This window comes from Petromyzon marinus, unplaced genomic scaffold, assembly GCF_048934315.1.
Source record: "Petromyzon marinus isolate PM22_M1 ecotype Great Lakes invasive population unplaced genomic scaffold, UKy_Petmar_22M1.pri1.0 PM_Scaffold_535, whole genome shotgun sequence".
NCBI classification, from domain to species: domain Eukaryota; kingdom Metazoa; phylum Chordata; class Hyperoartia; order Petromyzontiformes; family Petromyzontidae; genus Petromyzon; species Petromyzon marinus.
The window spans coordinates 1-57,996 of record NW_027423541.1 but is presented as its reverse complement, the minus strand read 5'-3'; the positions used below and the strand labels follow the sequence as shown (position 1 = coordinate 57,996).

At 47.6% G+C, this 57,996-nt stretch overlaps 1 long non-coding RNA gene across 2 annotated transcripts; it reads left to right on the top strand.

Annotated features, from left to right (window-relative positions):
• Positions 1-41,763: 41,763 nt before the first annotated feature.
• On the top strand, positions 41,764-53,657 carry LOC142923457 (uncharacterized). 2 transcript variants are annotated; one of them, XR_012940773.1, is made up of 3 exons: positions 41,764-41,952; positions 42,836-42,914; positions 52,962-53,657. It is a non-coding gene; the product is annotated as an uncharacterized LOC142923457 (long non-coding RNA). The 2 variants fall into 2 exon arrangements; XR_012940772.1 differs by having other exon boundaries at positions 42,836-42,931.
• The last annotated feature ends 4,339 nt before the right edge of the window (positions 53,658-57,996 follow it).

The following is a 57,996-nucleotide window of genomic DNA, read 5'->3' as shown; positions in this document are numbered from 1 at the left end:
TAGTGTATCGTGGATGCGGTGTCAACAAGATGTCGGAGCAGGTGCATGAGTGGGCACACACTCTGGGTTTTACATCTGCAGAGTTAATTAAGTGTACATTGTGCTCGCAAGCAGAGGTGAACAATTGAAAAAAGCAGTGGCGGTTATGAGAATTGCTACCCTGAAGTAACAGACGGTTTGCACTCTGAACTTGCAATCCAGAGGTCACCGGTTCTTTGTTCTCCTGTCGCAGCGGTTCAAACGGTAGCGCAATTTTTTATTTATTTATAATTTTTACCTTGCCAACCAGTACAATCAGCCAATTAAGGTGTATACGCATCAAGATGTATGAAAGGTTTAGGATATATTCTTAGTTCTTTCGGTAAAGTCGCGTTGAAGGGAAACAATAAAATAATATATATTTTATTATTATTACGTTGAAGGGAAACAATAACATAATAAAATATATATTTTATTATTATTTTATTGTTTCCCTTCAACGTGACTTTACCGAAAGAACTAAGAATATGAATTACTGCAGTCACGAAAGCTTTAAATCAAAGGTTTAGGATATCTTATGCCCAACTTCTTTGCCAGCCAAGACACTGACCCCCTTGTGATGAAGGTGATTTCACAAAAATATTGGTTACTGAATCGGTGGTGTTTATTGACTAACGCAGCAGCGTCCAACCCACAAAGCACTGTGATCCATTCTGGTATATCTCAACATGTTCCGTGATCTACCAGCAATATATGACCAGCAGTTACCCGGATGGATTTAACCGACTAATAGAACACTGTAGACATACCAAGTGCTAGTGCAATCTATTGGTTTAAAATATATATTATTAATCCATTAATTCTTAGTCGGGGATTTTGTTTTGCCATCTGCTATAACAAGAAATGCTTTATATTAGAGGTGTTTATTCCTATTTGTCCCGAGATCCACAATCAAAATCTTTTGCGATCATCCACCCATGGATCGCGATTCACATATCGGCTACCACTGATCTAACAGTTGAAAACCAGTTTAACACGTAGGCTTTCGCGACCAATATCCATAACACGGGTTTTTTGGGTTAGATCGCGTAATAAATATTTAAATGTGTCGGTAAACCCGCCACCACCCGACACAGCCAATTCGAAAGGTTTGTCACATTAACAGAACGTGCCAATTCGGTACTAGTAACATCACACCGGTGTCTTGGAGAGCAAAGCCACAACATTTACAATCTGAGTACAATGTTTCACCAGTATTTACAACCAGCTTCATCAGGCGACAGCCAGATTCGTGGAGAATCCTCGTCCCTTAATGCGCATGCATAATGTGTGTTGATTAACATATAAATAACCCAATCGGCAATGGATACCCATAGTCAATGCATTCATTGATTCCCCTCCCAATTCGCGAAAGAAGTGCTCACAAGTGATGGCTGTCGCCTGATGAAGCTAGTTAGTGCTGGCGAAATGTTGTACTTAGATTGTAAATGGTGTGGCTTTGCTCTCCAACACACTGGTGGACTGTACTAGTAACGAATTGACATGTTCTGTTTACGTGACAAACCTTACTAATTGGCTGTCGGGTGGTGGTGGGTTTAACAACACATTTATATATTTAAACGATCTAACCCATAAAATGTGTATTATAGTTGAAAACCTACAATTGTGCCAGGTTTGGCCTGTCGGAGTGGGCCATTAGGGTGGCCACTCGGAGGGCAAAGCTCTGGGGAATCCGAGCAAGAGCTTCGAAGTATGATTGTGCACGGTGATACCCGCAGGGGTCTCGTGATGGATGGCAAATTGAAGATTTTTTATCGCGAGAGGATTCCCTGCAAGGGATGTTAGGTTACTTATTCTTGTGAGGATGCCATTTACTGTATGAAGGGGCAGCGGTCAGCTGCATAGAACATAGTATAAAATTCCCCGAGCTGTTGCTGTTTAAATCGTCGGTTTAACGGAGAATTTCACCTCAGGTTTTTTTACACAGCTGCCCCACCCCTCATCGGACTCTGTGCAATCACACAAGGAATGTTTTTTGGAAAAAATGTCGGTGTCAGAAAATTTTAAGGTTTAATCGTTTACAAATGCGCATTTCGTTACAGCTTCTCTTGTCCTTTAGACGTGCAAAGATAATTTCTGACAAAATATTGACACGTTTTCAAATTGTTTCGTAAATGGTCATAACTTTGCTCACGTATATACAGTACTTGGGCAATAATTCTGAGCTCCTGGAGTACTGGTAAAGATTTAAGCGAGTTGATGTCTTTGCGACTTTGTGTAAATGTGTTTAACATTTTTTAGCTGAATCGTATATTTACAAGCATGTACACATGAGTTATACGCGTTTATATACAAAATTAAACCGATTTATTTTCCATGCATCTTGTTATTTTGGTTACTTTAAGTTACGTTTTTCACTGCTGGATGAACATCTCGCCACGTGATGTTGGATGCCAGCTTTAGTTTGACCATACTTCACCATGCTGGTCACTGTTGGATGATAATAATGTCCACTTGCAATGCACCACCGCGCAGTATTCACTCACCTTCGAATCGAGTCCTGCACCGCCGTTTCACATGCAAATTTGATTCACAATCCCTGGGCCAACTTGCTCCTGATTAGCATGCGATTTGCCACATTTCGATCTCGGAGGTGATTAAATGTGCCGGCTTCCAGGCTTGTTGAGCCGCTCGGAGCCCAATTAACGAAAATTGTTGCCAAAGCAAAAGCGTGAGCTCGAATGTTTGTCCGTGTTCTTTTCAAACCACCAGTCGAACGCCGGCCTCTGCCCACTCCGACCGTGCGGAGGCCCTGGCCGTCGGGGAGGCCCTCATGGTGCCTCACGGCAAACGTGGGGCCCGGGTGGGCGCGTCGACGGTTGATCGCGTACAGGCGGTGCAACTCCCACAAATGAAACATCACACCTTGCTGATCTCGTGTCCAGGAGCATAAACGGTCATCACGCAAACTCCGGTCATCCTCGCAGCAGCAGCTCTTGGCCATCGAACAAAGACGATCACCGCTTCCTTCCGATATTAGAAGCCACGAGCTATGAACGACTCGGAGGTTCGAGCAACCACAGCCGAGTGGGAAGGCAGCAGCAGCCCAGGCGGTGAGCCAGCTCCAAAATCCCCCAAGCACTGAAGTTCTCGATTTAGTACATTGAAAAACACGACAGTAAGTGAAACAACGTAAATCGAAACCAATTTTGCCATTCACTTGAGGGGCCGTCCATAAATGACGTCACGCAATTTTTGACCTCGTCACTCGGCGTCACAAAAAGTCAGACCCCCCCCCTCAAATATGGCGTCACAAAGCTCTGCCCCCCCCCCAAAACCATATTTCCATTTTGAAAATAAAACATGCTTCAACTATTGCCATTGTAGTGCGTGGTGCTGCACTGATGTAGGAGTGTTATAACAATTAGTGTTATAACAATTCTATACTTAAAGTTGCGCATTTTGATGTGACGTCACATTTCTCAAACCCCCCCCCTCCCCCACGTCACACATCGTCACAAATGTCTGACCCCTGACCCCCCCCCCGAGGTGCATGACCGCGTTACCGTGTTCATTCTGTGGTGAAGGGATGAGGAAAAGGAAGAGGGAAAAGCATCCAGCGTCGCCGCACGCAGGCAACGTGTATATCACAGTGGTAAAAATATAAAAATACACATATGTAGTGGGTTCCACGGAGACTGGAGACGTCTTTAGAGGCAACACGGTTTATTTGTAACTATGAACAGAACTCCCCTTAACTCCCACTATCTAGGGAGGTACAGCCTCCGGGCTAGCGTGCCCTCGCACTGATCAAACCTGGCTCTCAGCCCTCTGGCTATCTGTGCCCTAGGGGAGGCTAACTGACCCGACCCAGCCAAGGTATGGGTCCTGACCACTGGTCCGAGCTTGGCGCGGCCCTTACAAGGACGTCGGGCTCGAGGTCCCAGGGTCCTATCTAGGGAGGCTACTCTGACCCGACCCAGCCAAGGTGCGGGTCCTGACCACTGGTCCGCGCTCGGCCCCGACCCTTATAAGGATGTCGGGTCCCAGGGTCCTAGCTAGGATGGTCTTCTGTTCTTCGTCTTCGGAGCACTGCCCCGAGCTGTCCCAGAGGTGCCCCTTTAATACACCTCTCGGGGGCTCTCCGCCCCCGGTGCCGCCCCCTCTCTAGAACCTTCCAGGGGGCTCTGGAAGAACCCCCAACCCCTCACCTGGGGCCTGGCTCTCTCTGTCCTTCCCCAGCTCAGGGTGGCACCCCCTATGGGCTTGTGCCCGCAACTGCAGGTAAGTATACCGACGGTATAGGATGTGCATTTATTACGCTACATCTATGTGAGAGAGGTTGTGGACAAGAGTCTGCTCTGCGGGAAGCAAGCATTGCCATACGAATGAGATGAGCTCGCGTTCGATGCGGGCAGTCTTGAGGACGACCGTCGACAGGCACGCGTGGAGGCACGCCGTGGTCACAGCGCAGCGCCGACTAGTGTAGGTGGTGATGGCCCAGTTGTAGAGAGGAATGCCGGAGCTTCGAGCAGATGTAGCCGAATGTAGGATAGAGCATCTTGAGGAACGTTGCCCTCGACCCCCTCCGGTAGGCCGTATGGTTTACTTGGCACTCCCGTCCCTTAGAGTCCAGTCTGATGTAAGCCTCCTCAGGTTCCAGCAGCCTGGCTTCGTAGGTCTTCATTGCACCGCTCTGCTCGTCTAGCATAGTCTGAAGGGTCATATGTGGCTGCCTCCTGAATCTTCACCCTCCTGCAAACCTTACTCGACATCTCGTTGAGGACCCGAAGAAGGGCAGTATTCTCTTTGTTTTTTTTTTTACAAAAGGGCTTGTAAGAGCTCTCGTTCCTCCCACCGGGATCTCTGGTGTCAACTTGAACGGGGTGGGGGGGGGGGGAGACAAAGCTATGGCTTTTTTCCCAGGGGATCTGTCTTCCATGGAGCACAAAGATACAGGCGGAAGGTCCCCTTGGCCTAGCCATGAGGTCAGGCTCGAGTTGCTTACTGAGGACCCTACACTTAAGGAGGCTGTGGATCGCCCTAGGAAGCTCCAAAGTAAAAAAAACAGCTTTCCAAGGCCCCCTATAAAGTGCCTGAGGCCAGGTAGAAAAATAAGAAAACTATCAAACAGGAAAGCGAGTGGTTATGTTGGGTCGAAAAAGGTAATGTTCTAATGTAGGGGTTGGAGCGGTCATTGCTGCTTACTCGACCATGACGTCACTGCAACTCGTTTGATTAACACTTTTAAAAGAAAAAATCACAACGCGCACTGAACATATTATTCTGAATCGGTTTTACCACCACTACCACCATGACACAGTGGCAAGGCTGGCACATCGCAGTGCAGCTGCTAGGCTGAATCATATGAATAAATATAATCAAATCTAGAAATATCCTGTATGTACCCAGGAGAGCCACATTGAGTCTCGAGACTCATTATTAGCTCCGTGCTGCATTAAGATGTTTGGACAATTTCAAGCATCAGGGTTCGGCACGTAGGAGGAAACCGGAGAAACGCGCAGATGTTGTGAAGCTGGCTTGGTGGTAGAAGTCAGTCCAGAACATTTGGCCCCACACCTATCACTGTAACGAATCAGTGTTCTACGGGGGCATTCTAAGCGAGGACTGATTGTATTAAAATCTACTTTGATCTACGAATCGTAATGTATCAATAATGTTAACGTGTAACATGCCCCATGGTTTTTCTTAATCTGGAAGGAGGGAACAACGGATGATCTGTGTGCTGATGATGTTGGTGATGATCTCGTAATGGCTGTTCACTTCAAGGAGTGGGAGAGTGATGGTGAACCTGGATCGTGCCAATAAGAGGTAGGGCCTTACCATTCGCCCTACCAAACAAATCAAAGCAGTACCTGCCTTGATATTTTGTATGTCTTCAAGGACTCCACCCCCTCAACTCCGCATGATAGGTAGTTGTGGAAAGAGTGGAGGTATTCCCATATCTGGGCAGTTGTTTATGACCAGCTCCGATTTCAGAGCGGAGGTCTTACTCTGAATTAGTTCAGTGGCATATCCTTTTTTTCAGCTGCTTAGTGCTGTATAAAAGTTACATGGCCTATCACTTCATACAAAGCTCTGGTTCTTTTCTGCCACACTTGTCCTCTCCCTCCCAGCTATAACCTCCCGAAAGCAACATTTGACCTTTGTTTTGGCGTGACAAACACCAGTGAAAGCAAAACACCGAAAGTGTAATGACTACACGTAATGCAAGAATCTCAGTTGTATTTCTCAACGGGTATTGAATATGAAGTCCCAGGAGTAGTGAAGGTGCATCAACCTGCAGACCCACAGGTGGCAGCGGTGGATTGGCCTGCAGACGTTGGGGTGGTGGTGGATTGGCCTGCAGACCTTGGGGTGGTGGTGGATTGGCCTGCAGACGCTGGGGTGGCGGCGGTAGATCGGCCTGCAGATGTAGGGGTAGCGGCGGTGGATCTTCCAGCAGTAGCCGACCAGTGAAGTTCTCGAATAAATTTACGCAATTTGCCGAACCTGGTGGCTTTGGCACAGGCGGTGGTGGATCTCCCAGCAAAAGCTGGGGAGGCAGTGGTGCATCTGCCAGCATGAGCTGGGTTGGGATGACAACGTTGGATCTCCCGGCAGCAGCCGGGGCGGTGGTGGCGGTGTTGGAGATGCCAGCAGCAGCCGGGGTGGCAGCGCTGAATCTGCCAACATCAAGCGCCATGGCGGTGGGGGTGAATAATATGCCAGAAGCAGTCGGGGTGGGGGTGTCGATGCATCTCCCAACAGCATCCCTGGTGGTGGCGGCGGAACTGCATGTGGCTGCCAGGATGGCGTTGGAGGCAGTGGTGGTGTTGGTGGAGACCGTGGCCGTGGCTTTCTCCAGCTCCTTGAGCTATCAACGCATCATTTCCAACTGCAGATGGCGCTCCACATTCTCCCGTTTGTATACTTGAGTGCAGGGAAACATTCGACAGTTTGATCAACATTAGCCCCTACACGAGCCTTCTAATCATCGCAACTCTTCAAACTATATCGCTTATATAAAGTACATCATTTCAGTCACAACAAAAATTACATAAACACATCGGGGCTGTGAAAATTACGGCTTCGTATTACCAATATCTTGCCTGTCCAGAGAAGCCCATGAACTAACGTTGTACATACAAACTCATAGACTCAGAGGCCCATAGACTGAGTCACAAATAGCAGTGGATAGGGCCCAGAACGGTGTGGTGTTAGTGAAAATATGAACCCAACTGCGTCCTTTTCAATGGAACCAGGGACCCAAGTGTCATCATAGGCTTTCCCACGCAATCGAGGATTGCCTTCCAGAGAAAATTTGGATTTTCTATGGGTCCAAAGATGGCTGAAGAGACCAATCTGGGATCGACAGATTCTGCCGCAACTCTGGCACATGTGTCCAGAAATAGTGGTGGGTGGAACTGCATTAGTCGGGCTGCAGGCTGTTGTTTCCGCCATTCCCACTTTTTCTGTTTCTGCTATTAAGTTTTAAAATGTTTGGCTTCTTGAAATAGACTGTCTCCATCTGAGGTGATCCTGGGAAAGATACTCCCTTGAGTTAGTGTCGATGGAGCACTTCTTCATGTTGGACTTGAGGACATCCTTGAAGCACTTTCTCTGACGAACTACATTCTCCCACTTTTGGTTAATCAAGTTTGACAGTTTTTCATTGAGGCATTGGTGGAAGAGGTCTTGCTTAATGGAGTCCTATAAAGCTTCAATGTTAATCTTCTGTAGAGATCTCTTCTGATGAAGCCGTCACTTGCGAGCCAGTTTTATGAGCATGGTTGAGCAGATGAGTCAATGATCAGTCCAGCCACCAGCAGCTACTAGAACAGCCTGGATTATGCAGACATCTTTGGGATCCTGTTCATGGACAATGACGTAATCGATCAAGTGGTGGTGCTTAGATCACGGATGATGCTATGATGTTTTGTATTTGTTTTTTCTGGCGTAACAGGGTGTTGATGATGATGACTCCATTTTCCGTGCATTTAGTCAAGGGAAGGATGCCGTTGGAATTGACTTTACCCACTCCTTCTTTCCCGATGGTTCCATTACAGAGGTTTATGTTTCTTCCAACTCTGGCATGCATATCACCGAGTAGAATAAGTTTGTCTCCCACAGGAACAGTAGAAAGGACCTGATCAAGGTTGACGTAACATTCATAATTGGAGTGAAGAATCAGGGCATATGTTAAGGTCGCCGGCCCCCGGGACCTCCCCTGCCTGCGACCCTGTCCGCGAAGTCCCGACGCTCCCAGACTCTCCACTAGTGTGGGAGCTGCCGCCGCCGCACTCCTCCCCGGGCGGGGAAAGGTCGTCGCGCTCCTGTTCCCCCCCCTGTGCCGTCCCCCCCCGAGTCCGGGTCTCCTGCCGGTGGGGCATCACCCTCGACCTCCCTGGGACCCGCTAGCGCTTCGCCGGCACCCAAACGCGACGCTCCCCGCCCGCGCAGTCCCACGCACCAATCACACGCGGGTAACCGGGGGGTTAAAGGTCGGAGGGTAAGCGACGTCGTTCGTGCTCACTCCGACGATTGGGGGGATTGGATTAAACGGGTTTAAAGGGCTATGCGATGGGCATGCGTGCGAGATGGGTATCCGCTCGCAACGTGGGAGTCCCCAGCCGACGGTTGGTAGCGCACACACTCCACGCGGCGCCACTCCACACACGCGGCGACCGCCGCAAACAGCAAGCTCACCCACGCTTCCACTCTCTTTCCACACCCGCGCAAAAACCACACCAGTCTGTTATGTAACGACCACCGCGACAGTAAGCGCACCCACGCTTCCGCAAAAACCACACCAGTCCGTTATGTAACCGCCGACGATTTATTCCACCGCGCCGGCGAGCCCTTATTTAACCGAGTCAGTCGGGATCAGCGGGGCAGGACCAATCTATCTCTCGATAGTCGGCACTACACTCTACCTGTCCTCCCCTTTACCCTCTCCTGTTTTGCTCTTAAGCTAAGTCCCAACTCCCTCTCTCTCTCTCTTACTCACGGTTCGTCGTCACTGCCGTCTGGTCCTCGCGGCGCGTCGATACGTCCCACGGACGTTCGCGCGGCTGGACTCGGGAGTTGACGGACCTGGGGTCGACTCGAGTAGCCAGAGAACCTTTTTCCTTCGCCCTGACCCGCTTTATTCTTTCTACATCAAAGGGGCTACCTGGTGCCGACTCGCGGGCCAATCAGCTCGCTGGGATCACCCGCCAATCGGTAGGCCCATCTGTATCCCAGCATCCCCCGGGCCGTTGCTTTCAGCGACGTCCGCATCTAAATTTACCTGCTCAGGGACCCTCCAGCCAGAGGGCGACCCTGCTTTCCCGCCGCTCGTGGCTCTGCCCTCCTACCTGCCTGCTGACCCGTGTGTGTTGTGTGTGCTGTCTACCCGCGGTGGCTCGGCAGCCCCGTCGTGACCATGTAATTACAACCAAAGTCACGGCGCCGCGGTGGGTGTTAGCGTCGGGGGAGACCGTCCAATTCCCTGGCTGCAGGAAACCGTGAGGATTATCCCTTTACGAGGGCTTCTGGGTGAAAACCTGTCGGCCAGGGTGTCTCCCCACGCGCTCTAATGGTGGGGGGGAGTGCGTGCGTGTGTGTTCCGGTGGGGGGGGGGGGGTGGGGAGGTGGTGGGGTGGAGCAATGTCGGCCTCGCCGCTCGGAGCGGCGAGATCGCAGGTGGGCCACCCGCCGATCGGCTCCGTGGCGGCGGCATCACATAGCCCCCCGAGGTGCCAGTCCCCGTCCCGGGTTGACTGGAGCACCTCGCCTGGGCCGCGCCCACGAGGTAGCGCTGCGGGCTCCGGGGGATCCGCCCGGATCTCGTGGCTGGCCTCGGGGGAGGTGGCTCCGTCCTCGGGGTTTCCTGCAGCGGTCTCCTTCTCCACTCCAGTGGCTCCTCCGATCCCTCGGCACCTGGGGGCTGGGGGACAAACTCCGCGGCAGCGGGGTTTAAGGGGCGGCGTCCCCGCCGTCCACTGGCGGGGCCGGGACGCCTCGGGGCTGGGGGCACGGCGGGGCCCATGTAGTGCGCGAGGCCCCCGAGCACGGGTGGCGCAGGGGCACCGGGATTTCGCGGTACTCGGGCAGCGAGGTTCTCCCCCGCCGGGGCTGCCCTCCATGGTTTTAAGCGGCGGACGTTAACCACCGTTTCTCGGCCCCTCTCTCCACCCTGGATTAGTACCGTCCAGGGAGAGATCTGCCGTACCACGGTCCAGGGTCCCCGCCAGTAGGTGGTCAGCTTCCCCACCTGTCCGGCCCCGACGCGAGGGGTGTGTAGCCACACCTTGGTACCTGTCAAGAAAAGGGGGGGCTCCACGCGGGGTCGGGTGCTCTGTTCCTGTCGCCGATGTGCGGCCTCCCCTTGCGGGTAGGCCCGGTCCCGGACCCCTCGTAGGGTCTCCATCAGATGTTCCACGGGGCGACTCCCTTCCTCCGTTTGGGGTGGAGGAATGCCGAACAGCAAGTCTGCGGGTAGACGAGACTCACGACCAAACATCATTAGGAACGGGGTTTGTCCCGTCGATGTGTGCACCGTGGTGGCGTAGGCGAACAGGGCGTAGGGGAGGTGTTCGTCCCAATCCCGTTGGTTTGCGGCCGCCATACGCTTGAGCTTTCCGGCCAGAGTCTGATTCATACGTTCAACCATACCGTTCGCCTGGGGGTGGTACGCCGTGGTTCGGTCTTTCTGGATCCCGAACTCCCGGCACAGCGCCTGAAACAACTCGGCCTCGAACTCGCTACCCTGGTCGGTAAGGACTCGCTCCGGGATCCCGTGCTTAAGTACATAGTGCTCCACGAACGCCCGGGCTACTACCAGGGCCGTTTTATCGGGGATGGCCACCGCCACGGGGTAGCGGGTGAAGTATTCCACCGCTACGAGGATATAGCGGTTGCCCCGGTGGGATCGTGGGAATGGCCCCTGGAGATCGATGCCGACCAGCTGGTTAGTCCGACTGACGCGGAACGGCCTTAGGGGTACTTGGTATCGTGCCGGTTTCGGCCCGCACTGCTGACAAGCGCGGCAGCCCTGTACCCAGGCGGCCACATCTTGCGTCAATTTGGGCCAGAGATACTGGCGACGCAGAGTCTCCCGAGTGCGCCGTTCCCCGTCATGGCCCCCGAGCGGGTGGTCGTGTACCAGCCGTAGCAGCTGGGGTCGCACCTGGGCGGGAACACAGATGCACTCCGGCTGGCCGGCCTCGGTTAACTCCCGTACCACCCCGTTCTGCACACACAACCGGGCATACAAACCGCTCCAGGGCCCTGGTAGGGTGCTTTTCCCCTCCCGCAGGGCCGCTTCCACCGCCGCCAGATCCGGATCCCGCTGCTGGGTCTGCCTCAGCTGCTCGTCGCTCAGGCCCGGGAAGGCGCAGCCGACGTCCTCCTGGATCCGTCCGATCGGGGCGGGGTGGTCCACGGGGTTCCGAGTCGTGGGCCCTGCGCTCGCCGGGCGGCCGACTGGGTCCGCGCCTCCACCTGTGGGGGTCTCTGTGGCGCATACCGCACTCTCTCTCGCCGGGGGGGGGTTAGGTTCAGCGGGTTCCCGGGGGTCCGTTGCCTGTCGGCAACGTCCCCCCGTGAAGCACGGGCAGGCCTCCTCCGCCCTCGTCTCGGCACACACCGCGGGTCGCCGTGATAATGCGTCCGCGTTTGCATGCGTCCGCCCCGCCCGGTATTCGATCTGCAGGTTGTACTCCTGCAGCTGCGCCAGCCATCGGGCCATCTGCCCCCGCGGTTCCTTGAAGGTGAGGAGGAACTGCAGAGCATAATGGTCCGTGCGCACTCGACATTTCCTGCCGTATAAATACGGCCGAAACTGTTTACACGCGAAGATCACAGCGTACAATTCCTGACGGGTCACACAGTAGTTCAGCTCGGCCCCGCTCAGGGTCCGGCTGGCGTACGCAATCACCCGTTCCACCCCTTCCTGCACCTGCGACAACACCGCACCCAGCCCGCTGCTGCAAGCGTCGGTGTCCAAAATAAAGTCGGTGGTAAAATCGGGGAAAGCCAGTGTGGGGGTGTGTGTGAGGTGGTCTTTGAGGGTGGTGAAGGCCGTCTGGCAGGCCTCCGTCCACTGATAGGGGTTCTTGGGGGAAGTGAGTTGGGTGAGGGGGCGTGCAATCTCGCTGAATCCCTTTACAAATTGACGGTAATAGGTGGCGAGCCCCAAGAATGACCTTATCTCCGACAGGTTTCTTGGCTGTGGCCAATCCACTACGGCGTGTACCTTGTCCGGATCGGTGCGCACCCCCGCCTCGCTGACGCGATGTCCGAGGTACCCCACCTCGCGCTGTGCGATGTAACACTTACGCGGCTTGAGCTTGAGATGAGCCGCTCGCAGTCGCTGGAACACCTCCCGTAACCTGGACCAGTGCTCAGACAGAGATCTACTGAACACGATCACATCATCCAGGTAAATCAGGCATTGCTCCCACTGCAAGCCCCGCATCACCAACTCCATCAGCCGCTGGAACGTCGCGGGCGCGTTGGTGAGCCCGAACGGGAGTACTCGAAACTCGAATAGCCCCATCGGGGTGGTGAATGCGGTTTTTGGCCGATCCTCCTCCGTCATCTCCACCTGCCAGTACCCGGACGCGAGATCGAGGGTGGAAAAATACCGCGCTCCGGCGAGGCTGTCAAAGGTGTCGTCGATGCGCGGTATGGGGAAGGCGTCGCCGAGGGTGACTGCGTTTAGTTTGCGGTAATCGACGCAAAACCGGGTTGACCCGTCCTTTTTTGTTACTAGCACCACCGGGGCAGACCAGGGGCTCGCCGAGGGCTGAATTATGTTATCGCGGAGCATGTCCCTGACCGCCTCTTTGATCTGGGCGCGTTCGGGTGCGCCCACGCGGTACGCGGGGAGTTTTATGGGTCGGGCGGCCCCGGTGTCGATTTGGTGCTTAACGAGATCTGTGCGACCCACGTCTGAATCGTGTTCGCTGAACACGTCGGCGTACTCCCGCAGTAACCCGCGTAGCTGATCGGCCTCTCCCTTGGGTAAATCTGCCCAAGGTACGTGTACCGCGTCAAGAAGGGGGACGACCTCGGCGTGGGGAGTCGGGCCGACTCGCCAGGCCAGGTCTTGTTGGTCCTCGGGGCGACCGGGGTCCTCCGCCCAGAGTGCGAATACCGAGTCGCTGGAGTGGCGCGCGTGTAGGGGGTGCACGGTGGCTACTGTGGTGCGCCGTCGTAGTATTGCTGGGGTGCCGTGGGGGTTAAACACACGCATGAACAATCGGCCCCCATCGGCGTTTACCAACGTGGCTGACCCCACAACCCCGTATCGTTTTGCCAACTCCGGGTGAGGAGTTAGCATTACCTCCCCCGATGGTCGGTGCGCGGGGTCGGTGGAGGGTGTCGCCACAGGTACCAGCATCTCGGCGAGCGGCCCGATGGTGACGGCCGTCGTCAGGGTAGCGGCCACAGGTGTGAAGCGGGGGCGATTCGGCTCCCGTCCCAGGAATGGAATCCGTTCCCCGCTGCCTTCCACGGTGGCGCACCGCTGTCGGGGCTGCACGTTGAGCCCCAGCTTTTCCAGGAGGTCGGTACCTGCGATACACTCGTGGCACAGCACACTCGAGACGTAGAACTCCTGAGTGCACACCTGGTTTCCGAGACGGACCTCGAGGGAGATCCTTCCCAGCAACCCCATCCCGGCTCCGCTCGCTGTGTGCAGCGCGCAATCCGGGGCCGGCAGGCGGCTCACGTCAACCCCGAGCACGCTGCAGTGCGCGGCGCTCACGAGTGAGGCCACGGCCCCCGTGTCCAGTAGGATCCGGGTGCGCTGCCCGTTCACCTGTCCTTCCACCAGTGACGTGGCCCCCGTGATTCCTGCCACCAGCTCCCGTAGCCAGTCGCCCGTCCTCACCGCGTCCTTGGGTGTTGTGGCCGTGACCTGTGTGGGTGTCACTTGCTTACCATTATTATTATCGTCGTTTTGTTTCGGGACCTCGGTGATTGCACCCCTAGGTGGTCCACTCTCTAGGGGGCGTTGGCGTTTAACCCTTCGGTATATCTAGCGCGGGCGATCTGTGGGCAGTCTCTCATGAGATGCCCCTGACGGCCGCACATATAACACGCCCGGGGCGGGGTGGCGGCTCCATAGTGGGCACCCTGCCCGCTCCCTCTCCCCCCCGTGCGCCGCTGGCCAGACTCTGCTTCTAGTCGGGCTACCCTCCCAGCTAGCCCTCCCAACTCGGTCTGAATCGTCTCTACCGTAGTCTGCAGCGTAGTCACATGTGCCCGTACTTGGGTTACGTTGTTGTCCACTTGGGTTACTTTGTTGTCGATCCCCCTGATGCCCGCCTGTATCCCCGCTACCCATCCCGGGGTGGTCTCGCGGGATACCGGAGGCCCCCTTTCCCGACCCCCTACCATCCTGGTGAGCTCCTGTTCCTCCTCTTCCTCCTCGGTGGACAGACTTGCGATGGTGCGCTCCCGTCCCAGTCCTCGGAGCTGTGCGCGTTCGCTAGAAATTCTTTCACATTTGCGCGCGCGCTCGACAAGGGCAGCAAAGGAGAGGCGCGTACAGTTCACGTCTGGCTGCCACCACGCCGTGCGCATTAAGTATCGCTGGATTTTCTCTGTGGCCAGCTCCTCAATCGCTTCCGTGGTGTGCCTCGGGCGTGCGATCTTTGTTAGCTCACGCACATCCTCGGCATAATCGCGCAGGTCCTCGCCGGGTTGGCGACGGCGTGCCTCTAAGGCCGCTTTTGCCTCCTCCTCATCGCGCGTACCGAAGCGCAGATCAAGTCGGCGCATCAGCTCCTCTAGCTGTGTCTGCGCGCTTGCGGGTAGGGCTTCCACAAAATCGGCTGCCCGCCCATCCAGATTCATATTAAATTGACGTAGCGTCTGCGCGTCCGTCCACCCATTAATTTCCTTAGCCCCTAGGACGTTGCGGGCAAATGCTCTCCACGAAGGTGTACCCCGGCCAGTGAATATATGCCTTATTTTCGCGTGGGGTAACGCGGGGGTTCGTACCGCTTCTGACACCATAATGTTAAGGTCGCCGGCCCCCGGGACCTCCCCTGCCTGCGACCCTGTCCGCGAAGTCCCGACGCTCCCAGACTCTCCACTAGTGTGGGAGCTGCCGCCGCCGCACTCCTCCCCGGGCGGGGAAAGGTCGTCGCGCTCCTGTTCCCCCCCCTGTGCCGTCCCCCCCCGAGTCCGGGTCTCCTGCCGGTGGGGCATCACCCTCGACCTCCCTGGGACCCGCTAGCGCTTCGCCGGCACCCAAACGCGACGCTCCCCGCCCGCGCAGTCCCACGCACCAATCACACGCGGGTAACCGGGGGGTTAAAGGTCAGAGGGTAAGCGACGTCGTTCGTGCTCACTCCGACGATTGGGGGGATTGGATTAAACGGGTTTAAAGGGCTATGCGATGGGCATGCGTGCGAGATGGGTATCCGCTCGCAACGTGGGAGTCCCCAGCCGACGGTTGGTAGCGCACACACTCCACGCGGCGCCGCTCCACACACGCGGCGACCGCCGCAAACAGCAAGCTCACCCACGCTTCCACTCTCTTTCCACACCCGCGCAAAAACCACACCAGTCTGTTATGTAACGACCACCGCGACAGTAAGCGCACCCACGCTTCCGCAAAAACCACACCAGTCCGTTATGTAACCGCCGACGATTTATTCCACCGCGCCGGCGAGCCCTTATTTAACCGAGTCAGTCGGGATCAGCGGGGCAGGACCAATCTATCTCTCGATAGTCGGCACTACACTCTACCTGTCCTCCCCTTTACCCTCTCCTGTTTTGCTCTTAAGCTAAGTCCCAACTCCCTCTCTCTCTCTCTTACTCACGGTTCGTCGTCACTGCCGTCTGGTCCTCGCGGCGCGTCGATACGTCCCACGGACGTTCGCGCGGCTGGACTCGGGAGTTGACGGACCTGAGGTCGACTCGAGTAGCCAGAGAACCTTTTTCCTTCGCCCTGACCCGCTTTATTCTTTCTACATCAAAGGGGCTACCTGGTGCCGACTCGCGGGCCAATCAGCTCGCTGGGATCACCCGCCAATCGGTAGGCCCATCTGTATCCCAGCATCCCCCGGGCCGTTGCTTTCAGCGACGTCCGCATCTAAATTTACCTGCTCAGGGACCCTCCAGCCAGAGGGCGACCCTGCTTTCCCGCCGCTCGTGGCTCTGCCCTCCTACCTGCCTGCTGACCCGTGTGTGTTGTGTGTGCTGTCTACCCGCGGTGGCTCGGCAGCCCCGTCGTGACCATGTAATTACAACCAAAGTCACGGCGCCGCGGTGGGTGTTAGCGTCGGGGGAGACCGTCCAATTCCCTGGCTGCAGGAAACCGTGAGGATTATCCCTTTACGAGGGCTTCTGGGTGAAAACCTGTCGGCCAGGGTGTCTCCCCACGCGCTCTAATGGTGGGGGGGAGTGCGTGCGTGTGTGTTCCGGTGGGGGTGGGGGTGGGGAGGTGGTGGGGTGGAGCAATGTCGGCCTCGCCGCTCGGAGCGGCGAGATCGCAGGTGGGCCACCCGCCGATCGGCTCCGTGGTGGCGGCATCACACATATACGCTGATGACAGTAGAATATTGGCTCCCCACCAGTTTGAGACATAGAGTCATGAGGCGCTCACTCATCAAGTAAATTCTTGATGGAGAAACCAACTCTGTGCAGCCGCCGCTGTTATTCCTGTCTGCCTTTCCAGAAGAGGGTACAGCCAGCTCCTTGTTCCTTGAGCTGCCCCTTCTCTTCTCGTCGAGTATCATTGAGGGCAGCTACGTCAGTGTTGTGTCGTCTGAGTTTCCCGGCCACGATTAAGGTGCAGCATTCTGGGCGTTCACTTTTAGTCTTGTCCATAAGGGTCCTGACATTCCAGTTCCCAAAGGTAATTATCTGACTTTTAGTTTTGTTTCCACCACAGTAATGGGGATCCTTCTGAACGTGGTTATCCAGTCCGGAAGAAGTGAGACAGACTATGTTTAGGGCCACTTTCCTAGCTCCTTCCCCACGTGGGGTGAGCAGAGTGGATCATTTGAAAGGACTTCTTAGTCGCAGGTACAGCTGCAGAAACACACTCTTGTTTCTGCTGAGTGTTAGACGACCTTCTTGTAGCTGCCACTAGAAGCTTCCAGACTTCACAATCAAGCTCCCGTCGTCACTAGCTGGTCACCAAAAACACTGTATTGAATGGGCCAGAAGATGTTGTTCCTTTAATGAAACACGCCTGTGCATGATTTATTTTATTGTGGAGAAGCTAATAATTGTTTTTTTACCCTGTTATCTGGCAACAAAACTGACACCTGTTTTTTACAAGGAGTCATGTTTGCATTGACCACAATACCCGCGGTCGGAATGCAAACAAAAACATAACTCTGATAATGTATGCACTGTCCTTGAAATTGATTGGTCCACACCCGAGACAGCGTTCCTTAGAGCCTAGTCTCACATGGTGTTGGACCAGATGACGCCAAAAAGCTGTTGTACAGTAGCTTCCACACAGTTCTTGAGAGAATGGGACCATGAATCCAATGGCAAGGAGACCAGTACGATTGGAGATATCGTTCTGCTGCAGTCTTGGTCCGCCTTCACAGCTGTTGAGATGTTAACATCTTCTTCCTCCTGCTCTGCTGTTGAGGACTTGTTAACCCATGGCTGGTGGCAGACATGCTTATTATAATGGCGGCCTATACTCGCCATGTGGAAGCATCGTTAAAGGGTATATGTCGCTTTTCAAGAGGAAAACCATTGGCATTTTCAGTCCTAACCACACCCTGGTGGTGCTGTCACTGCTTGGTCCACAACTGCTTATCCGCCAGGGTTGCCGCTGCTTATTTTGCAGCTAAAGTTCACAGAAGGTCGTTCCACTATCCACCACCTGCGGATACGCTGGGTCCCTGATATACAATACCCTGGCGTCTACAAACTAAGCCGTGTCTGTGGCAGTAGTTACATTGGGGAAACTAACCCACATGTCTCGGACTGTGTTCATGAGCATAAGGAAGATTTGAAACACGGTAGGACCAACACGGTAGCCTTGGCTGATCATTGTTTTAATGCGGTTGGCTCACACGCCAATTGATTTCTCTAAGACGAAGGTACTTTGTAAGCCCACTGGCTATCAAAAAAATTCGTTCATGAAGCCATCCACATATACAGACACAGTCACATTTTCGACCGAGACGATGGGTACAAACTCAGCAATCATTGGAAGAACGTCATCAACCAGTTTAAGTCATAACTGGTGTTGTTCTCATCCTGCCACCTTCCGATGTTAGTTTTTATTTTCCCCGTAGGTTCGGCTCTCCGATCTTACATTAACAGGTGAAACAAATTTCACACCAACATAGCCCCTTCCGCATGCTGACCTAGACGTGGCGGCAGCTCTGCGATCTTACATTAACATGCCAATCTCTCACATTAACCTAACCACCTCCGCGCCCTCGTCATGGAGGCCGCTCTCCGATCTTACATTAATGTGCTAATTTCTCACATTAACATCACTAGCCACGTCGTTTATGACCCTTGGGCTACACCCATTTTCAACCTTTAAAACAGTCTGCCTCAGCAGCTTTCCCCCTCTTTCTTCTTCCTGATGACGATCACTTGTGTTGTGATTAAAACGTCAGAGCTTTTTTGTTTATTTTATTTTTATTAATTTGAACCTATCTACGTGACTTTACCGAAAGACCCAAATAATATGAATTCCTGCAGTCACGAAAGCTTTAAGTCAAGATTTATAGTAATAACTCTTCCTCAGATCTAATTAGATGAAATCATTACCAGATGTATTTGCACCATTCCTACAATGCAAGGCTCTCACGAAGGTGATATGTTTTACAGACGGGTAGAGTGTGCCATGGTTTCACATTAAGGGCAATGCTGCTCTGTGGTTTTAACCAATTGGATAATTGGAAAGTATTATTTAAAGTCTGATAAATTTGGACTGTGGCACTGACGCAAATGGCCGGCTCTTTTTTGAATAACAACCACCATTAGTTTAACAAGCCTAACTGATGAAACCCAAATGGGAGCCGGTATAATTATATTGCTTAAAACAAATGCTGCTGGGGAATGTTGGTGGGAAAAGCCATTAGGCTGATGTATTTAAACATCGTATTCTGATTTATGTGGAGACACAAAAAGCGAGTTATGCTTCTACAGTATTTGCTTGTGCAAAGCATGGACAATCATTGCCACAGAGACTGAATCAGCTCGGTGGCTAGGAGATGTTAACTACCTCACCTGGTATGGAGGAGGCCGAGGGTTTGATCCCGACCCTGATGCCTTTATAAGGAGTACCTTGGATATCGAGGTGGTTACATTTTTGGAAAGTGTAGCAAAAGCCAAAAGCGTGATATTCAATACTTAAGCTTGACCTAAATAATGAGCTTACATACACGCAACCAAAAATAGACACATCACAATGGAAATGTGCTGTACTGAATGCCAAATTTACTACTATAATGAGCCAATAATGTCTGTGTCCCGCACGTGACGTCACTCCACGTCGAGCAGGCCCCCTCATTAATACTCATGAATAGACTAATCTCTCACAATACAAAGGCCACTGCCATAGCCATTGACATGCTAATCTTACAATACAAAGGCCACTGCCCCAGCCTCTGTGGTTGGACCATCTCTAGCTCCACCCACCTACCTTGATGCACTCATCTCAGGCCTATATAAGACCTTGTCTCAGCAACTTTCGGGTGACGTCACTCCACATGGGGGGGGGGGGGGCGAGGTGCCTCCTCCCCCCTCCTCAGCGTCAACTTAGAAACTCACTACAAAGGCAGAACCCTCATGTCACGCGATCTCCCTAACGCTATTGAGACATCAAAGTAAAAAGGACGTCATGATGAACAAGGGATTATAACCTTTAAATGAAATAGGTCTGTCACCGCGGCCTTACAAATTGCACACAAATGGATGCAATGAATATCATTTCGCGGTCTGATTTACTGCAATAGATTTACTGCAATACACCCATCCTTGGACGGGCAAAAGGCCAGTAAACAAATAATCCCCTCGCCTGCTCCCCACCACAATATCACACAATGATATAGTACTTCCTTGTACAGTATACCCGCTAAAGACCAAAACTAATCCCCATGATAGGTAAATTGATATACATAGAGCTTGCCGGCGATAGGTCTAAACCACGAACTATGAACTCGTGATATTCAAGGGTCTCCCGTATTTGGAGTGTGCATGTTCTCCCCATGGTCACGTATCCTTTTCTCCAGGTCCTCCGGTTTTTTTCTCTACATCTAAAAACATGCGTTAAGATAATTACTGCTATAAATATTCACATAAGCCACTACGTTGAGCAATCATATGTGGCCAGGCTGCTTCTGGAAAAGAGCTATATATCTCGGTGGGCCTTACCTGGTCAAATAAAAATAGGTCGCTTACAGGAGCTGAATGGATTGCCACATCACAGGGACGCAAGGAATCGCAGCATGGAGAGGGCTTCATCCACCAGTGGATTGATCCTGGTTTATGTTTTGCAAATAGTAAACGTAAGCGTGCACTTCCAAATGAAGGTGTTTAAAGTATCTGTTTATCTTCTTTGGTTCTTTCGGTAAAGTCACGTAGAATGAGAATAAAATTATAAAATAAAAATAAGACAATAAAATTCTCACGACGTTTCGGCCGCAACACAAGCGGCCTTCTTCAGGTGAAAGAACATAACTGTCGGGACGACAGTGCTTCAATGAGTGCTGCTGAGATTCGTGGCGTCTTTTAAGCTCGGTGATAGGTGTGAATGACCTAGAAAGCAGGAGAATTTAGCATTGAAATAGCTAGGGATTAGCTTGTGACAAAAAATAGCTGTGTTAAAGTCAAAGTTTACATATCAACAGAGGCATTTAGTATATGGACGCTAAAGGGCCTCCAACTACCCAACTATCATACAGTAAACCAATGTGGGAAAAAACTAAGTCTATATTACATCAGTATAATAATTGTACTTGATATATTCTTCAATAAGCTGAGCTATTAATCACAAAGCAACTGGGTATACACTACACTATATAAACAGGTCCCTGCAGGGTGGGCTGGTAGGAACATTGGAATTTTGTCTATTGCAGGTTGGTACACTCAGTTTACAACTTCGTTCCTTCCAGTATTAATACCATATAGTAAAACCAATGAAAACCAAAATATAAACTACCTCAATGTTTTGATTTAAAGCTTTCGTGACTGCAGTAATTCATATTCTTAGTTTTTTCGGTAAAGTCACGTTGAAGGGAAACAACAAAATAATAATATATAAAAAAAAAAAATTCTCACGACGTTTCGACCATAACTCAAACGGTCGTCTTCAGGTGTGTTGGTTTGCATAAATTTATTTTTAAACGGCACATTTATTTATTTATAAAACGTTAGCGCCACGCGCAACGATTTGGCAGTTTATTTAGGACTAGTCCATCTATATTCTGAAAAGAGGAGGGGGGAGACGAAATTTTTTATAATGTATGCTGTCTGAAAGCCACTGTAAGCGTGAACAATCAATTAAGACCTGAAATGGTTTATCAAATCTTTCCAATGATTGCTAAGATATAATCCATCTTCTCGGTTGAAATTGTCTCTGTGCTTATATATGTGGATAGCCTCATGAACGAATCTCTCATGGAAGCCAGATGGCTTACAAAGAACCTCTGTCTTGGAAAAGTCAATGGCATGTGAGCCTACTGAATTAGAACAATGATCTGCCACGGCCGAGGTGTTGGTCCTACCGTGTTTAAGGTCTGCTTTGTGTTCACGAATGCGGTCCGAGACATGGCGTTTGGTTTCTCCAATGTAACTACTACCACAGACGCAACTTAGTTTGTAGACACCAGGGTATTGTATGTCCGGAATCACATCTTTTACAGACGGAACCAGATCACGGATTTTATGTAATGTGTTGAAACGGACCTGGATCTTGTGTTTATTCAAGATTTTGGAGATTTTTTTGTGATCCCCGCAATGTAGGGTAAAGTGATGGTTTTGAAAGGCTCCTCAAGAGGGTTCTTCTTCATGGTTTGAGTGATAGCTTTGCGGATTGTATAGTCGGAGTAACCATTAGCCCTAAGAGCTTGGTGTACGTGCTTGAGTTCACTGCTTATGTGTTCCTGGTCGGATATGCATTTATAAATAAATAAATGCGCCGTTTAAAAATAAATTTATGCAAACCAACACACCTGAAGACGACCGTTTGAGTTATGGTCGAAACGTCGTGAGAATTTTTTAGTGTTTTATATATATTTTATTATTTTGTTGTTTCCCTTCAACATGACTTTACCGAAAAAACTAAGAATACCTCAATGTTATCAATAAACTCTATATACTCTCCAATCAGCTGAGCCACCAACAATAAGTCGTTATATATCACAATGCCATATTGCAAAAAATGGCGGTTTTTCTTCCCATCAACGACCAGCACCACGGACAACGAACGAGCTTCGTTCAGACGGACGACTCAATCCATGCTCGGGAACGGAAGAGGGAGAGAGACAGCCATAATGCGTTGTTATACTCCATGTTATAAACCATACCATTAACCGTGGTGTGAGAGGTATTAAGAGGCAATATCAGCGAAAGAGCTGTGGTCTGACGGTAACCGTAAAATACAATTAATTAAGAACCATTGTAAAGATGTTTTAAACCATTTCGGAACTTCATTAGATTTATTGGCTGGTTGGGGAGGCTATATTAAGTTTGCGAGGTCTGAAACTCCAGGCCAAACATAAACTTCCGTTATCTCCGAAAAAGTAAGATGGATTGATGACCAAACTGTGGAGGTCTGCCTAAATTCATGAGATGTCCATTGTTTCACAAGAGATAGCATGACTCGGATAAGAAATACACTATTAATTCTTATACACTGGTCAATGCATACAATTAGTATATTAGTGGACTACGTTAGAGAAGGAGAAGATCAAGGGAGTAGAGGAGAAGAGGAGGGCCGGGGTGCCCGGAGCCCAGAGAGTGCCCAGAGGGGCCAGAGAGCCAGGGGCAACCCTCATGTTTATGTTGGCTGGATAGCATGTGCTCCCGTGCATGTGAGGTTGCTCTCAACAGAAGTCGTTCCTTGCACGAGAATGGCTGAAACGCTGAGTAACCACTCAGAGGTATAGTGGTTAAGCAGTGGAGACGATATAGTGGAAAAACAGTGGAGATTTCTGAAATATAGAAGACTTAAAGTGTGTTGCTAAAAAAATCTTGGAGGAAAGAGACGATACATGTGTGCCTCTTGGAGAAGGAAAGGCATTGCTCAAAACTGTGCTGCAAGGTCACGTGCCATGAATCACATGAGTTTAGAAAAAACGTGACTGTAAACCAACAAGCTTGTGAATAATTATCATGGTGAAGACACCTCTATACGTTGGATACTGAAGGAAAACCATCGTGCTACGCATCGTCAAAGCACAACAACACCTGACATTTGAGAAGTACAATTTCATCGTTCTACACATCGTCAATACCCTACAACACCTGGAAAGTCACCAGCTGCATCAAGCATCTGACTGTTGTATTGTTCGAAAGACACTGTGTGTAACGACTTTACATCCACCGGCACAGCGGATTTCTAAACGCCTGCCATGTCACCTTCTCAACACTAGCGTCAGAGACCGTCTGATACAGACTGAAAGCTGATTTCCTTTGTTGCACTGTTTGTCTTTTCATGAATGTCATATTGTGCACTGGGTTATGCCTTATTAACCTAAATTCTGAATTTAGCTATTCATGTATTTCTATTACAGTATCACATATTCTTTGGACCAAGTGTCAATTGCCTATTTGATGACTGGTACTCTGATTATTTTTTACAAATAAGGAACTTGTTTTATTTAAAATGTGTATGTGTGTGTGGTTGAACAGTGTAACAAATCCATGCGTTACATGTGTAGTGTTGCAGCGCCGACCTGGGCAAGGCCTATGATACAATCAGTAGGCCAGGGCTCTGGATTGTTATTCGTGTTTTCAGAGTCCCTTACCATCTGCTCACAATGAGTAAGGACCTTCACGATGGTGGGCAGGCCCGGATAAAGTTGCGTGCCCGGGAGTCAGATCAATTGCCTGTTTACAGTGGGGTGTGACAGGGATCTACAGTGAGGGAAAAAAGTATTTGATCCCCTGCTGATTTGTACGTTTGCCCACTGACAAATACATCATCAGTCTATAATTTTAATATTAGGTTTATTTGAACAGTGAGAGACAGAATAACAACAACAAAATCCAGTAAAACGCATGTCAAAGATGTTATAAATTGATTTGCATTTTAATGAGGGAAGTGAGTATTCGACCCCCTCTCAATCAGAAATATTTCTGGCTATCAGATGTATTTTATACAGGTAATGAGCTGAGATTAGGAGCAAACTCTTAAAGGGAGTGCTCCTAATCTCAGCTTGTTACCTGTATAAAAAAACACCTGTCCACAGAAGCAATCAATCAATCAGATTCCAAACTCTCCACCATGGCCAAGACCAAAGAGCTCTCCAAGGATGTCAGGGACAAGATTGTAGACCTACACAAGGCTGGAATGGGCTACAAGACCATTGCCAAGCAGCTTGGTGCGAAGGTGACAACAGTTGGTGTGATTATTCGCAAATGGAAGAAACACAAAAGAACTGTAAATCTCCCTCGGCCTGGGGCTCCATGCAAGATCTCACCTCGTGGAGTTGCAATGATCATGAGAACGGTGAGGAATCAGCCCAGAACTACACGGGAGGACCTTGTCAATGATCTCAAGGCAGCTGGGACCATAGTCACCAAGAAAACAATTGGCAACACACTACGCCGTGAAGGACTGAAATCCTGCAGCGCCCGCAAGGCCCCCCTGCTCAAGAAAACTCATATACATGCCCGTCTGAAGTTTGCCAATGAACATCTGAATGATTCAGAGGACAACTGGGTGAAAGTGTTGTGGTCAGATGAGACCAAAATGGAGCTCTTTGGCATCAACTCAACTCACCGTGTTTGGAGGAGGAGGAATGCTGCCTATGACCCTAAGAACACCATCGCCACCGTCAAACATGGAGGTGGAAACATTATGCTTTGGGGGTGTTTTTATGCCAAGGGGACAGGACAACTTCACCGCATCAAAGGGACGATGGACGGGGCCATGTATAGTCAAATCTTGGGTGATAACCTCCTTCCCTCAGCCAGGGCATTGAAAATGGGTCATGGATGGGTATTCCAGCATGACAATGACCCAAAACACACGGCCAAGGCAACAAAGTAGTGGCTCAAGAAGAAGCACATTAAGGTCCTGGAGTGCCCTAGCCAGTCTCCAGACCTTAATCCCATAGAAAATCTGTGGAGGGAGCTGAAGTTTCGAGTTGCCAAACGTCAGCCTCGAAACCTTAATGACTTGGAGATGATCTGCAAAGAGCAGTGGGACAAAATCCCTCCTGAGATGTGTACAAACCTGGTGGTCCAACTACAAGAAACGTCGAACCTCTGTGATTGCCAACAAGGCTTTTGCCACCAAGTACTAAGTCATGTTTTGCACACGGGTCAAATGCTTATTTCCCTGATTAAAATGCAAATCAATTTATAACATTTTTTACATGCGTTTTTCTGGATTTTGTTTTATTCTGTCTCTCACTGTTCAAATAAACCTACCATTAAAATTATAGACTGATCATTTCTTCGTCAGTGGGCAAACGTACTAAATCAGCAGGGGATCAAATACTTTTTCCCCTCAATGTATGTGAGGAGTCTGTCGGTCGCAACATCACGTACGGCTGGAAGTAGGACATTCCAGACTAAGAGGGTTAATGATGGCAATGTCAACGATACTGAACCAGCCAGCACAACTCACTGCCAATAACACATATCACATAATTCACCCTTAAGCAATTGTTCAATCAATTAATTGAATCACTACAATTAAAACCAAAGAATCTCCCAGAACAAACACTTCGCACTCTCCTCCGTCAGCCACCTGCATCGACAATAGAAACGCATCAGTCCAGCAGTGGATAAAACCTGGCGTCGGAGGTATGGGGGGGGCGGCAGCTTACACTTGCGGTGGACAGCAGGGGGGTGGCTGGATGCAGTAGCCATCGCAGATCAAGCGGTAGAACTTGTCATCGACTGCCATGCGCCAGGGTAATGGGCCTCTCCTACACCCACACACATCACACTGAGCGGCACACACGTCACACCGAGGAGCACGCACGTCACACACCGAGGAGCACGCACATCACACACCGAGCAGGTTGCACAGGTCTCCTTTATCAAGACAAACGTGGAGCAGATTACAACTACAACTCTTCTACGCCTGTCACAATGCCCCCCTCTCCCCCCCCCCCAGTTTATGGGGGGCCGCGGGCCTCACTCCACCCCTTCGCGTCAGCCCCCCCTAATAAATGGTCCGGTTGCATTGTGAATGCACCACTCGAATGACGTGCAGTCCAGTGGCGCACTGTAACGGGCTCGTGATTTACTCACTAAAATTCTATGTAAAAAAATAAAAACGATCCCAAGACATTATTTAAAATAAAGTATGGCCATCGTGTGTCAGCATCACAGGCGAAAATTGGCATGTAAAAAAAAACTTCACTCCGAATCACTCAATTGGGATTGCTCGCAGCAAAGAGCACTTGACCTGCTTGCAGGTTAGGTGCTGAATAACCGTGTGTCACACAGAGAACAGTTGCCACTGAGGGTGCCCTTTTAAAATGCTTGAGATGAGATGTGATTATCGCGTGAAAATGTGCACACTAAAATAAAAAAAATCATAATTATAAGCGAACTATTATCGTTTCAGGTGGCAGGGTGTTGCAGCGGTGATCTTTGACCCTCGCAACAAGAAGGGCCTTGGTTAATCATCCGACTGGCACTTTGCGGATGTATGGGTTATCCACTTTGCTCACGTAGCTAGAAAACACACAATCACAATGTAACTGGGTATTGGCCAAGCATCCCAATGCTAAAGTTACCTGCAAATTACTTCACTGGGATGACACTCGGCAGCAGAGCCGGATGATGACATTGCTGGGGCCCTATGCCATTGTCAAGCTTAAGAGGCCCCTTCTATGAATGCCTGTATATTTTTGTCAGCAGAATGAAAATAACTGCTTTGGAGAGTCTTTTTTTCTCACCGATCTTAATTTTTTTAAACAATTATGTTAAAACTCGAAACCTCGTGTCCATTTCTTGTTTCGTATTTAGAGCCCCCCCCCCCCCGTCTCTTAATGCGAGGCCCTAAGCTGTAAGTGTAGCCGGTGTGAGCTCGCCTGTGATGAATAACACGTATAATTGCGCACTCTTATTTTCTATGGGTGGCCAGGAGAATGTATTATTATTTAAGTGAATGCAATGGTGATCAGGGGATTGGACCCAGAGCCCCACGTACACAGTAGAATACAAGGGAACGCCCACAGTACAGATTTGAGCTGACCTCCGGATTGAGAAATTGAACTGTGTTGTGACGTGGAGGGTGTTTCTGAACGCTATTGTGACCGACCCGTCCCGACGGGAGGAGAGAGGACAGGGTGGACCGGCTGCATGAGCTTACTCTCCGGCACTGCACAGCACAACATCGCCTCCCTACTGCAAAAAAACTCGGCAGGACCCTCCTGAAAATAAAAGTCTTCGGAATCAGTGAGGCCTGTCCTTGGGAGGACAGGCGTAGTCTTGGTCGTCACAAGCGAACATTTGTTTCTCCATATTAATTTGTATCTCCGGGTTACCATCAGGGCTGGGCGCTGCAAGCTTAGCTTCTGAGATCTGATGAGACTGGTAGCCGTTTTTTAAAAGGTAATATCGGCACGTGGAGCCCAAGCATGCAACAACTTTATGCAACTTCTTGGTTCTTTCGGTAAAGTCACGTAGAATGGAAATAAAATAATAAAAAATAAAACATAAAAAAATTCTCACGACGTTTCGGCCACAACACAAGTAGCCTTCTTCAGGTGAAGGAACAGAACTGTCGGGACGACAGCGCTTCAATAACTGCTGCTAAGATTCGCAGCGTCTTTTAGGATAGGTGTGAGAGGTAAAGCGCCTTGACAAAGGAGTTTACATATCAAACAGGAGAATTTAGCATTGAAATAGCTGTGTTAAAGTGTTGGATCAGCAGGGTGTTAAATTCAGAAATTAGCATGTAACTGGGAGATTAGCATGATGTTAATGTGAGGGTTTAGCATGTGACTGGTCACGGAAATAGCTATGTTAAAGTCAAAGTTTACATCTCAACAGAGGCATTTTGTATATGGACACTAAAGGACTGCAATTACCCAACTATCATACAATAAACCGATGTGGAAAAAAAACTAAGTATAAACTACATCAATGTCATCAATAAACTCTATATACTCTCCAATCAGCAGAACGCTTCATTGAACGCTGCTAAGATTCGCAGCGCCTTTTAGGCTAGGTGTGAGAGGTAAAGCGCCTTGACAAAGGAGTTTACATATCAAACAGGATAATTTAGCATTGAAATAGCTGTGTTAAAGTGTTGGATCAGCAGGGTGTTAAAGTCAGAAATTAGCATGTAACTGGGAGATTAGCATGATGTTAATGTGAGAGATTAGCATGCGACTGGTCACGGAAATAGCTATATTAAAGTCAAAGTTTACATATCAAGCGAGGCATTTAGTATATGGACGCTAAAGGACTGCAACTACCCAACTATCATACAATAAACCGATGTGAAAAAAAACTAAGTATAAACTACATCAATATAATAAATGTACTCAATATATTTTTCAAAAAGTTGAGCTATAAACATAAAGTAACTAGGTATACACTACACTATATAATGAATACCATATAGTAAACGAATTAATACAACTAAAATATAACTACATCAATGTTATCAATAAACTCTATATACTCTCCCATCAGCTGAGCTACTAACAATAAGTCATTATACATTACAATGCCCTATGGCGAAAAAATGGGTGGCGGTTTTTTCCTTCTTTCAAACGTTAGCACCATGGAGAGCGACGAGCCTCGTTCAGACGGACGAGTCCATCCATGCTCGGAACGGAGGAGGGGGGAGAAACAGCCACGATGCGCTGCTCTGTCCTGTGTTGCGTTACAACCATGCCATAAACTAGACTACTATACATTGTAATGTTATACCTTCCAATCTAAACTACATTGTATAATATCGTATACACAGCCCAATGTAAGCTCTAACATTATGCATGATATTGATATGTCTCCAACTAAAATTTTCCAACATTACACGACTATTCACCATAATATACACTACCATAGACAAACCCACCCTTGAATTATACAATGCGTTACTTTACACTACCCTATACTTTAGACTGTAAAATGTTAGACTTGTAATATTACACTATGTATTATTCTACCAACCCTACTGTATACCACACTGCTGTATATTCACTATACAATTACGATACTATATATTGCCTTATGAATTATGTTAAACATCACGGACTATTTATTATTATATAACATGCTATAAACCATACCATTGACCGTCGTGTGAAAGCTATTAAGAGGCAGTGCCAGCGAATGGACTGCGGTCTGAAAGTCACCATAAAATACAATCAATTAAGAACCGAAATGGTTTATAACATCTTTCCAATGGTTACTAAGCCAGAATCCATCTTCTCGGTTGAAATTGTCTCTGTGTTTGTATATGTGGATGGCCTCATGAACGAATCTCTCATGGTAGCCGGATGGCTTGCAGAGAACGTCCGTCTTGGAGAAGTCAATGTCATGTGAGCCCACTGAATTATAACAGTGATCTGCCATGGCTGAGGTGTTCGTCCTACCATGTTTCAAGTCTGCTTTATGTTCACGGATGCGGTCCGAGATATGTCGTTTGTTTTCTCCAATGTAACTGCTACCACAGAGGCAACTTAGTTTGTAGACGCCCGGGTACTGTATGTCTGGAACCACATCTTTTACAGACGGAACCAGATCACGGATTTTATGTACTGTGTTGAATCGGACCTGGATCTAGTGTTTATTCAGGATTTTGGAGATCTTTTTTGTGACCCCCGCAATGTAGGGTAAGGTGATGGTTTTGAATGGCTCCTCAAGAGGATTCTTCTTCATTGCTGGAGTGATGGCTTTGCGGATTGTGTAGTCGGAGTAACCATTAGCCTTGAGAGCTTGGTGTACGTGCTTGAGTTCACTGGCAATGTGTTCCTGGTCGGAAATGCATTGGGCACTATGGTATAGAGTCTTGATGAGGGAGTTCTTCTGGGATGGATGGTGGTGGGAATCCGGTTTTAAGTAAGCATCCGTATGGGTAGCTTTCCTGTAGACAGAGTGGCTCATTGAACCATCAGGTCTCCTTTTAATAAGGACATACACAAAGGGTAGCTTGCCATCTTTTTCGACTTCCATGGTAAATCTGATGGCTGGGTGTATGGAATTGATGTGGTCGAGGAATTGGTCTAGAGCAGGCCGGCCATGTGGCCAGATGATAAAAGTGTCATCCACGTACCTCTTCCATAACGTCGGGCGTAGAGTGGCAGTCTGGATGGCATCAGTTTCAAATTTCTCCATGAAAACGTTGGCCCCCGTGGTGCCTCACCACAAACGTGGGGCCCGGTCAGCCGCGTCGACTGTCGTGATCGCGTACAGGTGGTGAAACTGCCACACATGAACCATGATACCTTGCTGATCTCGTGTCAAGGAGAATAAACCAGCAGCCCGTCGCTAGCAATGGGAATGATCGGTAAGGGAACACATTGGGCTCTACAGAGGCACTCCACTATTATACACCACTACTATACAGTAAACATTGGGCTCTATGGAGGCCTGTCGTTAAGGGATTACTCGTTAACATGGGGTGGTCGTTAAGAGGGGTTCTATTGTATATAACAAGTTTAAATATTTAATAAGTTAATAGAGAGTACTCAACTGAGATGGCGGAGGAGTTTGCTAAACTCACAATACAAAGACCACTGTCCCAGCCTCTGTGGTTGGACCATCTCTAGCTCCACCAACCTACCTTGATGCACCTATCTCAGGCCTATATAAGACCTTGTCTCAGCAACTTTCTCTCTCACCTGACCTGAAGACGATTGCTTGTGTTGCGATCGAAACGTCGTGATATTTTTTATTATTTTTTATCTACGTGGCTTTACCAAAGGACCCATAGAATATAATCATAAACAGGTTACGTCCTCTACATGGACCCCCCCCCCCCTCATTATTAATCATGAACAGGTGACGTCCTCCAAATGGACACCCCCCTCCATTGATAATAATTAGCGGGTGACATCACTCCACATGGGGGGGGGGGCGAGGTGCCTCCTCTCCCCTCCTAAGCGTCAACTTATAAACTCACTACAAAGGCAGAACCCTCACGTAACGCGATCTCCATAACGCTATTGAGACATCTAAGTAAAAACAACGTCATGATGAACAAGGGATTATAACCTTTAAATGAAATAGGTCTGTCACCGCGGGCTTACAAATTGCACACAAATGGATGCAATGAATATCACTTCGCGGTCTGCTTTGCGCTTGCAAGTTTCAGATTTACTGCAATACACCCATGCTTGGACGGGCAAAAGGCTAGTAAACAAATAATCCCCTCGCCTGCTCCCCACCACGATATCACACGATGATATAGTACTTCCTTGTACAGTATACCCAATAAAGACCAAATCTAATCCCCATGATAGGTAAATTGATATACATAGAGCTTGCCGGCGATAGGTCTAAACCACGAACTATGAACTCGTGATATTCAAGGGTCTCCCGTATTTGGAGTTTGCATGTTCTCCCCATGGTCACGTTGGGATAATGACTGCTATGAATTTTCACATAAGCCACCTCGTTGAGCAATCATATGTGGCCAGGCTGCTTCTGGAAAAGAGCTATGTATCTCAGTGGGCCTTACCTGGTCAAATAAAAATAGGTTGCTTACAGGAGTTGAATGGATTGCCACATCACAGGGATGTGAGGAATCGCATCATGGAGAGGGCTTTATCCAGCAGTGGATTGAGTGTTCTTGTTGAAACGTGTGTATTTAATATTTCTCTGATGTTCTTTTAGTCTCGTGCTGATCATTTGTCCTGTTTGCCCAACATAACATTTGCCACAAGTGCAGTTAATCCTGTACAAACCTTCTGTTGATAGCTTAGGTAATACATATTTTATACCAGAAGTCGAGTTCAAGAAACATAAGTACGTTTTTATTTCAACTGAAATGTATATATACATATATAAATATACATGTCCATACAACCACGTCTCAATGTCTATGTCTGGGAGAACACGCTAGTTTCTCCCTCTGTGGAGTCTCCACCACTTTTCTTTCTTCTTGTTTCCCAGCTCCTCGTCTTGGTGCTCCTTCCCTCTGTCTCCTCCTCGTTCATTCTCCTCTTCATCTTTCTCTAGCTGCCGTGTGCAGCACATGAAGCTCCAAATTGCCCAACGCCAGAAACTGTTCTTTCTCTCTCCCTTAGAAGATGGGATGTGCTTAATCTCTTTCTTCTCTTCCTGAACACTCTCTGCCCTCCAAGGTTGCTCACATCTTCCTTCCTCATTCACCACTTCCTGCTTTGTATCGTCTTCAATCGTGTCGACCTCCTTCAGCTCTACCTCATTTGCCTCTAACTCAATAGCTCCTACTTCTTTTGCGTCTACCTCTATTGCCTCTACATCATTCGCCTCTACCAAAATCGCCTCACTCTCCTCCACCTCAATATCTCCTACCTTCACTTCTACCTCAATCACCTCTACGTCATTCGCCTCTAACTCATTCGGCTCTACCTCCATAACCACCTCCTGCTTGGCCTCTCCCTCAATCTCCTCTACCTCTTTTGCCACTTCCTGGATGGCATCTACTTCATATGCCTCAACCTCATTTGCCCCTTCCTGCTTTATTTCCTCCACCACGTTCTCAACTTTTGTTGCCATTTCCTGTTTGGCCTTTAGCTCATTCTTGTCTACCTCATTGATCAAGACCTGCATGGCCTTTTCTTCGATCGTGTCGACCTGAATTGCCTCGACCTGTTTCACCAATTCCTGCTTTCTATTTCTCGCAATCCCTTCTACGACATTGGCCACAACCTCTTTCACCACTTCCTGCTTGGCCACTGCATCTACCTCAATCACCGCTACCTCTACCTCACTCGCCACTTCCTTCTTGGGCTCTACATCATTCCCCTCTCCCTCAATCTCGTTTTCCTTCATCTCTTCTACTTCCCGCACTTTCATCTCAGTCCTTCGTAGCTTCCTATTCCTACGTTTCCTCTGAACACCATCCTCTACCTCTTTCTTTGTCTCCACAACATTATCAACTTTCTTAGCCACTTCCTGTTTGGCTATTCCCTTATTCCCATTTACCTCACTTGACTCTACCTCTTTCCCTAAGTCCTCCTTGGCATCTCTCTCAATCACTTCTACGACATTGGCCACTACCTCTTTCACAAATTCCTGTGTAGCCACTGCATCTACCTCAATCACCGCTACCTCTACCTCACTCGCCACTTCCTTCTTGGGCTCTCCATCATTCCCCTCTCCCTCAATCTCGTTTTCCTTCATCTCTTCTACTTCCCGCACTTTCATCTCAGTCCTTCGTAGCTTCCTATTCCTACGTTTCCTCTGAACACCATCCTCTCCCTCTTTCTTTGTCTCCACAACATTATCAACTTTCTTAGCCACTTCCTGTTTGGCTATTCCCTCATTCCCATCTACCTCACTTGCCTCTACCTCTTTCCCTAAGTCCTCCTTGGCATCTCTCTCAATCCCTTCTATGACATTGGCCACTACCTCTTTCACAAATTCCTGTGTGGCTACTGCATCTACCTCAATCACCGCTACCTCTACCTCATTTGCCTCTACCTCACTCGCCACTTCCTTCTTGAGCTCTACATCATTCCGCTCTCTCTCAATCTCGTTTACCTTCATCTCTCCTACTTCCCGAACTTTCATCTCAATCCTTCGTAGCTTCCTATTCCTATGTTTCCTCTGAACACAATCCTCTCCCTCTTTCTTTGTTTCCAAAACATTCTCAACTTTCTCCGCCACTTCCTGTTTGGCCATTCCCTCATTCCCATCGACCTCATTTGGCTCTACCTCTTCTGCTAATACCTGTTTTGCATCTCTCTCAATCCCCTCTATGACATTGGCCGCTATATCTTTCACCACTTCCTGCTTGGCCACTGCTTCTACCTCAATCACCGCTACCTCTGCCTCATTCGCTAATTCTCGCTTGCCATCTCCTTCTAACACCTCTACCTTATTCAACTCTACCTCATTCATCACATCCTCCAAAGCCACTGCCTCAATCATCTCTACCTCAATCGTCCCAACCTCCACCACTTCCTGCATGGGCTCTCCCTCACTCCCCTCTCTCTCAGCCACCTCTTCTTTCAATGTCTCCAGAACTTTCTTCTTGTTCTTGTGTTTCTTCCTATTCCTACATTTCCTCTGAACACCATCCTCTCCCTCTATCTTTGTCTCCACAACATTATCAACTTTCTTAGCCACTTCCTGTTTGGCTATTCCCTCATTCCCATTTACCTCACTTGCCTCTACCTCTTTCCCTAAGTTCTCCTTGGCATCTCTCTCAATCCTTTCTACGACATTGGCCACTACCTCTTTCACAAATTCCTGTGTGGCCACTGCATCTACCTCAATCACCGCTACCTCTACCTCACTCGCCACTTCCTTCTTGGGCTCTCCATCATTCCCCTCTCCCTCAATCTCGTTTTCCTTCATCTCTTCTACTTCCCGCACTTTCATATCAGTCCTTCGTAGCTTCCTATTCCTACGTTTCCTCTGAAGACCATCCTCTCCCTCTTTCTTTGTCTCCACAACATTATCAACTTTCTTAGCCACTTCCTGTTTGGCCATTCCCTCATTCCGATCGACCTCATTTGGCTCTACCTCTTCTGCTAATACCTGTTTTGCATCTCTCTCAATCCCCTCTATGACATTGGCTGATATATCTTTCACCACTTCCTGCTTGGCCACTGCTTCTACCTCAATCACCGCTACCTCTGCCTCATTCGCTAATTCCCGCTTGCCATCTCCTTCTAACACCTCTACCTTATTCAACTCTACCTCATTCATCACATCCTCCAAAGCCACTGCCTCAATCATCTCTACCTCAATCGTCCCAACCTCCACCACTTCCTGCATGGGCTCTCCCTCACTCCCCTCTCTCTCAGCCACCTCTTCTTTCACTGTCTCCAGAACTTTCTTCTTGTTCTTGTGTTTATTCCTATTCCTACGTTTCCTCTGAACACCATCCTCTCCCTCTTTCTTTGTCTCCACAACATTATCAACTTTCTTAGCCACTTCCTGTTTGGCTATTCCCTTATTCCCATTTACCTCACTTGACTCTACCTCTTTCCCTAAGTCCTCCTTGGCATCTCTCTCAATCACTTCTACGACATTGGCCACTACCTCTTTCACAAATTCCTGTGTAGCCACTGCATCTACCTCAATCACCGCTACCTCTACCTCACTCGCCACTTCCTTCTTGGGCTCTCCATCATTCCCCTCTCCCTCAATCTCGTTTTCCTTCATCTCTTCTACTTCCCGCACTTTCATCTCAGTCCTTCGTAGCTTCCTATTCCTACGTTTCCTCTGAACACCATCCTCTCCCTCTTTCTTTGTCTCCACAACATTATCAACTTTCTTAGCCACTTCCTGTTTGGCTATTCCCTCATTCCCATCTACCTCACTTGCCTCTACCTCTTTCCCTAAGTCCTCCTTGGCATCTCTCTCAATCCCTTCTATGACATTGGCCACTACCTCTTTCACAAATTCCTGTGTGGCTACTGCATCTACCTCAATCACCGCTACCTCTACCTCATTTGCCTCTACCTCACTCGCCACTTCCTTCTTGAGCTCTACATCATTCCGCTCTCTCTCAATCTCGTTTACCTTCATCTCTCCTACTTCCCGAACTTTCATCTCAATCCTTCGTAGCTTCCTATTCCTATGTTTCCTCTGAACACAATCCTCTCCCTCTTTCTTTGTTTCCAAAACATTCTCAACTTTCTCCGCCACTTCCTGTTTGGCCATTCCCTCATTCCCATCGACCTCATTTGGCTCTACCTCTTCTGCTAATACCTGTTTTGCATCTCTCTCAATCCCCTCTATGACATTGGCCGCTATATCTTTCACCACTTCCTGCTTGGCCACTGCTTCTACCTCAATCACCGCTACCTCTGCCTCATTCGCTAATTCTCGCTTGCCATCTCCTTCTAACACCTCTACCTTATTCAACTCTACCTCATTCATCACATCCTCCAAAGCCACTGCCTCAATCATCTCTACCTCAATCGTCCCAACCTCCACCACTTCCTGCATGGGCTCTCCCTCACTCCCCTCTCTCTCAGCCACCTCTTCTTTCACTGTCTCCAGAACTTTCTTCTTGTTCTTGTGTTTCTTCCTATTCCTACGTTTCCTCTGAACACCATCCTCTCCCTCTTTCTTTGTCTCCACAACATTATCAACTTTCTTAGCCACTTCCTGTTTGGCTATTCCCTCATTCCCATTTACCTCACTTTCCTCTACCTCTTTCCCTAAGTTCTCCTTGGCATCTCTCTCAATCCTTTCTACGACATTGGCCACTACCTCTTTCACAAATTCCTGTGTGGCCACTGCATCTACCTCAATCACCACTACCTCTACCTCACTCGCCACTTCCTTCTTGGGCTCTCCATCATTCCCCTCTCCCTCAATCTCGTTTTCCTTCATCTCTTCTACTTCCCGCACTTTCATATCAGTCCTTCGTAGCTTCCTATTCCTACGTTTCCTCTGAAGACCATCCTCTCCCTCTTTCTTTGTCTCCACAACATTATCAACTTTCTTAGCCACTTCCTGTTTGGCCATTCCCTCATTCCGATCGACCGCATTTGGCTCTACCTCTTCTGCTAATACCTGTTTTGCATCTCTCTCAATCCCCTCTATGACATTGGCCGCTATATATTTCACCACTTCCTGCTTGGCCACTGCTTCTACCTCAATCACCGCTACCTCTGCCTCCTTCGCTAATTCCCGCTTGCCATCTCCTTCTAACACCTCTACCTTATTAAACTCTACCTCATTCATCACATCCTCCAAAGCCACTGCCTCAATCATCTCTACCTCAATCGTCCCAACCTCCACCACTTCCTGCATGGGCTCTCCCTCACTCCCCTCTCTCTCAGCCACCTCTTCTTTCACTGTCTCCTCCAGAACTTTCTTCTTGTTCTTATGTTTCTTCCTACTCCCACGTTTTTTCTTCATACCATTTCTCTCCCCCACTTTCTCCATATCTTCGATCTCGTTCTCAACCTTGTTGCTATTCTGCATTGTCTGCTTCACATCCTCATTATTGGTGCTGACTTCTGCCTGCTGCTGCTCTTCTGCCTTTTGCTGCTGCTGCTGCTGCTGGTGGTGGATGATGAAGCTCTTCAGCTCGGTGCTGTTCTGGAATTGCAGCAGCTCCCGCTGATATTTGGCCTGCTGCTGTGCACAATGATCCAGCAGGATCATCTCAAGCTCCAGAATCTGGCGCTTAGCTTCTAGTCTTGTGTCAACGAGGAACCTCTTTCGCTGCCCCTTCGAGCGACGGTCTGGGGAGTCACATGGGGAGGAGAGAGCAGCACCACAATTGATTCGTTAATGGGTATTTGAGTATTTCCTGTATGATAATAGGTTTTTCCCGTTTTTACTAGCAACAAAACAGGTGTTAAGATGTTAAAACACCAAACTGAAACCTTTTACAAGGAATGATGTCTGCATTAACCATGATGCTTGTGGTCAGAATGCAAACAAAAAACACTCTGATAATATATGCATTGTCCTTGAAACTGATTGGTCCACACCAGGGACAGCTTTCTTTTGAGCCTCGTCTCAAACGGTGTTAGACCAGAGGACGCCAAAAGGCGTATTTCCTGTATGTTATTTTGGTAAAGAAACTTGGCACCATTGACAGGAATCTAACTTAACTTGAGACCGATGTAACAATGATAACACTGTAGGGAGGTCTGGAGGTTGACTCATGTGCCGGAGACACCTCCTCCTCCAAATAACTTCATTAGGATTATGGGCTGGTTGGGGAGGCCATATTAAGTTTGCGAGGTCTGGAAACTCCCGGCCAAACATAGAAAAACTTCCGTTATCTCAGAAAAAGTAAGATGGATTTATGGGCAAGCTGTGGAGGTCTGGCTAAATTTAAAAGATGTCCATTGTTTCACAAGAGAGAACATGAATTGGATAAGAAATACACTATTAATTCTTATACACTGGTCCATTCATACAATTAGTATATTAGTGGGCTACGTTAGAAAAGATAAAGGGAGGAGAAGAGGAGGGTGCCCAAAGGGGCCAGAGAGCCAGGGGCAACCCTAATGTTTATGTTGGCTGGATAGCATGTGTTCCCGTGCATGTGAGGTTGCTCTCAACAGAAGTCATTCCTTGCACGAGAATGGCTGAAACGCTGAGTAACCACTCAGAGGTATAGTGGTTAAGCAGTGGAGACGGTATAGTGGTAAAACAGTGGAGATTTTAAAAGCAAAGTTTAAGATTTGCATTTGTCACTTTATATTGAGCCGATACATATGGCAAGTGAAATTAAGAAGACTTAAAGTGAGTTTTACAGAAAGAGAGGATACATGTGTGTCTCTTGGAGAAGGAAAGGCATTGCTCAAAACTGTGCTGCAAGGTCACGTGCCATGAATCACATGAGTTTAGAAAAAAACGTGACTGTAAACCAACAAGCCTGTGAATAATTATCATGGTGAAGACACCTCTATACGTTGGATACTGAAGGAAATCCATCATGCTACACATCGTCAAAGCCCGACAACACCTGACATTCGAGAAAGAAGTACAATTGCATCGTTCTACACATCGTCAATACCCCACCACATCTGGAAAGTCACCAGCTGCATCAAGCACCTGACTGTTGTATTGTTCGAAAGACACTGTGTGTAACGACTTTACATCTGCCGGCACTGCGGGTTTCTAAACGCCTGCCATGTCACCTTCTCAACACTAGCGTCTGAGACCGTCTGATACAGACTGAAAGCTTATTTCCTTTGTTGCACTGTTTGTCTTTTCATGAATGTCATATTGTGCACTGGGTTATGCCTTATTAACCTAAATTCTGAATTTAGCTATTCATGTATTTCTATTACAGTATCACATATTCTTTGGACCAAGTGTCAATTGCCTATTTGATGACTGGTACTCTGATTCTTTTTTTACAAATCAGGGACTTGTTTTAATTAAAATGTGTCTGTGTGTGTGGTTGAACGGTGTAACAAATCCATGCGTTACATGTGTAGTGTTGCAGCGCCAACCTGGTCAAGGCCAATGATACAATCAGTAGGCCAGGGCTCTGGATTGTTACTCGTATTTCCGGAGTCCCTAACCCTCTGCTCACAATCATTAAGGACCTTCACGATGGTGGGCAGGCCCGGATAAAGTTGCGTGCCCAGGAGTCAGAGCAATTTCCTGTTTACAGTGGGGTGCGACAGGGATCTACTCTGGCTGACACATTATTTAGCATCATCTTCGACTACATAGTTCGAGAAGTTTTTTTTATGGCTGTACCGGTGGATTTTTTAATATTTGCTACAGATACAATGGGAGGCTGATTGATGCCTGGGTGAGGTCAAGGGATGGCTCCCTACTGGTCAACCATGTTATGTACACTGATCATTTGGAAGTTGATGCTCACACTGAAAAATAGTTGGAGGTTCTGCTGCTAAGCCTGGAGCGTGTGACAAAGAGGTGGTGCCTTACCATCAGCCTCACCAAAACTAAGCACCCGCCTGAGTATTTTGTGTAATTTAATACTCCGCCCCCTCAACTACTCTTGAGTGATGGGGTAATTGTAGAGAGAAGTTTACGTACCTGGATAGTGTGCTTATGCAAAAATTCTGGTTTGGCAGCAGAGGTCTCACTCCGAATCGGTCAAGTGGCATATTTTCATCAGCTTCGTAACACTTTGGGGTATCTACCTGGTCTGTCACTCGACACAAAACGCTGGGTCTTCTTGGCCAATGATAGAATAAATGAAAAATCTGAACCAGCTTTACACTTTCAGACTGGCCTGCCTACGATCCACCCTGGGTTTAACTAGGCTGGAATGTGTGAACAGCTCACAGTGAGCTCCACTGGTGGGCAGGGCTGCATTGCCTGGGTCATGTAGCCTGCTTGCTCAGCCACCGCATCCCCAAGCAGCCTCTGTTTTTCCAGATAGAGGGGGCTAAATGGGCGTGGCACGGCCTGGAGAAGAGATGGACTGATGCAGTACACGAGGATACGGAACTAAGTGGACTTGCCAAAGACTGGTACCACTGGTGTCAAGATCTGCCTCTATGGAGGAAGCTCGTGAAGGATGCTTATGGGAAGTTGGTGGCAGTTGCCCTCAAGCAAAAAAGGAGGGTGAGAGGAGCGACGCTCACAACAACAGACGGTGCACTGGATGACTAAAACGCAGCAAGTTGGCACAGTAGGATGCAAAGGTGGTGTGTCTGCCAGTCATCTCAGTCAGTCAACCCATCGCACTGGGGTCTGTCCCCTGATCTCCTGTCGGCAAGCCTTCGACACTTCAAGTGGCCTCGGAGTGCACCAGGCCTGGCACAAGCGCCATGGTGACGTCTCCGTCACTTAGTGGCGAATGAGGGCTGTTGTTGTTATCTGAGTCGGTTAGGGGCCTCCCCTAGGTCCACTCAGCCTCAAATAAGTATCTGATACGGTGTGTAAACATCGCCACTTGGGAGACAAAGACGGACAAGTGTGGTGCTGGCAACCCACCCCTCGTGTGCGGTGTCGGCCGTCATAGGTGCTCACTAACAGCACTTGCTCCTACAGTGTTTCAAGGCTATACACAAGATTTCTGTCTTTGTTTGTGTCTATGTGCAGTGTCTGTATGAGTGGTTGGGAGCAGTTGTGTCTGTGGGGATCGACCTGAGTTCGATTCCCATTCACAACCATCAGTGACTAATAAATAAAACCGGTCGTGTGCGTCCCCTACATCTACTCAAACTTAAAATAGTACCTCGTGCAACGTATAAACATCAAATGTGGGGAGACAAAGGCATCCGGATGCGGTGCTGACCACCCACCCCATCATAGGTGCTAACTCGCTAACAGCACTTGACTCAATAGTCTGTTAAGGCTATACGGGGATCTGTCTTTGTATACAGGTGCATGTGTCTGTGTGTATGTCTGTGTGTGGAATTACAGTACTCACTTCCCGTCGGCTTGCTCATCTCTCCACCCTGCAACAAAATCACAGCAGCGCACGTGAGACTCTAATCATATCACAGCTTACAACCACCACCACCATCATCATTACCGTCCTCATCATTAAACATTTCGAACAGACACACATTCACATATAGATGTTCTCTCAGATTAATGTTATCCTGATACAGCGCGCGTGTGGATGTACTCACGGAAGACACCGCCTTGAAGGCAGAACGAGAAGTCACGGATGGTCACGTTTTGTCAATAGATTTCGTTAACTGTGTTAATGAAGTGTTCAACCTCACGGATGTTTGTCAATGAGGTTTACCAAGTAATTTAACCGCGTTATCGATGTTCACTGACAACGTTGTTGAAGTGTGCTCCCGAATGCGATCTTTAAGCACACAGAGCGCGCGTCCACCTCCGTCTGTAACGATCGACCGTTGCTAAGGAAGTGACGTCACTTGTTAAGGTAACGAACCCCGGAAACCACGTGGTCCACTGTATCCTCCAGGCCTGATTAGTTACACGACTGTCAAATTTTTACTTTAAACTTTCGTAACTTGCAGGAATTCATATTTTTGGTTCTTTCGGTAAAGTCACGTAGATAGAAAATAACATTTTAAGTGAAGGCAAAAAACCCACGAGGTTTCGGTGGCAACACAAGCGGTCTTCATCACGTGTTGCGATCGAAACGTCGTGGGTTTTTTTCTTTTATTTTAATTTATTTTTATTGTTATTATTTTCTATCTACGTGACTTTACCTGAAAGAACCAAGAATATAGTAAGGATTGTACCCTGGTCGCCACGGATGAAGAGGCCGAGCGGGCTCGGTTCGACTGTTGCCAGGTACCTCCACCACTCAGCTCGCAGCACACACACACACAGTGTCCACTATGTAAAAATCAGGCTAAACTAAACCTTTCTAGAAGTTACTAAAATAATGCTATAAAAACAATGCAACAGTGATCATAAGAAATGTGATTGAAAGTTAACAATAGCGACATATATAACATATATTACTAAACCTAGCATCCTTCGCTAGCTGTTTGAGTCAATCCATAATAGCAGGAGTAACAATTATGTATGTTGATTAACTGCGAATAACCCAATCAATAACAGATATCCATTGTAATTTACATCAATACATTACCCCCCCCCGTCTTCGTATCGGATCTGCTTACAAGCGACGACGTCACATTTATCCCCCGTCTACGTCTATTAAAGACCGAAACAGGGGAAGGATTTCACCACAACTCTGGCTGTCACCTGACGAGGCGGGTTGTTGTTGTAGTTACAGGCGAAACGTCACGGTACTTGAATTGTAAATGTTGTGGGTTTACTCTCCAACACACCGATGTGCTGAAATAGTCACTAATTGGCATGTTTTGTTTACGTGACAAACTTGACTAAGATTTACGCGATCTAACCCAAACAAACAAAAACACCCTCTAATAAGTAAATATTTGTATTAATTCCACGAATGGACCTTGGCCTGGGACTGTGCGGATTGAGAAGTTATGGATGCAGCTTCTGTTTGTGCTGCCATCAGAATGACCAACAAATAAAAAAATAATACACACGGATTGGTGACTACAGTACTAGACCCCCAGTGCTTTTATATTTAAAAGTGTATGTGCTTTGTGGTTGCTTTATTGCGCATGTTGTTCATACTGTGTAACACTTGTTTGAACGCAGGTGATGGGGTTGTCCATGTTGGGTGTCATTACAGCCAAAAACAAGCAGCAGTACGAAGACCAGGACGCCGTGGCCGACCATGAGGACGGAAATTGGCCTCGCCCGGTCACAACGTACGACAGCAGTACAGGTTTCCCTCCACACATGCACACACCTACGAGTTTCCCACTACAGAGACGAAGATCCCCCATATAGCCTTAACAGACTGTTGTGGCAAGTGCTGTTCGCAAGCACCAATGAAGGTCGGCATGGTATACCAGGGGGTAGGTGGCCAACACCAAACCCGGCCGCCTTTGTCTCCCAAGTGGTGACGTATTACACACACCGCTCCAGGTATTCATTTGAGGTTGAATCGACCCAGGACCAGTTCAGATAAATAATCGTTATTGGTGTTGGCCATGAGCGGGACTCCAACTCGCATGTTTGCGGGGTTCGGAGCGTAGCGTACTATCCACTGCGTCACTGCTACCCTCACATAACGCACACAGAAACAACACACAGGGACCCACACGCACGGACACACAGGGGCCTGCTCAACATTGAAATGTGCAGCCCTTGTGTGGCGGCCTGCGTTGAATTTTGGCGTTCATCTCGTCACCCATACAAAAGGTCTCGACACAATCAATGGCAGTCCCCCTTGCCCTGCCTGGCACGCACATCGGGCCAGTCACCCCACGCACAGCGCACACAACGTGCGCGTCGCGTATGCCAAATCAAGAGTCGTCCCCGAGTGTCCGGCAAATTGGACCGACTATCCCGGGCCCCGCGCTTCGGGGGAGGCCCCACGTGTAGACATCAGTGTCACATGTAATGCTTCCGGTTTAGTTTGAAGGCATCGGGGGGGGGGGGCCACGCACCCCCTATGGACGGCCCTGGTCAAAGCACACGGCAGCGCGGAGCACGCGCGTCACGCGCACGGGCCACGTGCGTGACGGGTACGTGACATCTACAAGGCAAGCACCTGCATCGCGTGGTCATCACTTGTAAGGCATGCCCTTTGTGCATGGGACGTGCGTAGTGTGTGCAACACGTGGCACATGTATGTCACACATGCGCATCGCAACGTGATGTCATGTGTACGTGGACATTTGAATCGCATGTAGCTGTCTGGTGGGCAGGACGGATCTACACGTGGGCAAGTAAGGGGGTGGCTGAGTAAGACTGATACGGAGACACGTCAAGCCACACACTCACCACACACTCACCGGCACACTCACACACACCACATTCACCGCACACTCACTTACCGGCACACTGACTGCACATTCACACACTCACTGGACCCTCACTGCACACTCACCACGCACTCACCGGCACACTTACTGCACATTCACACACACTCACCGCACACTCACTTACCAACACTCTGACTGCACACTCACACACACCGCACTCACACCGCATTCACACACACTCACACACACTCACACCGCACTCATTCACTCACACACACTCACACACGCACTCACACAAATTTACACACACTCACCGCACACTCACACACAATCACACTCACCGGCACACTCGTGTGCAAGCACACTAGTGAGCTTCCACAAAATGTGCTGCACATTAGTGAGGCCACACACCAGCAGGTTTAGACATCAGTGAGCTTACACACTAGTGTGCACACACACAGTCATAAGCTTACAGATTAGATAGCGTACACACCAGCTCACCGGTGAGGTGAGCTACACACTGGTGAGTTAACACACCCACCTGTTTACGTGCGCAAAGCTCTTAACCCTAAACCTAACATATCCCAAATGTCATGGCTAAAGTTATTTTACACACGCACATGCATACACACGCACGTGCATACACGCATGCGCTTATGAAGGCACGCATGCACACATACGTGCACACAATCACACATGCACGCACATGTTTAAACATATACAATTCCATGGCGTTGGACTTGAGACTCCCAGAAGTGGAATCAGGACTCCTGAGTGTGCGATATAGCTCAGTGGGCCTTTCTTGGTGAAATTGAAATAATTAGTTTAGTTTCAGGATGTAGGGTTCTGAAGATATTTCATCTTTCAGTCCTTTCTGACCGTTTGAGTGTGGGTGAGTGAGTGACAACTACTTATGCATTTTTTTTTATTACAAATACAAGCATTTCCAGCTATTGACATGAAATGTATTAACTCTGGAAGATGATGGTGATACAGGTGGTGGGTAGCGGTAGTGTAGCGTTTAGCACGCTGCACTACGAACCCGGCGACCCGAGTTAAATTCTCGCTCATGCCCAACGCTGGTAACGACTCTCTGAACCGGTCATGGACCTCCCCTAGGTCGACTCAGCCTCAAATGAGTACCTGGTGTGGTGTAAACATCACTACTGGGGAGACAAAGGCGGCCGGGCGTGGTGTTGGCCACCCACCCCTCGTGTGCCATGCTGACCTTCACAGGTACTCGCTAACAGCACTTGCCCCAACAGTCTATTCGGGCTATACAGGGAGTCTTTGCTTTGGTGGTGATGATACAGATGGTGATTTATTATACAGATGGTTAGGATGATGATAATGATACATTTGGTGATGATGGTGGTGATGATGGGACTGTAAGAGTCGTCCTTGAAGATATTTACTGTGTAATATTAAGACACACTAATATAAAATGTAATCATTAAAGCACAATATATAACATTTGTAATTTCTGTTGAAAGCATGTGCTTATAATTGTGACGTGTATTTGTACGTGGTTGTGCATGAATGCACGTGTTTTTTATTTTCTGTATTAGGTGCTTGACGACAGCACTTGGCCCAACAGTCTATATTGGTTGTACAGGAAATCTTTGTGTTTTGATTCATGAATGTTCCATTCACGAAATTTAGTGAAAACGAAATTGACAAATTAAGGATACTCTTCGACTTACGAAATAGGATTTCAGCGGAAACAATATATCACATGGCACGCACCATGAGATCATCAAGCAAAAAGCTGTCATCCATCCACGACAGTGTCACGGTATCCCCATAGTGCAAAAGTAACGCCTCGTCACCTCTCCAGTCATTCCAACATGCAGATCTTTTGGTGAGTTCCTTGAAGATGTTAATTATTTTTGTTTTAAATTGATTATTATTTAACCGTTGTAATATTTGTTCTTTATTATTTTTTGCATTGTGAAATGTTGGTGTTTATTTTGGGTTTATAGTAGAAATGACTGTCTGAAACACATCGCAAGTTTTTCGTATTCAATTAATGAGAAAACGCCATTCCGATTTACGATATTTTGTTTTACGTGCGTTTTTCGAAGAACGCATCCCTTTCGTAAGTAGAGGCATACATGTACAGGAATCCATTGCCAACCGCTAATTTACCAACCACGAGATTTTAGTAAACACGGATTGACTACTGGACACCTGTTTACTAACCACGAGCATCTCGCTTTGAGTATTCGCGAGTCGCGCCGAGTCGTGAAATCAAAACAACACGATGTACCTTATGGGGGGGGGGGGGTTCTTGTATTTGTTCTTGTATTTGTACGAGCTGTTGTTTGTTTATGTTACTGATGTTTATGGGGAGCGTTAGTGCAGCGGGTTAGCGAGCTGTACTATGAATCCATTAATCCTGGTATAATTCCTGCTCATGGCCAACACCAGTGGCAATTATCTGAACCATTCCTGGACCTACCCTTGGCCTCAAATGAGTACTTGGTGCATTGTGAAAACATCAGCACTGGCAGAGACAAACCCCATATGCTGTGCTGGCCTGCATAAGTGCTCATAACGGCACTTACCCAACAGTCTGTTACATGGGGGGATCTTAGTCTTGGCGTGTAAGTGAGAGTTTGTGGACGTTGCATGTTCTTCCCCTGTTGTGCACGCGTTTTCTCAGGGTTCTCAGCTTTCAAAAAAGAACAACCAATACTAACTGTGAGATTTTACTTGCAAATTACTTAAACAGGGATTACACACCGTGGCAACATCGCCCCCTTCTGTGAAAGCTGGACAGGACCCTCCTGCAAAAGAGTGAGACTTCCCTGAATAAACAAGTGTAGCACGGTAATCTTTGAAATAATAAAATAAACTATTCACCCCTAGAGTGGACAGGGTAACGAGGGCGATCCTAGCAAGGGAGGGAGGTGTACTCGGACGGAACGGACGACGGCTCCCAGCCGACCTCTTCGCCTTTGTCGATCTTGTCATCGTTGGAGGCCGGTCTCAGCTCTGCGAGGATCGCCTCAAACGTGGGGCGCTCTAACGGCGCGTGGCTCCAGCAGTGGTGCATCACCTTGCGGCTGTGGGGTGAGGGGAAGGTGCGGTAAGGGTGCGAGGAAGGCGAATCGTGCACAAGCTCGGACTGCGCTTTCACCTCTTCCAGTGCGCGTTCGTTCTCAGAATGGTTGAATGAGTGCCGATGATGTTAATGACGTCACGGAGGGGGATGAAGGGGGTCAGGTGGCGAGGGGGGTGAGGGGGGGTGTGAGTAGGTAGAGGGTCATGAAGGCATAAAATATCTACAGTATGGATTCACACAGCGGCGTCTAAATGCCACTGCATCTCCATACGTAGTGCAGAAACACTGGTCATGTTTATCTTGTAGAGAGAGAAGAAGTATGTGGGTCTCTACTGCTGATTTTGGACGTTTGCCCACTGACAAAGAAATGATCAGTCTATAATTTTAGTGGTAGGTTTATTTGAACAGTGAGAGACAGAATAACAACAAAAAAATCCAGAAAAACGCATGTCAAAAATGTTGTAAATTTATTTGCATTTAATGAGGGAAATAAGTATTTGACCCCTCTGCACTTGGTGGCAAAACCCTTGTTGGCAATCACAGAGGTCAGACGTTTCTTGTAGTTGGCCACCAGGTTTGCACACATCTCAGGAGGGATTTTGTCCCACTCCTCTTTGCAGATCTTCTCCAAGTCATTAAGGTTTCGAGGCTGACGTTTGGCAACTCGAACCTTCAGCTCCCTCCACAGATTTTCTATGGGATTAAGGTCTGGAGACTGGCTAGGCCACTCCAGGACCTTAATGTGCTTCTGCTTGAGCCACTCCTTTGTTGCCTTGGCCGTGTGTTTTTGGTTATTGTCATGCTGGAATACCCATCCACGACCCATTTGCAATGCCCTGGCTGAGGGAAGGAGGTTCTCACCCAAGATTTGACGGTACATGGCCCCGTCCATCGTCCCTTTGATGCGGTGAAGTTGTCCTGTCCCCTTAGCAGAAAAACACCCCCAAAGCATAATGTTTCCACCTCCATGCTTGACGGTGGGGGTGGTGTTTTTGGGGTCATAGGCAGCATTCCTCCTCCTCCAAACACGGCGAGTTGAATTGATGCCAAAGAGCTCCATTTTGGTCTCATCTGACCACAACACTTTCACCCAGTTGTCCTCTGAATCATTCAGATGTTCATTGGCAGGGAAAAAAGTATTTGATCCCCTGCTGATTTTGTACGTTTGCCCACTGACAAAGAAATGATCAGTCTATATTTTTAATGGTAGGTTTATTTGAACAGTGAGAGACAGAATAACAACAAAAAAATACCGAAAAATGCATGTCAAAAATGTTATAAATTGATTTGCATTTTAATGAGGGAAATAAGTATTTGACCCCCTCTCAATCAGAAAGATTTCTGGCTCCCAGGTGTCTTTTATACAGGTAACGAGCCGAGGTTAGGAGCACACTCTTAAAGGGAGTGCTCCTAATCTCAGCTTGTTACCTGTATAAAAGACACCTGTCCACAGAAGCAATCAATCAGATTCCAAACTCTCCACCATGGCCAAGACCAAAGAGCTCTCCTAGGATGTCAGGGACAAGATTGTAGACCTACACAAGGCTGGAATGGGCTACAAGACCATTGCCAAGCAGCTTGGTGAGAAGGTGACAACAGTTAGTGCGATTATTCGCGAATGGAAGAAACACAAACGAACTGTTAATCTCCCTTGGCATGGGGCTCCATGCAAGATCTCACCTCGTGGAGTTGCAATGATCATGAGAACGGTGAGGAATCAGCCCAGAACTACACGGGAGGATCTTGTTAATGATCTCAAGGCAGCTGGGACCATAGTCACCAAGAAAACAATTGGAATACACTACGCCGTGAAGGACTGAAAGGTTCCCCTGCTCAAGAAAGCACATATACATGCCGGTCTGAAGTTTGCCAATAAACATCTGAATGGTTCAGAGGACAACTGGGTGAAAGTGTTGTGGTCAGATGAGACCAAAATGGAGCTCTTTGGCATCAACTCAACTCGCCGTGTTTGGAGGAGGAGGAATGCTGCCTATGACCCCAAGAACACCATCCCCACCGTCAAGCATGGAGGTGGAAACATTATGCTTTGGGGGTGTTTTTCTGCTAAGGGGACAGGACAACTTCACCGCATCAAAGGGACGATGGACGGGGCCATGTACCGTCAAATCTTGGGTGAGAACCTCCTTCCCTTAGCCAGGGCATTGAAAATGGGTCATGGATGGGTATTCCATCATGACAATAACCAAAAACACACGGCCAAGGCAACAAAGGAGTGGCTCAAGAAGAAGCACATTAAGGTCCTGGAGTAGCCTAGCCAGTCTCCAGACCTTAATCCCATAAAAAATCTGTGGAGGGAGCTGAAGGTTCGAGTTGCCAAACGTCAGCCTCGAAACCTTAATGACTGGAGAAGATCTGCAAAGAGGAGTGGGACAAAATCCCTCCTGAGATGTGTGCAAACCTGGTGGCCAACTACAAGAAACATCTGACCTCTGTGATTGCCAACAAGGGTTTTGCCACCAAGTGCAGAGGGGTCAAATACTTATTTCCCTCATTATAATGCAAATCAATTCATAACATTTTTGACATGCATTTTTCTGGATTTTTTTGTTGTTATTCTGTTTCTCACTGTTCAAATAAACATACCATTAAAATTATAGACTGATCATTTCTTTGTCAGTGGGCAAACGTACAAAATCAGCAGGGGATCGAATACTTTTTTTCCCTCATTGCATGTGAGGAGTCTGTGGGTCGCAACAGCACGTACGGCTGGAAGTAGGACATTCCAGACTAAGAGGGTTCATAATGGCCGTGTCAACGAGACTGAACCAGCCAGCACAACTCACTGCCAATAACACATCACGTAATTCACCCTTAAGCAATTGTTCAATCAATTAATTGAATCACTACAATTAAAATCAAAGAATATCCCAGAACAAACACTTCGCACTCTCCTCCGTCAGCCACCTGCATCCACAATAGAAACGCATCAGTCCAGCAGTGGATAAAACCTGGTGTGGGAGGTATGGGGGGGCGGCTTACACTTGCGGTGGACAGCAGGGGGGTGGCTGCATGCAGTAGCCATCGCAGATCAAGCGGTAGAACTTGTCATCGACTGCCATGGGCCAGGGTAAGGGGCCTCTCCTACACCCACACACATCACACACCGAGCGGTACACACGTCACACCAAGGAGCACGCACATCACACCAAGGAGCATGCACATCACACACCGAGCAGCACGCACGTCACACACCGATGAGCACGCACGTCACACACCGAGCAGGTTGCACAGGGCTCCTTTATCAAGACAAACGTGGAGCAGATTACACCTACTACAATACGCCTGTCACAATGCCCCCCTCTCCCCCCCACCCCCCCAGTTTATGGGGGGGCGCAGGCCTCACTCCCCCCTTCCCGTCAGCCCCCCCTAATAAATGGTCCGGTTGCATTGTGAATGCACCACTCGAATGACGTGCAGTCCCGTGGCGCACTGTAACGGGCTCGTGATTTACTCAATAAAATTCAACGTAAAAAAATAAAAACGAGCCCAAGACATTATTTAAAATAAAGTATGGCCATCGTGTGTCAGCATCACAGGCGACAATTGTCATGTAAAAAAAAAACTTCACTGCGAATCACTCAATTGGGATTGCTCGCAGCAAACAGCACTTGACCTCCTTACAGGTTAGGTGCTGAATAACCGTGTGTCACACAGAGAACAGTTGCCACTGAGGGTGCCCTTTTCAAATGCTTGAGATGAGATGTGATTATCGCGTGTAAATGTGCACACTAAAATAACCAAAAAATTATAAGCAAACTATTATCGTTTCAGGTGGCAGGGTGGTGCACCGGTGATCTTTGACCCTCGCAACAAGAAGGGCCTTGGTTAATTAATTATCCAGTTTGCTCACATAGCTAGAAAACACACAATCACAATGTAACTGGGTATTGGCCAAGCATCCCAATGCTAACGTTACCTGCAAATTACTTCATTGGGATGACACTCGGCAGCAGAGCCGGATGATGGCATTGCTGGCGCCCTATGCCATTGTCAAGCTTAAGAGGCCCCTTCTATGAATGCCTGTATATTTTTGTCAGCAGAATAAAAATAACTGCTTTGGAGAGTCTTTTTTTCTCACCGATCTTTATTTATTAAGCAATTATGTTAAAACTCGAAACCTCATGTCCATTTCTTGTTTCGTATTTAGAGATCCCCCCCCTCTCTTAATGCGAGGCCCTAAGCTGGAAGCGTGGCCGGTGTGAGCTCGCCTGTGATGAATCACACGTATAATTGTGCACTCTAATTTTCTATGGGTGGCCAGGAGAATTTATTATTATTTAAGTGAATGCAATGGTGATCAGGGGATTGGATCCAGAGCCCCTCGTACACAGTAGAGTACAAGGGAACGCCCACAATACAGATTTGAGCTGACCTGCGGATTGAGAAATTGAACTGTTTTGTGACGTGGAGGGTGTTTCTGAATGCTATTGTGACCGACCCGTCCCGACGGGAGGAGAGGGGACAGGGTGGACGGGCTGCATGAGCTTACTCTCCGGCACTGCACAGCACAACATCGCCTCCCTACTGCAAAAATACTCGGCAGGACCCTCCTGAAAATGAAAGTCTTCGGAATCAGTGAGGCCTGTCCTTGGGAGGACAGGCGTAGACTTGGTCGTCACAAGCGAACATTTGTTTCTCCACATTAATTTGTATCCCCGGGTTACCATCAGGGCTGGGCGCTGCAAGCTTAGCTTCTGAGATCTGATGAGACTGGCCGTTTTTTAAAAGGTAATTTCGGCATCTGGAGCCCAAGCATGCAACAACTTTATGCAACTTCTTGGTTATTTTGGTAAAGTCACGTAGAATGGAAATAAAATAATAAAACATAATAAAAAATAAAATTCTCACGACAATTCTGCCAAAACACAAGTAGCCTTCTTCAGGTGAAGGAACAGAACTGTCGGGACGACAGCGCTTCAATAACTGCTGCTAAGATTCGCAGCGTCTTTTAAGCTAGGTGGGAGAGGTAAAGTGCCTTGACAAAGGAGTTTACATATCAAACAGGAGAATTTAGCATTGAAATCGCTGTGTTAAAGTGTTGGATCAGCAGGGTGTTAAAGTCAGAAATAAGCATGTAACTGGGAGATTAGCATGATGTTAATGTGAGGGATTAGCATGTGACTGGTCACGGAAATAGCTATGTTAAATTCAAAGTTTACATCTCAACAGAGGCGTTTAGTATATGGACGCTAAAGGACTGCAACTACCCAACTATCATACAATAAACCGATGTGAAAAAAACTAAGTATAAACTACATCAATGTTATCAATAAACTCTATATGCTCTCCAATCAGCAGAGCGCTTCAATGAACGCTGCTAAGATTCGCAGCGTCTTTTAGGCTAGGTGGGAGAGGTAAAGCGCCTTGACAAAGGAGTTTACATATCAAACAGGATAATTTAGCATTGAAATAGCTGTGTTAAAGTGTTGGATCAGCAGGGTGTTAAAGTCAGAAATTAGCATGTAACTGGGAGATTAGCATGATGTTAATGTGAGGGATTAGCATGCGACTGGTCACGGAAATAGCTATGTTAAAGTTTCCATCTCAACAGAGGCATTTAGTATATGGACGCTAAAGGACTGCAACTACCCAACTATTATACAATTAACCGATGTGAAAAAAAACTAAGTATAAACTACATCAATATAATAAATGTACTCAATATGTTCTTCAATATGTTGAGCTATAAACATAAAGTAACTGTGTATACACTACACTATATAATGAATACCATATAGTAAACGAATTAATAAAACTAAAATATAAACTACATCAATGTTATTAATAAACTCTATATACTCTCCAATCAGCTGAGCTACTAACAATAACTCATTATACATTACAATGCCATATGGCGAAAAAATCGGTGGCGGTTTTTTCCTTCTTTCCAACGTTAGGACCACGGAGAGCGACGAGCCTCGTTCAGACGGACGAGTCCATCCATGCTCGGAACGGAGGAGGGGGGAGAAACAGCCACGATGTGCTGCTCTGTCCTGTGTTGCGTTACCACCATGCCATAAACTAGACTACTATACATTGTAACGTTATACCTTCCAATCTAAACTGCATTGTATAATATCGTATACACAGCCCAATGTAAGATCGAACATTATGCAGTATATTTATATGTCTTCAACTAAACTTTTTCATACATTACACGACTATACACCGTAATATACACTACCATAGACAAACCCACCCTTGAATTACACAATGCGTTACTTTACACTACCCTATACTTTAGACTGTAAAATGTTAGACTTGTAATATTGCACTATGTATTATTCTACCAACCCTACTGTATACCACACTGCTGTATATTCACAATACAATTACGATACAATATATTGCCTTATGAATTATGTTAAACATTACAATGTTAAACTATTTATTATTATTATAACATGCTATAAACCATACCATTGACCATCGTGTGAAGAGGCAGTGCCAGCGAATGGACTGCAGTCTGAATGTCACCATAAAATACAATCAATTAAGAACTGAAATTGTTTATAACGTCTTTCCAATGAAATTTTCTTTTAAAGCTTTCGTGACTGCAGTAATTCATATTCTTAGTTCTTTCGGTAAAGTCACGTTGAAGGGAAACAACAAAATAATAAAATATATATAAAACAATAAAAATTCTCACGACGTTTCGACCATAACACAAACCAATTCCTCGACCACATCAATTCCATACACCCAGCCATCAGATTCACCATGGAGGTCGAAAAAGATGGCAAGCTACCCTTTTTGGATGTCCTAATTAAAAGGAGACCTGATGGTTCAATGAGCCACTCTGTCGACAGGAAAGCTATGCATACGAATGCTTACTTAAAACCGGATTCCCACCACCATCCATGCCAGAAGAACTCCCTCATCAAGACTCTATACCATAGAGCCCAATGCATTTCCGACCAGGAACACATTGCCAGTGAACTTAAGCACGTACACCAAGCTCTCAAGGCTAATGGTTACTCCAACTACACAATCCGCAAAGCCATCACTCCAGCCATGAAGAAGGATCCTCTTGAGGAGCCATTCAAAACCATCACCTTACCCTACATTGCGGGGGTCACAAAAAAGATCTCCAAAATCCTGAATAAACACAAGATCCAAGTCCGATTCAACACAGTACATAAAATCCGTGATCTGGTTCCGTCTGTAAAAGATGTGGCTCCAGACATACAGTACCCAGGCGTCTACAAACTAAGTTGCCTCTGTGGTAGCAGTTACATTGGAGAAACCAAACGACATATCTGGGACCACATCCGTGAACATAAAGCAGACTTGAAACACGGTAGGACGAGCACCTCAGCCGTGGCAGATCACTGTTATAATTCAGTGGGCTCACATGACATTGACTTCTCCAAGACGGACATTCTCTGCAAGCCATCCGGCTACCATGAGAGATTCGTTCATGAGGCCATCCACATATACAAACACAGAAACAATTTCAACCGAGAAGATGGATTCTGGCTTAGTAACCATTGGAAAGACGTTATAAACCATTTTGGTACTTAATTGATTGTATTTTATGGTGACTTTCAGATCGCAGTCCATTCGCTGCCACTGCCTCTTAATACCTTCACACGACAGTCAATGGTATGGTTTATAGCAGGGGTGTCCAAACTTTTTTTCCCGAGGGCCACATACAGAAAAATATACGAAGGATTGGGCCACTCATTAGACGTGAGGTATACTGCCTCACTTCTCATGCACTAATATTGTCAAAATCAATCAAATGCAGGTAAATTACGTTTGATTATTGAACATGTTTGAAGAAAAAAAGCCTCCATCATAGCTCTTCATTAGTAGATTTAAATTTTATTTTTTACAAAAAGGTTGGCAGGTAATTCTCTCAGTGACAGCCTCAGATTGGTTCTTAGGGTGCTGATCCCCCTTCATTGTCCACATGAAGGGAGAGCCAAGAAGACAAATAGGGGATGTGGATATTTCAAGCTTATTACACAAATACATTATTGGGCTTGTTAACACATCAACTAACGTTTGTTAAAAAAATTGTCATCAACTTTAATTGACTGAATTTATGAAGTAATTGGGCTTATTAACAAATGAAAACGGTGTGTATATTTTTAACTCACCTGTAATGGGAATAATGTTACGCTCAGTGGGAGCAGTGATGCTGCGCTTTGGTCTGAAGGATAGCTGGCAGGTCAGGAGTAAGTTTGGTGGTTGAGATGCGAAGGACGTCACGGAGATCGCTGTCGGTCGTTCTGGTTCTCAGCCTGCTTTTGTTCAGCGTTAACAGAGAGAATGTCTGCTCACATATGTATGTTGAGCCGAACAGACTCATGCTCACATATGTATGTTGAGCCGAACAGACTCATCATTCGTTTTGCATGGCGCCTCGTCAGAGGAAACTTGGCCTTTTCCAACCTCCGGTAGAAGTCAGGTAGGGAGAGAAGCTGATGCTGATTCTTCAGAGAATCATCACACTGAATTTCGATCAGTTCTAATTGCAGACTCTCCTCCACTTCTTTTGCATCCATTGAAAACGGAGCCGCAAACAGTGTGATTTCCTTCTCAATGACAGAAAAATCTTGGAAGCGCTGACTGAATTCTGTCATGAGAGAGACGGAGCTTCGCACGGAATGCTTTCATGTGCACATACAGCTGTGGTACCAGCTGCTCTTTGCCTTGTAGTCTCTTGTTCGGGGTGTTGAGATGATCAGTGAGATCAACTAAAAAAGCCAGGCCTGCCAACCATAAAGGGTCACTGATCTCATGGAGAGGTCTGCCCTTTTCTTTCAAAAACTTGTCGATATTTGATCTCAGGGAATAAAACCACTGCAGCACGGAGCCGCGACTGAGCCAGCGCACTTGAGAATGGTAGAGTAGGTCCCCGTATTCAGCATCGACATCAGAGAGGAACGCTTGCAATTCTCTGTGGTAAAGCCCTCGGGCCATATTTTTTTTAACATTTTTCACAACTGTGTTCATCACATCGCCAAGCTGGATTATCTTGGCACAGAGGGCTTCTTGGTAGATGATACAGTGCATTTTAACAGTCTCACCTCCGCTCTCCTGCACCTTGGCACTCACCATAGAAGCCATTCCTTTGCGCTCGCCTGTCATTGCTGGAGCCCCATCCGTTGTAATTCCACACAGCTTGTCCCATTTAAGTCCAGCCTGGTTAATTGAATCTGACACAGCTTCAAACATGTCCTTCCGAAGATCAAGCACTTCCTCCGTAATGCAAAAATTCTCATTAACTCCCCACAAAAAAATTAACAGCCGTGCAGTGTCCGTGGCATCTGTGCTCTCATCACATGCAATCGAGTAAAAATCGAAAGCACAAGCTTTATCTGACACTTGCTGTTTTAAGTTAGCCGACAAGTCTTCAATTCGCCGCACAACCTTATTTCTGGACATACTAACATCGTTAAAATCCTGCATTTTCTCCAGGCACATTCCCACGACTTTAGTGAGGCACTGTTTGATGAAGTCACCGTCTGAGAAAGGTTTCCCGTGTAGGGCAATGAGTTGAGCTACTTCATTGCTGGCTATTGTTGCATTTTCTTGAGCTTTGTTAGCACGGAAAAAAAAACCCTGCTGCTGCGTTAGCAGGCTAGCTTGCCATTTGCTTTACCTTCTTTCTCCGCTCGGCGCCAGTGTAGAACGTGAAGGTCTGATGTTTCGTTTCATAATGCCGTCGTACATTGTACTCTTTCATCACGGCAACACTCTCATTACAAATCAAACAAACACACTTCCCCTTGGTTTCTATGAAAAAAAAATCATTTTTCCACCGAGTCTGAAATTTTCTGCACTCGCTTGCAATCTTGCGTCTCTTCGGTTCCGGCATTTCTGGTGACCCTGAGCAAATGTTTTCTTCGATTGCTTGCTTTGTGGAGACGCTGACTTGTTCAAGACAATAGCGCCATCTCGTGTTTAAATTAAGAAATGCAATACAGTGGGCCATAGTCCATTATATTTTTAAACTTTGATACGGGCCAATTAAAAATGGATGGCGGGCCGCAGTTGGCCCGCGGGCCGTAGTTTGGACACCCCTGGTTTATAGCATGTTATATAATAATAAATAGTATAACATTGTAATGTTTAACATAATTCATAAGGCAATATATAGTATTGTCATTTTATAGTGAATATACAGCTGTGTGGTATACAGTAGGGTTGGTAGAATAATACATAGTGTAATATTACAAGTCTAATATTTTACAGTCTAAAGTATAGGGTAGTGTAAAGTAACGCATTGTATAATTCAAGGGTGGGTTTGTCTATGGTAGTGTATATTACGGTGTATAGTTGTGTAATGTAGGAAAAAGTTTATTTGGAGACATATCAATATAATGCATAATGTTAGAGCTTACATTGGGCTGTGTATACGATATTATACAATGTAGTTTAGATTGGAAGGTATAACATTACAATGTATAGTAGTCTAGTTTATGGCATGGTTGTAACGCAACAGGACAGAGCAGCACATCGTGGCTGTTTCTCCCCCCTCCTCCGTTCCGAGCATGGATGGACTCGTCCGTCTGAATGAGGCTCGTCGCTCTCCGTGGTGCTAACGTTGGAAAGAAGGAAAAAACCGCCACCCATTTTTTTCGCCATATGGCATTGTAATGTATAACGACTTATTGTTAGTAGCTCAGCTGATGGAGAGTATATAGAGTTTATTGATAACATTGATGTAGTTTGTATTTTAGTTTTTTTATTAGTTTACTATATGGTATTCATTAGATAGTGTAGTGTATACCCAGTTACTTTATGTTTATAGCTCAATTTATTGAAGAATATATTGAGTACATTTATTATATTGATGAAGTTTCTACTTAGTTTTTTTTCACATCGGTTTATTGTATGATAGTTGGGTAGTTGCAGTCCTTTAGCGTCCATATACTAAATGCCTTTGTTGAGATGGAAAATTTGACTTTAACATAGCTA